The following is a 58,158-nucleotide window of genomic DNA, read 5'->3' as shown; positions in this document are numbered from 1 at the left end:
TTCCCCACCAAACAAGACTAGTGGGTGAGGAATCCCGAAAGAGCCTTTCCTAGGAGGATCCCTCGGGCATCTGTAAGACATGTCCCGCGTGGCTTCCCGACCTCTCCTCGGGAGGCGCAAGCCGCAATGCTAATACGCAGCAACACAGCCCTCCAGACTTCTCCTGGGGGCTCGCACCGTGCAACCAACCCTAAAACGTGGCCGTGCGACACCCCCTCGGCCCTCCGGGCTTCTCATTGGCCGGTTGCCGTTGTCACTCCCTCCTTGCCTCGCCTTCCCCTCGCGGGCGGAGGCACCGGGCGGGGTAGGTTGCGCTCGCGGTTGGCTTCGGCTGCGGTCGCGGCTTTGCAGCAAGCAGCGCGCCCGCGGGGTGCGGGCCACGGGGATCCGGGCTAGGCGGGGAGCGAGGGAGCCAGGCGCGCCGCAGGACCCGCGACCCGTCCATGTGGGGCGATGGCCGGCGGCAGGGCGGCCGCCGAGGACCTGCCCGGCCGGATGCCCCCAGCCCTGCATCGCCCAGAGCCCGGCCAACCCAGAGGGATGCGCCGTGCTGCTCTGCTCCCCCGCCCTGCCCATGCCCTGAAGCAGAAAGTTCGGGGCCCGGGGGCCGCCCTCCCGCTCCAATGACTGCCCAAGGACTCCTGCTGGCCAGCCTCGACTGTGCCCTGCCTTTGCTCCCTAGGTCGTAATGAACTATTTCAAGCTGTAACCAAGGCTCCCGCTCTTCGCTTCTTCGTCCCTCTCCTTTAAAAATATTTATTTCTTTAATTCAAGAAATTGTCATCCGTCAACTCCTTTCCTCGTTAATTATTTAGACCCTGGGCCTTGTTTCTGAGTGTAAGAGGGGGTGCGGTCTCCCCCAAGACCGCTCACTGGAAGGACAGATTCCTCTGGCCGACCCATATACACCATGAAGAGGTGTAAATCGGACGAGCTGCAGCAACAGCAGGGAGAGGAGGATGGAGCTGGGCTGGAAGATGCCATTTGCCACCTGCAGGGCGCGGACCTCCGGCCTGGGGAAGCCACGGGTGCTAACTCTGCTGGCGGGCCAACTTCGGAAGCGGGCGCTGCCGCGGTGCCCAACCCGGGTCCCCGAAGCAAGCCTCCTGATTTAAAGGTGAGCGTAGACCCTCCCCAGGCCAGGCCAGCCCAGCCGGCGACTTAGCTTTCCGGGCCCCACGGAGAAGTGCATTAACAGGATACAGTGATGGGAAAGCCAGGCAAAGGTCAGAGAGGATGTTGGGCTAGAACTGTGGGCTGAACTTCAGGTACCATTTGTGCCTCTGTCTTTCAGCTCCATTTCAGACTTCTGTGTTTGTTCCTCATTATTCAGCAGACGTTTTAGTGACTCATACATACAAGATTGTTTGAATGATTTGTGTGAAGTGCTATTCTCAGACAAAGGGCTGGAGAAATCCAAGATGCTAACCAAAAAGTTGACATCTGTTTCCTGCTTGTAAGATGGCGTGGAAGGAAAATAACAGCGTGGAAGTCCAAGCAAGGACCATTAGTTTTCTTTGCTGAATTAGTTTTCTGCTTTTGGGACCTCCCTAGATGAAGCTCAGTTTGTCCATCTGTGAAAGGGGAGGGTGGATTTCTTGCCATTAGGTGGAGCCAGAGGTTAAGCTAGTGCTTGGAGATCCCTGTCTGCCTGCTTGCTGAACCAACCCCCAGGGTGGAGAACTGACAGGTGGCCGATCCGTGCCTGGGCTGGTTTGGGGCCTCAGTTCAAGTTGCACACATGCTGAGCCGGCAGTTAGAACCAGAATCCGAGAGAGCTGATCATACACAGCTGGGAATCGTTTATTTTCCAGCCTGAGGTTGCCGAGACAATGATCGAGCTGTATTGAATATGTTTCTATATTAATTAAAACAGCAGTTGGGATAAATAATGCACCTTTGCTGGAGCTGCCACAGGGACTGCAGGCTCAGGCTTCTCACGCCAGCTCACCTCCAGGCTGAGCAAGATGTCAGCCGAAGGAAGGAACTTAGATGCCTTGGAGATTGATGCCTTGGAGAGATTTTCTCCAGAGGGGTGCAAAGTCTTGGCTAGAGGAGTGAAAGGACTCCATTATGTTAAATAAAGCCTGTATCCTATAGCAGCAGACACTAAGGAGCTCAGCAGTGTAAGCCAATGACATTCCTCGTTTGGCCTGAGCGGTTCAGAGTCAGGAAGTCAGAGCACAGGTGAGTGTGCTCTTACCTGTGTGTGTTACCTGTCTGTGTTTTTTGGGGAGGGATGAGAAGGGGGACAGCTAGCTCCTTGTGTATAATTTTTAAAAATTTTAGCAGTTATTTGACCTCTTGTTCTGCTGTTGCCTTTTTCAGAGGTTCCGGGCTAGCCGTATGTCTAAGGATGAGCTCTGCTGGCTAGGTTGGGCACAGGAAGCTTAGTGCCTGGCCCAGCTGTCACCCTTGAGTCCACCCTATGTGCTCAGCAGGTGTGGGTCTTATTTTAAATGAGATGGTGGAGGGACAGGGATGCTCTTAATGCTATTGTGGTGAGGGGCAAGCCTGCTATAGACTTCAGCTTCATTCTGGGTAGACCCAGGTGAGTCTGGCCAGCAAACTCAGATTTCTTAAACAGATGGACCCTGGCCCTGAGTGTAGGAGGGGCAGCCGTGAAAACGACGCTCCAGCTTAGGCCAGCAGTGTGAACTGAGGGTTCCATTCCCCTTCCACACTCTCCCCCTCAAGGTGGTCTGGTTATGGTGTGGGGGTTGTAGTGTCTGCCTCTGTAGATAAAGCTACTTTGAGAAGCTTGTACACCTTACCCTGTATCATCTCTCTTTCTCTTTGGGGACACCTTCATTTTGGTTGTGGCAGATAGAGCAACAACTCTACACTTGATATTAAATGATGAACTTCCCTGAACCAAAATTAAGACTAGGTGTGATAAAAGATGCTGGACCCTCCCCCCCCCCCCCCCCCCCCCCCGGGGAAAACATACCACTGAAAACATACCACTGAGGTGGATCATAGCCCTGTAGATCCAGGCTGGCAGCAAGGAGGAGGAAACATAGCTGCTGCCTGCTCAGTGGGAGCTTGGGGAGACAAGCCTGCTGTTTATCTCTCTATCTGCTTTCTCACATGTTTACAAGCTAGGGACTTCAGAACCAGACTTGAACTTGGGGGCTGTTGCAGTTTGATTTGTCGTGCGATCTCAGGCAAATCATTCAACTTTTCTGGGCCTTTTTTCCTGAGGAAAGGGACTAGAAATATTGAAGTATGTCCAAACTTGTTTTCCAATGCTGGCACAGTTTTCCAACAGTGGAAAATTTCATCATTTGCTGTAGCACTGGGTAGATGCTGACTTGTTTTAGATTGGATGGAGATACTGGAAAGGGGCAAGTTTCATTTTTAACGCCCCCTACTTCACACCTATGTTTGACCTAGGGAGACCAGCAGTTCTGGTTTGCTTTTGTTTTCATTTTAAACTTTAGAGGTAGGAACTTTTGGTCCCTTAGTCCCACTTCTCTTTTCTTGTTCCAGCTGTAGGCATTGGGATGGATCAAGCACAATGGAGGAAATCGTCTGATAAAGGGGCAGGAAAATAAGAGGCTTTGTCTGAAGCACTTCTATTTAGGTGAGGGGTGGCAGAAGAGAGAATTTTAGCCTTTGGCAAAGAGATCTGAATGATGCCCTAGCTAGTGGCAGCCAAAAGTGTCAGGGGCTCCTGTGGTCTCCCTCCCCATCCTTCAGCGTTGTGGGGCATCTCACTTTGCACTGCCAATTTCTGCTACAGTGGCCTGGGATCTGTGATTATGGGGTGGGAAGGGCCAGTGAAAAGAAGGAAAAACAGTTAAGCAGCAACCTTAAAGGAGCAAACTGAAAAATAACCTGAGAGAGAACATTGCCCTACAGGAGGCTTATGCAGCTAGGTTGGGGGCCTTCTCAGCTTCTCCTCACACTGGCTGTGCCCTCTGGGGGAGGTCTTGCAGACACTGCTGCAACAGAAGCCCAACAACCCAGAGTCATAGCCGTACCCACTGCAGCTTGGATTCCTGTTTAACCACTGAGCTCATGCCTTCATTGAGGTTTTAACATTATTTATTTATTTATTTTTAGAGAGGAAGGGAGAGAGAAACATTAGTTTGTTGTTCCACTTATTTATGCATTCATGGGTTGCTTCCTGTATGTTCCCTGACTGGGGATAGACCCCCACAACCTTGGCCTGTTGGGATGATGCGCTAAACAATGGAGCTACCCAGCCAGGGTTGAGCTCATGTCTTGATTCCATTGTCATCATTATCCAGTCCTTTGCTGCTCATAGAAAGTGGCTGACCAAAAGTACACCGGAATTCTACAGCAAGAAAACCCAGCTCTAGTGAGAATGGGCGTGGGGAGGAGCTTGGGAAAAACTGCAGAAAGGGACAGGGAGCACACAGTCCTGTTAAAAATACAGCAAGTGGTAGATATTGCTGAGGCCTGGGATGAGCGGCTAAACATAAGTCAGCTGGTTAGTTCCTGATGCCCTTCCAAAGCCGGAAAGTGCCCCCTTCTCTCTAACTCTGCCCCCTTCTCTCTAACTCTCCCCCTTCTCTCTAACTCTGCCCCCTTCTCTCTAACTCTGCCCCCTTCTCTCTAACTCTCCCCCTTCTCTCTAACTCTGCCCCCTTCTCTCTAACTTTCCCCCCTTCTCTCTAACTCTGCCCCTTCTCTCTAACTCTGCCCCCTTCTCTCTAACTCTGCCCCCTTCTAACTCTCCCCCTTCTCTCTAACTCTCCCCCTTCTCTCTAACTCTCCCCCTTCTCTCTAACTCTCCCCCCTTCTCTCTAACTCTCCCCCTTCTCTCTAACTCTGCCCCTTCTCTCTAACTCTGCCCCTTCTCTCTAACTCTGCCCCCTTCTCTCTAACTCTCCCCCTTCTCTCTAACTCTCCCCCCTTCTCTCTAACTCTCCCCCTTCTCTCTAACTCTCCCCCCTTCTCTCTAACTCTCCCCCTTCTCTCTAACTCTCCCCCTTCTCTCTAACTCTCCCCCTTCTCTCTAACTCTCCCCCCTTCTCTCTAACTCTCCCCCCTTCTCTCTAACTCTGCCCCCTTCTCTCTAACTCTCCCCCTTCTCTCTAACTCTGCCCCTTCTCTCTAACTCTCCCCCTTCTCTCTAACTCTTCCCCCTTCTCTCTAACTCTCCCCCTTCTCTCTAACTCTCCCCCCTTCTCTCTAACTCTCCCCCTTCTCTCTAACTCTCCCCCTTCTCTCTAACTCTCCCCCCTTCTCTCTAACTCTCCCCCTTCTCTCTAACTCTCCCCCCTTCTCTCTAACTCTCCCCCTTCTCTCTAACCCCCCCCCCCCCCCCCCCCCCCCGCCTGGATGTAGTGGGAAGAATTGAGCCTTTCCTGAAAGGAAGGGTCTGGGTGTGCTAGCCAGGGGCCTTCCTCCGGGCTTCCCCTGAGGTTCTCTTTCCCCTCACAAAAGCCCCTGGGAATAATTTCCCCCGGGGATTTCTGAACAGTAATCATACTTTTCTCTCAAGAAAAAAAAGGGGTGGCTCCAAATTCCATTATTCCAGTCCAGATTCAAAGTGCTTTTGACCAGACTCATTTGGGTTCTAGCTCCTATGCTCTCATTCCCACCATCCGCTGGTCCTGCCTGCTCAGGAAGATCAGGAAAAGCAATTAGGAGCCGAATGGTGGAGGGAAAGTCACTGCTGAATCAGCGTTTGCTGGCGGGTGCAGGCGCTGCCGCCCCCACCCCGAGGAATGGCCCTTGTTCCTTCAGCACTCCTGTAGAGAGCCCACCGGAACTTCGGTTCACCCATAACCCTTCAGTGGGAAAGGCGCTGTTTTAAATATGACATGCGTATACAAATGTCTGAAAAGTTATGTATGGTTTAAATAACAATTGCAAAACACACCCGTCTCCCTACTACCCAAGTCAAGGAAGAGAACACTGGCATTCCCAAGGAACTCCTGCTTCTTTTTCTGTTTTATTTTTTATATAAGGCCTAATGTTTTTTTGTTTTTTTTTTTAATTTTATTTATTCATTTTTAGAGAGGAGAGAGATAGATAGATAGATAGGAGGGGGGAGGAGCCAGAAGCATCAACTCCCACATGTGCCTTGACCAGGCAAGCCCAGGGTTTTGAACCGGCGACCTCAGCATTTCCAGGTTGATGCTTTATCCACTGCGCCACCACAGGTCAGGCAGGCCTAATGTTTTGATAAAATGAATGGGTCTGAGTTTCTCTACTTTTTCAGTGGAGAAGACAAGTTTTTCATAGGAATGTGGGATGAAGGAGTGTGTGCACTTTGGGACTCGAGGAGAGGTCCTCGTGGCAGAGTGTGGCTCTGTGCGTCCTGGCTGCACCACTAGGCTCCTGGTTCTGCTTTGGAAGTGATGTGTTCAGGCATGAAGACTCCTGCAATCTCCCGTGGGAGCTTGACCTCGGGATAGGTGTGATCAGGGCCAGCAGGATTGAGGTAGACCTAAGAACAAGGAAATGAAAATCAGTTCTTTGGCAGCAGGCACCGCCTCCACCTCTAGGTGGACCCTTAGTTAAACAGGATGAAAACTTTCAAGAAAGTCATCCATTGAGGGACACATGAGTTTAAAGGTACTTTGAACATCATGTGATGGAATCAGAAGCACATGGGGTCAATCAGAAAGATGTCCTGGGGAGGTGGACACAGAGCAAGATATTAATATAAATGTGGAATGTTAATTACCAAATAAGAGAATTGGGACTTTCCCAATGGAGAGTGAAATGGCAAGGGCCAGGTCCTTTGTAGGGCCGGCGTCCTTTTTGCCTGGAATGGCAATTGTTTTCCCAGTCCCGTAGTCAAGGACAGTGGAGGGTGCTGAAGAATGTTGAGGTCACCTGTTTTGTTTTGTTTTAATTTTTATTTTATTTATTCATTTTAGAGAGGAGAGAGAGAGGGAGAGAGAGAGACAGAGAGAGAGGAGGGAGGAGCTGGAAGCATCAACTTCCATATGTGCCTTGACCAGGCAAGCCCAGGGTTTTGAACCAGCAACCTCAGCATTTCCAGGTCGACGCTTTATCCACTGCGCCACCACAAGTCAGGCGAGGTCACCTGTTTTTATCCCACCTGCACTTAATGTGGGGAGGGCGGGGGTCTGGAGGCCTGGGATTACCCCATTCCCACCCCCTCTGTCTTTAGTGATATTCAGAGCAGCCCTGGACTTGGGCTCGAGAGGAACTGGTGACTGATGGGAAAGCATGTGGCAAAAGAAGCTCTCTGTTCTTCTGCCACACACTGGGTTCTAGATGAATTCCCAGCTGCCTGGTTCTGTTGGGAACTGTCTTGCAGGCTCAGTATTCGCAGAATGAATGTTCTTCCTTTTGTGTATCTAATTGTGTCTTAACTGCCAATCCCGTTAACGAAACCTCTCCCCCAATAAGGAATGAAAACAGCTGGTAGGATCTGAAGCTGAAGCTGAGGTTTTTGAAAAGTATGGGTGTCAGGGGCAGAGAGAGAGCTCAGCTGGCTTTTCAGGGATGGTCTTGAAGGCCAACTCAAAACTCATCTCCATTTTCATCTCTCCTGTAAGAAATGGCATCTCCATTTGACATCCTCATAGACAAAGAGGGTTGTTCTTAGAACAAAGGCTTGACTGGACAGGGTCCATCCACCTCTATCAACCAAACTCTTAAGCCTCTCTCTATATTAAGAAGTTAGAACAAAGCTGTTGAGGAATAGCAGGTATGTTTTGTGATTGTACGAAAAAGACAGTATTTGACTTTTCAAACTAAATGGATAAAGGCTTCCTTGTTTCAGCCAAGTTAACTGAGTGATGTCCACCCTGGAAAACAAAGCTGACTGTAAGGACAGGAGCCCCACCTAAGCCATGAGTGGAGACAGGAAACACACTGGGGATCCTGGGTCTGTGTTCATCTTCCTCCAAGCCAGCTTAATCTTGGAAGTGACTAAGACAATCAACTTGAGATGAAGGTTTAAGATACATAAGAGGGATATGGGTTAGATACAAGAGAAAAGGGGTCTGACTGAGCATTTTGAATCTTTGGAGAAGTTGTTGTCTAAGGATTATATCACATTTTAAAGATACTTTTATAGATTTGGTTAGTTCCTACTTAGAAAATAAACATAATTAAGTAGCAGTTGCCTTGTGTTGAGGTCTCTGCCAGGTAATATTAGGGACACAGAAATATAGATGATATATATAGGTCCTGTCGTCCATTCACTCATATTCTCATTGAGGATTCCGTCCGTAAGTCGGTGAAAAGTTGGTCGGTGACAGTTTGAAAGAGTGTGACAAGCCTCGTCATGAGGCAGTACACAGTTAATTGCAGATATGTGTTCTCTAGAGCTCAGAGCAGGGTGGCGAGCTCACTGCAGATTGTGCGGTCAGAGAGGGCTTTATGGAGGGGGAGGCAGAGAGAGGGTGCATCACGCAGGTAACTTGAATCACAGTCTTCTATGCTGGTGTATGCTGAGTCTGTTCTGCCTAAAGGCCCAGTGGACGAGGTCACCTCTTCTGACTTGCACTGGCTCTAGGCAGAATTCTGTAAGCAATAAAGAAATGAGGAACTAAAATAGAATTGGGCAGGGGGAAATTATTTGCCTCTGAGTTGAGGTCTTTTTTAATGTCAGCTGTGACGCTGGAGAAGAAGTGATTCTAAAAATTTTCTTTACAGTGTTTCTAATAGAAGCCACAAACAGGTTGTTCACTCTTCTTTGTGGTTCTCGGTGCCAAACCTGGGGTGACAGTTTCTGTCCCACATCAACCCCAGGCTCCCCACCCAAAACTTCTGAAGAGCAGTTGGAGACTTCCGCAATTCACTTTGTATCCCGAGAGAGTAGGATCTGTGGGTTTTTACAGCGATTAGTTCTCTAATGCTGGCCCTGTTTCCATAGAGACCCTATAAATAGAGAAACGTTGGCGACTTAGGCTTGCCGAGGCTCACTGTGACCCACTCACCCCACTGAACCCCCACGGCAAAACCTTTGGGGTGGGGAACAGAGGGAATTTAAAACCCAAGTGGGAGGAAGGGACGTGCAGTCAGCTGCCAGGTGGGATAAATTACCAGTAGAATAGTGTGACCTTTCCAGAATCTCACCTTTTTTGGGAGTTGTCAGGAGCACAGGGACCTATAGGAATTAGAAGCCGCCTGGGCTATTTTTAATGAGATGGTGACCAGGACTCTGTACCCTGAAGCATTTTACTCTTGGCCTCACTCAGCTGTGTTTGCAGATGTTGGAGCACACTTCCTCTTTGGAGGACCCACACCCAGGGAGGAGAACAGAGAAGCCTAATTGTTCTGAGACCACAGCTGTCTCAGCAAGGATCTTTCAGAAACCATCTAATCCAGTGATCCCCAACCCCCGGGCCGGACCGGTACAGGTCCATGGGCCATTTGGTACCGGTCCGCAGAGAAAGAATAAATAACTCACATTATTTCCGTTTTATTTATATTTAAGTCTGAACGATGTTTTATTTTTTAAAAATGACCAGATTTCCTCTGTTACATTGTCTAAGACTCACTCTTGACGCTTGTCTCGGTCACGTGATACATTTATCCATCCCACCCTAAAGGCCGGTTCGTGAAAATATTGTCTGACATTAAACCAGTCTGTGGCCCAAAAAAGGTTGGGGACCACTGATCTAATCCACCCTTTCTTTTGAAAAGGATGATGTCACCTAAAAAAATAGGGGTCCTTCCTACCCTTAGAGGTTTCTCTGGCCGGGTTGCTCAGTGGATAGTGTTGGCCCAGCGTGTGGACATCCTGGGTTTGATCCCCGATTAGAGCAAACGTGAGGAGCAACCATCTACTTCTCTTTCCCTTCCTCTTCCCCTTCTCTCTCTCTCTGTCCTGCAACCAGTGGTTTGATTGGTTTGAGCGTCCGCCCCAGGTGCTAAGTATAGTTTGGTTGGTCTAAGCATATCAGCCTCAGGTGCTGAGGATAGCTTGGTTAGTCAGAGTGTTGAACTTAGGTGCTGAGGATAGCTTGGTTGGTCCAAGCATCAGCCCAAGATGGAGGTTGCCAGGTGGATCCCAGTCGAGGCACCTGTGAGAGCCTGTCTATCTCCCCTCCTCTCACTTAAAAATAAACAAAAGAAAAAAAGATAGTTGCAAGGGAGGAGACAGCAACATCTCCTCATTTATCTACCCATTTGTAGGCACTTGACCTGGGAAGCTCTCTTCCTGGCTCAGTTCCAACCTCTGGGCTGTTCTGGGGATAGGACTTGCTTGTTCTCATGGATCAGGAGAGCTCTGTTTGTGTCCCACCTCTAACTCTGAAACATCTCAGCTCTCTTTTTTTCTAATACATTGCTTCATTTGGCCACCGAAAATGGTTTCTAGCAGCTGGGGGAAAGCAAAAGTCAGTGTGGTAAAGCAAATGACATTTAGTAGCTGGAACCTGTTAGTCAGAGCAGGTGGTGCTTTCTGCTGCGTTGGTGGCCAAGTTCCCTCAAGCTAGTCACCATGGTTTTCCTCATTTCCAAAACTTAAGGCTGGTTATATGGATATGCTGAGTTTCTCTTTTTTTCCTTTTTAAACTCTTACCATGTTATGTCAAAACTCCTTAAGCATCTCCTCCCTGACACCCACATGCAGAAGCAGCCCAGCCCAGCCAGTCCATGTCACCCTGCTTTCTTGCCATTCATCTTATAGGGAAAAACCCTTGAGTTTGGAGCACACCTGCCCGCCATTATCCTTTGAATTCTTGACTCCTCTCCTTGTGCCTATCACAGACTTCAGCAGACTCCTCTGTGCTGCTAGGCCAGAGGCCCTGCTTTCCTTCACCTGCCAATCAGGTGGGGAGGTGGGGCATGAAGGCCACGTAGAGAATGGTCTTGCCCAAGTCTGACATGTGACATGAGCAGATTCACCACTACAGTTCAGAGGCCTGAACTCCCCCTGACCCAGGCATTTCTGTTTTGTTTAAACCTGCCTTTGATACTGTCCTGACTGTATCCACTTTAGTGTTGGGACTGGCGTGTGAGCCCGGTCAATTAGAAGCTGGGGGCTTGTCTGTGTGACTTGGATGAGCTCAAATGTGCTGGCCTCGGTGTCTTCATCTGCAAAGTGGAGACACGGCCACCATATCTGTCACATCCCCTGAGGTGTTGGAAGGAAACTTTTTTTCCTGAGTGCACATAGAAGATTGGCCTCAGAGTCAGAGAAGCTAGGTAGGGGTGGGTGGTGGTGGGAGCAGACAATTGGTAATACATAATGTGACCATTTGGCAGAAGCAGCTGGACAAATGCCAGAGCCAGCTGGCCCCATCCATGACACGGTGGAGGGAGGTCTGGTATCAGCTTAGGGGTGAGGGGAGTGAGGTGGCTTGACTCCTGCCTGGTCTGAGACTGGATCTGGCCTTGCCAGCCTGTGGTGAACTGTGCTGCCCAGTATGGTCTGACTTGGACGTCTTGGTTCTACCCAGAATAGATTCAGGTTGTGATGCCAGTGGCCATGGCCGGGCAGGTTCACATTGGATGAATGGGCGGATGGTCGAGGAACTGCAGAGCTAGAATGAGTAGGGTCATTCTCGTATATTGGAGGCTCACAGAGATGAGCGAGCAAACAGGCAGGAGACAACTGCTTCTTAAGCAGCAGGTGAGCAAAGAGCAAAATCACCCTCGTGGCGGCAGGCGGGCAAATAGGAAAATGGCCCATTATGGTTGTGGGTAGGCGATCCACCAAACATCCCCTTGCAGTGGCGGGCAAGCGATCCGCCCTGAGGGCAAGCACCCGTAGCCTTACTTAGGCTTATATGCATGTGGCTGTGCCCCGTGCTCAAGCACTAATCATGCAGAGTGCAAGCGAGCAAGCCTAACACAGCTGTTTTCCCAGCACAGGTGGTCCTGCCTTAGGCCGGCCCTGAGGGGATGGTGACTCCTGTGGGTACACCTGGCACTGTGTGGCCTTGTGTCTCAAGGGCAGCCCCAGAATGAAAGTTTTGAGAAGGAACGTCGGTAGACTTAATTTACTCATCTAAAAATGGAAATATTACTGCTGTCAAGTGAGATAATACAGGAGAACAAGCACATTGAAAACTGTAAACCGTTAGTTTATGGCGAGTGGCAATGATATAATTTATCTGGTCTATATAGTGGGTGATACAAGGGCCCCACCTACTTGTATGATTGTGGTGAGACTCAAGTGAGGTGAAAAATGAAAATTCTCAACTTGTACTCCAATCCATGGTCGTGCAGTTATTGACACCACATGAAGGTGCAGCGGTCCACGCAGACAATGCTGGGTATGAAGTAACAGTAAGAGTGGGTTCAGCCAACTCAGAGCTTTTTTAAAAAAATTTATTTTAGAGAGGAGAGAGAGAAAGAGAGAAGGGGGGAAGGAGCAGGAAGCATCAACTCCGATATGTGCCTTGACCAGGCAAGCCCAGGATTTCGAATCGGCGACCTCAGTGTTCCAGGTCGACACTTTATCCTCTGTGCCACCACAGGTCAGGCCATCTCAGATCTAAAGATGGTGTTTTCTTGTTTTTTATATGGTCTAAGCTTTCTGCTCTGTAAGTTAGTTTCTAGAAAAAGACAACAACTCTTGTAAGTGTAATTCTTTGGAATGTTGTTTAAAATGATAGAGGCTGCCTCACGCAATTAGGGGCTATTCCTGACGGATGTGGCTCATGGAGCTCCATTTGGCTTGGATAAGTTTCCTGCTTAGGAATTATAGACTGGGTTCTTGCCTGGTCCTCTGAGTCCCAGCCCTCCTCCCACTGGCTCTGAAGCTCTTCCAGGGGCTCAGCTTGGCCAGATGAATCAGGCCCCTGACAGAAGCAGCTGTCTGGAATTATACCACACGTTGTCTCGTCCTGGCCGGGTGGTCCAGCTGCCTCTCTCCGAGCAGCCTTCCTGGGGAGCAGGTGGAGAATCTCAGCAGCAGAACTAAGAGGGCAGGCTGAGTCCAGGGCAGCGCTGGGCCCCGGGGCCTCTTTGGTTTGTTCCAGTCTGAGCAGAAAGACACTCATTTGGACAGTGGGTTTTGATATGTATGCTAAAGAATTGGTCACATTACTGACTGCACTAAAGGTATGCCCATAGGAGTTTGTTTATTTATTTATTACATTGACCAGTTTGTTGAAAAGGGCACAGATGAACAGCCAGATGAAGAGGTACATAGGATGAGGTCTAGAGGAATCCCAAATGCAGGAACTTCTGTCCTGAAGGAACTCGGATGTGTCCCTCCTTCCTGGCCTGTGGATATATTTACTGACCCCGAAACTCCAGTGAAGTTTATTTTATTGCCAACCATATTAGGAATGAGATCGGCTCCAAGTAACAGAAAATTATACTAGAGTTGTATAGACAAAGGTAGGTTGGTTTATTTATTGTATGCAGCAAAAATTCCAGGTCATCAAATTCCCAGGCCTGTCCCTTGGGGCTTTATTGTGTGTGCGTTTGCACGTGCCTTCATAGCATACCAGTCATCTTGTGGCAAGAGGGCTGCTGCACCCCCAGGCATTACTTCCACATTCCAGTTGGGAAGAAGAAGGAAGGGCCAGGACCTTTATTATGAGAGCAAATATTTCTAGAATCTCTCACCTTGTTTTTCTTTGGCCAAAACTGTGTCATGCGACTACTAGCTGCAAGGGAGTCTGATGAAGCAAGAATTTTTAGCAAGGTACATGAAGGCTGTGCAGTTTGATTGTTAAAAAAGAAAGAGGAAAAGATATGTGAGTGGGTAATTAACCCTTTGAGTTTTTTTTTATGCTTGCTGACCCCTGGGAGTGAGTTTTTTTTTCAAAAAATAAAATTAGTTTCAGTTACAATTTTATTAACTTAAAATCATGTTTGTTTGATAACCAATTTATGGAAACAAGAAGAACATACATTTGCCTTTTTTTTTTTTTTCTGAAGTTGGAAACGGGGAGGCAGACAGACTCCTGCATGCGCCTGACGGGGATACACCCAGCACGCCCACCAGGGGGCGATGCTCTGCCCATCCGGGGCGTCGCTCCGTTGCAACCAGAGCCACTCTAGCGCCTGAGGCAGAGGCCACAGAGCCATCCTCAGTGCCCGGGCCAACTTCACTCCAATGGAGCCCTGGCTGTGAGAGGGGAAGAGAGAGACAGAGAGGAAGGAGAGGGGGAGGGGTGGAGAAACAGACGGGTGCTTCTCCTGTGTGGCCTGGCCAGGAATCGAACCTGGGACTCCCGCACGCCAGGCCTATGCTCTACCACTGAGCCAACTGGCCAGGGCCTTGCCTTTTTTTAATGTTGCCTTACATGTGTACGATCGTACTCTGAATGGTCAGGAGGCACGAGGACATACATGAATGTTCATACTACTCAAAGGGTTAACAGTGTCTGCTATATAGTGTGGTTTGTGTGACTCTGATTTTCCCAAAGTGTCACAAAGAAGATGCTTTGGAAATGGATGCCTGGTGGTCTAGAGGATCCCAGGCATCTTGAAGGAGGACCTACCTTAGAGTGAGGGAGGGATTGGAGGTGGAGGGGGCAGAATCAGGCTAGAAGGATACAACCTCATGAGCCAAGTACTGCCTGTGTGTGTCTCCGAGCCCCAGACTAGGCACAAGGATATCATGACCAGGAACCCTGAACCCTTGTGTGGATTGGGATTATCCTGTGGGGAGCCTCGGGGGTACACTTTTTTGGAATGAAAGGAGCAGGTCTGGGTTGCCACCTTTCTGCAAGGCGTGATCTCTTAGGTGTGATGGGCCATTTGTAGGGTCTTCCAGATTCAGACAGCTGTATAGCTACACTGATCTCCCAAGAACAGTTGCCTCACCTCTGTCCCCACCAGCTGGTCATTCAGGAGCTTTCCACTCACCAGTGTTCTTTGTCTCTCCCTCTTAAGAAAATCCAGCAGCTCTCAGAGGGCTCCATGTTTGGCCACGGCCTGAAGCACCTGTTCCATAGCCGCCGCCGGTCGCGAGAAAGGGAGCACCAGACGTCTCAGGATTCCCAGCAGCAGCAGCAGCCGCAGGGCGTGTCTGACCATGACTCCCCGGATGAGAAGGAGCGCTCCCCCGAGATGCACCGGGTCTCCTATGCCATGTCCCTGCACGACCTGCCCGCCCGGCCCACTGCCTTCAACCGCGTGCTGCAGCAGATCCGCTCCCGGCCCTCCATCAAGCGGGGCGCCAGCTTGCACAGCAGCAGCGGGGGCAGCAGTGGGGGCAGCAGCCGGCGTGCCAAGGGCAGCTCGCTGGAGCCCCAGCGCTGCAGCCCCCACCTGCTGCGCAAGGCCCCCCAGGACAGCAGCCTGGCCGCCATCCTGCACCAGCACCAGTGTCGGCCCCGCTCCTCTTCCACTACCGACACAGCCCTGCTGGTGGCCGACGGTGGCAATGTGTACCTCTTGGCTGAGGAGGCCGAGGGCATCGGGGACAAGGTGAGGTAGGGCAAGACGAGGGCCTTTCAGGTGGGGGGCTGCTCAGAGGCAAGTGCCATCTCCGGGTGGGGGGGGCTCTAGACCTGGGGAATCTGAGCTGGGCGCCCTGCCTTGGGGGTGTGGACACTGCTGCCTGCAGAACTGTCTGCCTGGTCGGAAGAGTCAGAGGTCAGTTCAGCCAAAGCAAGAGATGATCCCAAAGGGCTAATTTCTGTTTGTTCCACAATTATGTTTTACTTAGGCTGATGTTAATTTTGGTTGTTTTTGTTTTCCTTAAACATGCTATCAAGAGGCAATCCCTACAATGGTTAAGATCACAACCCTGGTTCTGCCACTTACTAGTTGCATTAGTCATTTAACCTCCTTGTACCTTAGTTTCCCCAGTTGAAAATGGGGGTAATAATACAGTACTAGAGATCCTGTTGGATTAAATGGGCTCATAGTGGTAAAATACTTGGAATGGAGCCTGGTACAGTATTGTTCTTATTATTATTACCAACCAAAGAAGACAGGAGGAATCCAAGAAGTATTGTTTAGTAAGGAAACAATCTAGTTTGGTACTTGCTGAATTCCTATATTCATTCTTTCATTCATATAACAAGTATTTATCAAATACTTGTTATGAGCTGTAAGAATGAACAAGCCAGAGGTGCTGCCCTCACAGAGCTCATTGAATAGAGAGAAGACAGCTGGGCAAGCGGACAGAATGGGGTGAAGAGGCTATGATAGAGGCTGTGGGAGCTTCAGGGGAGGGGGGAGGGGGAGGAATTGGCAGAGACCTTCTGGGAGAAGCCATTGAGCTGAATCTGGAAGAAGGAGTATAATCAGGGAAGAAATGGGCGGAGGGGACGGGGAGGGATGTTGTAGCATATACAAAAGCGAGGGAGCTGGCGCGGGGGGCTGCTAGGGGTTCATTGTGGTTGGCGTGTCAACACTTTTGGGGACTGACAGGTAGGAGGAGGACAGTGAGACTTGGAAAGGAGGAGGTAAATTCAGAATACATTTGACAGAATCAATAGTCCAAGTTGAGAAATGGCTGTGGAGGACGAAAAGAAGAAGCAGAGGATGATTTCAGGGTGTAGGGATGGGGCAGTGTCTAGTGGAGGAAACACGGGGGAAGAGGCATGTTTGTGAGGAAAGTGATGAAGTCAGTTTTGCTGTTGTCCAACCATGGAGCACCAACTGGCAGTTGGGTTCATGGGGCGAGGTCTGAGCTGGGGCTAGTACCCTAGAAGTCAGCACTGAACATGAAACCATGGGTTAGAGCCTGAAATGGGATGTGTTGAGTGAGAAGGAGGCTAAGGACAGATCTGACCTGTAAGGGACAGAGCAGCCACGTATGTAGGACTAAACCTGGAGAGAGGACACTGAAGCAAGAGGAGGAAGGAATGTGAAGAAGGAGCAGGTAGTCAACAGTAAAACATGGTAGAGGTGACAGGTCAGCTCTAGATTGGAAATGTAGATGGGTAGTATCAAGCGGGGTGGGGGTCATTGGTCACCAGCAAGAAACCAGTTTCAGGGCACTGAGGAGATGTGAAAGGGAGGCAGCGTGGGTCGCTAGTCTGAGGAGGAGAAAGGCCAGTGATATCGGGTTGAGGCAGTTTGGTCTGTGGTGGGTTTTAAAAGACGGGCAGGTCACATAGGGCATACTAGGCCAGGAAAAGGGCTTTTGCCTTTTTTCTGAGGTGCGATGGGAAGTCATTAGAAGGTTTTATATAGATGAGTAACACCTTTTAAGATCGCGCTGGCTGCGGGGTGGAGCACAGGCTGTGAGCTGGGCAGGCGTGAGCATGGAACCCAGCTAGAAAGCTGTGGGACTGCCAGATGGCGTGGCGGTGGCTTGCAGCATTGCTGGAGCTATGGAGAGGGCTGGATTCTCGATTTGCTTCAGAGATCAAGCGACATCCTTTTCTGCCAGATGTGGGACATGACAGGGAACAGGCAAAGAATGGCATATATGTTTTTGGCCTGGCAGCTGGAAAGAAGAAATTGCCATGAATTGATTTGGGGGAAACCGGCAAATGGAATAGCTATTTGGCAAGGGCTCTGGGTGTAGAAATTGGAGCAGGTTTTAGATGTATTACGTTTGAGATGGCTATGAAACACACACGTGGAAATGCTAAGCAGTCAGATGAATGAATTTGGAGTCTCAGGGAGAGATCCAGGCTGGAAGCATACATTTGGGAGTTGTCAGTATATAGATAGTATTTAAAACGATGGCACTGGACTATTTGCAAGCAAAATTTCAACTGTGAAGAAAAGTCTGTTCCAAGAGTGAGATCTGGATGTATTGCCAGAGGGTAACGTGGCCTTGTGGAGTGGAGACTCTGAGGGGCCCAGCACAGCCTTCAGCCTTTAATGGGCAAGCACTGTACAGGTAATGCAGCCAGGCCCACCTCTTACTGCTGAGTCAGCAAATACATTTTAAAAATTCAATTAGAATAGTCCTGTTAAGTGAAGGTTTCTGGTAGTACAGCTACTTTACAAAGAGAGAGAATGTGAACTCCGTAGTCTTTGCAGGTGGGCAGTGGGCGCCACGAGAAACTGGGAAGGGTTTTAGATGTTTGTTGACTGGGAATACACCCAAGCTAGTTCATAGCAGAGAGGACACTAGGTCCCATGTTTCTAGCTGTGACCACAAGATCAAACTGAGATCTGAAGTCATCGAATCTTAGGAACCGTTTTTTGCACGATCTAGAGGGAGCAGGGTGGCCTCAGCCCAGGGAGGGTGACTTGATCTCTTGGTTACCATTTCCCTTCAGTTATACAGCTTTTCCTAATCGGGAGCTATCCCTCCAGGGATGGGTGTGGCCCCGGATCCTGAGAAGGAGTACTTCTGGGTCAGAGCAGGGGCCCTACTCTGTCAGCTGACTTCCCCAGATCCAGAGGCCATTGGCTGGTGTGCGAAGCTGTGGTGGTTCCACCCTGGTCTCTGGGCATGAATAGAAGGTATTCTTCTCTCTCTAGTAAACACAGCCCCACATGCTCTCTGCAAGTTCCCTGGTGATTACTAGCATCTATTTTTAATTCATAAGCCTCCCCCACTACACACACCCCTTGCCATTGTTTAGAGTGGAGAGCTGAGGAGTGACAGAGGGACAGATAGGGGCACACAGTCCCAGCAGCACTTCGGCCTTGACGATCTAGTAGGGTTGTCATTTGTTCCTTCCAAGCCCAGCTAAATGATCTCCCTTTAAAACAAACTACAGAAGAAAATCATCTCAGCCTCACCATTTTGCTTTCTATTATTTGTGTGACACTGAGCAAGGTAACTACTATTTTATATCTATGAAGTAGAAGAAAAAATTGTCATCATTTGTTGGTATACGAGGGCATTGACAGGTGACCAGGGAAGGCAGGTGACATGACTTCCGGCTTCTCTGTCAGTGTGTGGCCTTACCTTCCAGGAAAGCCGGAGGCTGCAGCAGGAACCTGGTTATATGTGCTGTGACGGTGGACGTGGGCTGCCTGCTGTCGCAGCAGTGGAGTTCCTACCCTCTTTTTTTCCTTTGCGGCGCAGCAGTGCCTAGAAAATGTGTCCTCAGGAGAATTGAGTAACTCTTCTGTCCTGCCGTCATTACCTAGGTGTGGATTAGCAGGGGCCTGCGGCCTGTACCCCTTTTCTCCCGTTTCTTTCATGTCTGGCTGGTTCATTGCTTCCCTCTCAGGCTTGCTCCAAACCTCTCCCCAGCTGTCACCACCTTCCTCCCACCCTCTCTGTGCTGTGCTTGGTGTACCCAGCTGGCGGGTTTGTGGAGAGGATGGCACAGGAGTGCTGGGTTTATAGCTAGCGCTGCCGAATAGCCCCTGACCTTGCCCTGCTCGCCCTTTCCCCTTCTGTACAGTGTGGTTGGTCTCCTCGGAGGACAAGGAGCAGCATGGGATGGGAGCCAGGAGCTCACAGAGCATCTGGGCAGCCTTAGAAGACCAGCATGGGGGGTGGGAGCTCAGAGCCAGGAGGGCTTTTACTGACAGGCCAGCCTGCTGCCTCTTGGCCTTGAGGGCAGGCAGGGTGGGAGAGAGGACCAGGTGGTGCGGAGGGAGGAGGTAGAGAGATGATATCATCACTGGACACTTCCCTGTGACCTCATGGACGTGTTATCTCCAGGCCCCAGATGGGGAAACCAGGGACGTTCAGCACATCACTTGAACCAGAGCAGACTTGAGGCACCTCTCCTTCGGGGCACTCTTCCTCCAGATTTATTCAACAACAGATTTCTCAGCCCTGGTGTAAACAAGCACCCCTGTGTACTCTGAGGGTCTGGCAAGTGAGGGGCCGCCCTTTGCCCTAGGCTCTTGCCAAGTAGGCAGATTTTGGCAGGCTCCAGGCGCTCTGGTTTATTTATGTCTGGGAGCCTGCTGGTTCAGAGGCGGGTGGGGTCGGCTCTGCTGAGAGAGGTTTCCAAACATGTCCCCTGGGCAGCTGGGGGAGGCCAGGCCCTTCATCTGTGAGGCTTAGTGATGTGTCTGAACTTGTAGGCCAAGTGACACGGGAGGCCGAAGCGGTCTCTCGACCTGTCTGTGCAAGTGCGCGCACCTTTAGAGCCGTGTGACGCTGCTCCCGTGCAGTCACCCGTGTGCTGCTCGGGTCTGTGCTGGCCTGAGCTCGCACCTGGCTGCTGGGGAGGACAGCTGCCTTCCTCCTCTCCTCCACCACGTCTCACCCTGTCTTCCCTTCTCTCTTCCTCCCTGCTTGGAAAGTTTCCTTAGGCAGAGCAGGGCTAGAGGCAGCCAGCCCGGTGGCCTTAGAAGAGCCTCCAAGGCTAAGTTAGGCCAAGGCCAAGGCCAAGGCCAACGCAGGGCAGCTCTGTGATTTGCCCTGAACTCTTGCTTCCTGTCCCAGTGATTAAAAACCCCTGTTTCCTTGATGAAGGAAGGTCTGACTTGGGATGGTAAACACACAGTGTAAGATAAAGATGATGTATTATAGAATTGTACACCTGAAACCTATATAATTTTATTAACTGTGTCACCCCAATAAATCCTTTTTTTTTTTTTTTTTTTTTTAACAGAGACAGAGAGAGTCAGAGAGAGGGATAGATAGGGACAGACAGATGGGAATGGAGAGAGATGAGAAGCATCAATCATCAGTTTTTTGTTGTGACACCTTAGTTCATTGATTGCTTTCTCATATGTGCCTTGACCGTGGGCCTTCAGCAGACCGAGTAACCCCTTGCTGGAGCCAGTGACCTTGGGTCCAAGCTAGTGAGCTTTTGCTCAAACCAGATGAGCCTGTGCTCAAGCTGGCGACCTCGGAGTCTCGAACCTGTGTCTTCCGCATCCCAGTCTGACTCTCTATCCACTGCGCCACCACCTAGTCAGGCTAAATCCAATTTTTTAAAAAGCTCATTTCCCGGGGGCCTTCGGGCCCCACCAGAGCAGTCTACCTTATGGTGCCTGGCCAGCAAGTAAGGAACATGAATATAACTTTGTGTAGTGATGAATGGTTATACTTATCATGGTGATCACTTTGTAAATTATATAAATTGTGAATCACTACGTTATACACCTGAAATTAATATAATGTTGTATGTCAGTTGTGCTTTAACTTTTTAGAAAGTTCTTCCTTTAATCTGATTTGAATTCCACAGTTTTAGGTGATGCCCCTTGCCTTGTCGGGGTCATGTCCAATTAGGAGAGGGGCCAAAAATGAGGACTCTCCCCTTACCTGAAGCTCTGACACCAGAAAGCATGCGCAGCAGCTTCCGCCCGAGTTCTAGAACAGGATCGCGGGCTCAGTGCGTTGCCCCAGCAGACAACTGGCCTCTGGAATTAGCCTTTATTCATTTTTTCCCCCACTGACATCCGTGACTTTCTTTCTAGATAGAAAATTCCCAGTGTTTTCCCAATTAGCTCTGGCTTCTCTGATAGTACAGAATTCCCCTGGGTACAGGGGGCAAAGTTAGAGAACACCCCTCTTACCTAGCCGAGACCTGATATCATGCATTCTCAACCTACTCGTCTCTAAGCTCAGGCCCAGACCCTGTGGGAGACCCTGTGGCTTTCTGCAGACGCAGGTGGGAGACACCAGTCAGGACCCCAGCCTCCTCCCTCCAGAGCGTCAGCGTCAGCCTTGGCCTCTGCTCCCTCAGACACGCGTGTCCCGGTGCTGCCGAGGGGAAGTGGTGCTGGGGGTTCAGGTGTCAGCCCCCATGCCAGAGCCGATAACAGTCAACAGCAAGAGGAGCTCTGTCATCTGGTTCCAGACGGCAAGGAGCCGGTACTGGTGAGCTGGGCACGGGTCATGGGAGCTGGCACAGGTCTTCCTAGCCACTGGGCACATTCCTCCCTGATCCAGCACATCCCTGAGGTGCGAAATGTGACCCTCATCCTCTCTGGTGCCAGATGAGGCAATGGAAATACAGTATCATGAACCTGATCCCTGCTTCTGCCTCTTCTTTCTTTTCATAGGCACAGTTTGGGCTTTCTCTGTTTATATCCCTTGGGGCAGGGGGCTCTGAGACAGAAGCACCTATTATATTTCTTCTAGGCTCCTAGGGAACCAGGGGCTCCCTGGCTTTGCACTGGGGGGCTGGAGGCAATGAGTGAAGTTTCTGGGAACAGTAGCCTTCTCTGACCCCCCCCCCTTCTCTTTCCAGCAACACTGGGGTGTTGCAAGCAGCTTGCCTGACTGTTCTTAGTAACCCTGGGCCATTTCCCACCTCCTGCAGAGGCTGGTTCAGACGCCCCCTGCTCTTTTGTCCTTTTTGACCTTCACCCAAGTCTAGATTTGGGCAATTCTCACTGCATCCTTTTCCGTCTCTCCAGAGACCCCACCACTGAGACCCCAGAGCTGGGCCAGTATCCATAACTAGTGAATAATTCAGCACGCTTAGCAAAAGCTAACTCAGATCCACAGTGATACTGTGGCCAGGAGGCCTCCTTGGGGCGGCTGGAAAGGCGAACCCTGCCCTGGAAAGACAAGTGCTCTGTAATATTAACTTCATTATATAAGGTTTCTTCCTGCCTGAGAAGCCAGCTTCGCACCCAAATATTATTTGGGCCCCATGACCCCTGGGGCTCAGCAGCCCCATGGGCACACTGCTAGGAGGGGCTGGTCACGTGCCCCTGGGCCTCCCCAGAGCAGCAGGCTGCCCTGTGCAGAGGGCCTTCTCGTACATTTCTCGTTTGCTCCCTCAGGCAGCTCCTGGTCAGCTCCGAGCCCTTGAGGCAGCAGGATGCCCCAAGAGCTCTGTGTTTCAAGCCTCTGCTTTTAGAAAGGAATCTTTCTAAATTATTCTTGGCAAAATAGGGTAGAGTAGAGGGTGCCCTAAAAATTGCCCAAAAAGGAGATAGAATTCTCTCTGGATCACTTTCTTTTGGGCCTGTCCCTCCCCGTTGTCCCTTCCCCAGGAAAACAGAGTGGCTATGAAAGGCTTGGCACCAAGTCTGATCTTTTAAAAAGTGACGTAGGGGCATGGGTCTCCCTCCACTGCCTAGCATCTGGCTCACGACTGCCTGAGGAGGACTCCCTGCACACAGGGGTCTCTGGCATTCGATGACCTTCTCTCTCCCTGGCAGCAACTGAGAGGTGGCACTGAGTGTGCACGGGATGTTGGCCCGTGGCTTCCTCTGCTGGGACCGTTCTGTCTGCCTCTTCAGCCCCTTCGGCGGGCCCGTCCACGCGCTCCTAGGAAGCACGCCCACTTGGTTCCCCTGGTTCATCCTGACGACTAGGAACCTTCCTCCTGTATTTCCCGAGGGAAGCAGGGCTCCTTGGTAATGTGAATTTCTAAGAACATGCCCTTTCGGCTGGGTGTCTAGTGAGTGTCAGGGAGAGACCGAGTCCTGACCACTTCCTTAGCCACACAGTCTGGGAGGGGAGCCTGGGGGAAGTGGAGCCCTTCACAGCAGCATCCTGACACGAGATTTTCACAGCACACTTGGAGCCTGAGATTTTTTTTGAGGCCCCACTTTGTATTCTAAGCTATTAAATTTAGCTACTTTCCAGTGTGAGCCTTTGCTCCTGAAGCCTGTGACTTCTCGGGTTTCTCCTCTTTCAGAATGTGTGGTTCATGCTTTTTTCCCCCTAAGACAGAAAGTAAGTAGGAAGATTTAAAAGGAAAGGGGGAGGGGGAGACTGAAGAGGAACAATAACAAGGCAAAAGGAGAGAGAAAAATTTTAATATTTAGAGTATTAAAAGAAGGGGGAAGGCATGAAACTGAGGGGAGGGGAAGAGGAAACGTCATCAAGGGGCACAGTGAAAGAGGGCTGAGACCTCCGGACGGGCAGAGAGGACAGTCTCGTGTCCAGGGTCCCCTTTCGGGACTCCAGGAGCCCACCTGTCGACCCTGGGCTCAGGCTGACTTGCGAACGTGGACGGAGTGAGGCCAGAGACACCTGCCGCGGCTCAGCTGCCCGAGGCTGCGCACCAACAGTGACTGTCCTCTTGGCCGAGGTGGGGCCTGCATGTCTGCCAGGCCACAGAGCAGGTGGCGGGGAAGCCGGGGGCTGGCCAGGACTTACCAGGAAGGACACGGAATGGCGCCTACCCAGCAGCACCCTCTCTGCAGAAGGCTAGCTGCTTGTGGCACCTGTCCTTCAGGGCCTGTGGCTTTAGCAACCACGGCAGCTCTTCCCGAGTTCACCGGCCTCTCTGTCAGCTGTGCTCCATTGGGCAGCCACCTCTCTGGCTTTTTCCGTCCCAGGCAAAGTCTCCCAGGTACCTTCTAGAATGACTGTGGGGTGTGTGTGTGCGTGTGCGTGTACACACACATATACAGGCAGTGAGGAAGCCTCGGGACCAGTCATCTATTCCAGTAAAACTATGACTTGTGTTCCTATTTTATCTTCCCTGCAGCCTGAGAGCAGCTAGGAAACCAAGGCGGGGCTTCAGAAAGGGTCTCTGGGGCTCCGCTCATTGCCGCCCTCCCCCCTCCCGATGCCGTGGCCTCATTCCCTACGGCTCCTCTCCAGCAGCCTGTGTAGGTGCTGCTGCCTCCGCTTGCGGGTGTGAAGAAGCCCCTGTCAGGCCCCAGAGTGAGCGAGCGGCAGGGAGAGGACTCGCAGCAGCCCTCCGTGGTGCCACCGAGCCAGCACCCAGGGAACGGTGTGTCTTCCTGCCCTACTTCCACTCCAGCCAGGGTTTCCAGGCCCCCCGCTGCCCAGACTCCTCCCACTGCTGTGTGGACACTGAGTATCAGAGCCTGTGCTGACTGGGGTGAGGGTCCTTTATCAAGTCTGGGACGGAGACCCAAACCTCGGGCTGGCTTCGCCTTCCCATCGTGAGGCCTTGGGCTCCTGCTGCATCCCCCAGCAGGAAGGAGATCTGAGGGCATCTCTCACATGTAGAGACAAGAACAGACTCTAGAGGAAAAGGGATCTCTCTCCTTCTGGTTTGCCTGGCAGGCATCCCCCTTTTTCCTGTTTGTTCCTTTTCTCTGAGCAGGATGTCGGTTCACCCCTGAGCTCCACCTGCCGCTTTCCTGAGGTGCAGTTATTGTGCTGATGGGTAGGTGTCTCTGGAGGGGAGCTGACCCCTCCCAGCAGGGAGATGCCAGGTTCCGTGTTTGGGTGACTTTCCTTAGGGTCATCTTGGTGGTGCAGTGTGGCCTTGCAGAAGGCTCTCTTGAGTGCTTCTGAGCCTTCGTGATCCTTGGCAGCCTAGAGAGGGAGAGCTGTGAGGTCTCATGAGAGAGCCCCAGGGCTCAGCTTACTCAGCCCCCCCCCCCCCTCCTGCTGACACTGCCTTCTCCTTTTCTCCTCCTCCTTTTTCACTTGTTAGGAAAGGTTACAAATCCTAGCTTAGTGGAGGCGAGAAAGGAGGGAGCAGGGGAAGGGTTGTCTTCAGTGAGAGGACCACGCTGTCTCCATCGTTACTGCAGTAGATGGACTGTCTTCCATCTACTAAGTGAGATGACCACTCAGTCATTTTACAGACATAAATATTGACAGAGGGTCAGTCTTATGCTGGGTACAGCAAAGGGCCTAGACATATTTGAGATCTGATCCCTGCCTTCCTAGGGACAGCAAGACCTAAGACCTGTTTATACATAACCATTACGCAAGAGTACTAGTCCTCAGTGCCAAAGCATCAAGTAACAATCAGGAGAGATCAGCATTTATAGACGGGAGCTGCCGGAAGCGTTCCCTGACCCCACATATTCCTGGCCCTACGTGTCTGAGCTGGCCCCAGAACTTGGAACCTACTGTGTTTTTGCTCGAAACTTGTGTTTTGCTTTTACTAGGCTCCTGTCCTCACAAACCCCAAGTCATTGGCCACCATAAATATTTGTAAGGTTTCCACAAGCCCAGGGTGTGGGGACTCCTGCCCCTGGCGTTTTGGCTGCTGGACCTGGCCCTGCGCCGCAGAGATAGCACTGGGCCCTTCTTATCTCCTTGAACCTTCTTCAACTTGAGGCTGCCCCATCACCGTGATCCATGTTGACCCTCAGTATTTAAGCTCTGAGTCCCTCACCAGGCTCAAGCGGGTGCAGAATGCATGTCTTCTTTGACTGGTGACTCTACCAAGGGAAGCTGTCTTTAGAGAGACTCAGCAGACCCCTGAACTCTGTGGCCTCTTCATCACCTTCCTCGTAGCTTGCTCTCCTCAACTGTGAACCTCTGGCCCCCTCTGCTGGTCACTCCCAGGATTTCCTGCTGGGACTGTCAAGATGAAGGTCAAGGAGGAAGAGGCTGCTGTGAGTTTACTGTTAAGTTTTATCTTGGGTGTTTTTTGCCTGGGCAGTGGTGCTGGGAAGAGGTAAGGGAGTAGGGCAGGGAACGGGAAGTGGGAGCTAGGGAGAAGCAGCTGCCGTGGTGTCCAGAGCAGAGAGTGGATTTCTAGGAGAGGAATTCCCCGGTGAGGCTGGCTGCAGTCCGGTTATTAGAGGAGGGAGGGTGCTCTGAAAGTGAGGATGCCTTCAGCCAGTAGTCAGGCAGCAGGGAGAGAAGCAGAGGGCTCGCTGAGCTGGCTGTGGAAGGACCCAGCAAGGAACCCCCTTCAGGCTCCGTTTGGCTTTGGAGAGCTCTTGATCCTGGAAGCCTGGCTAGGAGACCCACTTTCATTAGGAGGCTGAAGAAGGGAGTCCCTGGGCCTGGGCCTGTTTGTGAGAGGGTCTGTGATGGTGGCAGGTGTTTTTAGTCATGCATAAGGGGAGGGGACCCACGTGGGCGAGTGAATGATGCAGATGCACGTGTACTAGAGTGGCTTCCTGTCACACTCGGGTGCCATCATGCACACAGTGGCAACAGCTGGCCTTGGGGACAGGCAGGGTGGGTTGGGCAGCACCCCATCAGAGATTGGTCTACCCGTTTGGTGAACCCTTTTGTCTCCTCCCAGATGGGAAGGAACAGCACGGAAGCCCCAGGGGAGGGGGAAATCTCCCAGAGCAATCCACCCCTAATCCCTGGGCTGGGGCTCAGACTGGAGATGGCGGCTGTAGAGCCTGGGAGCGCAGGCACCCCTGCTCGCAGATCGTGGCTTCCCTTGGCAAGCCCAGTGCTGCTCCGGGACTGTGACCCCGGGGGCTCGCCCCAGCCGGCGGAAAGCTGGGGCCTCAGAGCCCATGGCTCCCTGTCACCAGCACAGCCTCGGGAAACGGTGCCCACGCAGGTGAGGCCCTTGGTGGGTGGAAGGAGAGAAGCTCAGGGGTGGGGTCAGGGTGGTGGGAGAAAGCCATTCTGCAGTTTGTCAGACGGGCTGTGCTGGCCCTGTTCAGGGTGTGGCCCCTCTCAGCTCCATTACAGAGAACTCTTTGTGGATGGGAGAAGGAAGGAGGGGCCAATACCCAGCCTCCAGGCTTAGACCATTGCTGGGAAGGCCTCTGGGGTTGGGCAAGGGGCCTCGCGCAGGAGGCCAGTGAACCTGGGCACAGGCTTCCAGAAACCAGTAGCCATGTGTCGCTCCACCTGGAGCTGAGGAGCTGAGGTGAAGTTAAGTAGGAGGGGTGTTCCTGTTCTGGTTGTTTCTGTCCACGGAGCAGTCACAGGGAGAGGGGAGTGTGAAGGTCCAATGAGCACTGGCCCCAGGTGGACAATGGGAAGTCCAGAGGAGCAAAGTGTTGGGAGCTTGGAGCCTTTGAGAATTCAGAGGAGGCCCCCGGGTGGGAGGGCAGCTCCAGGGGCCTGACTAGGGGTCTGTGGGTGTGAGGAGACAGAGGGGACTGCAGGACATTTGTGTGGACAAAAGGGCATTGTTCTCAGCAGGGCAAGGAATGAGGCGACTGAGGGGAGGGTGTGGTTTTGACCAGAACCCAGGGGTGGACCTAACCGGAAGTCCTGGAGGCTGAGGGCTGGGTGTGAGGAGTATTGCTCCCCAGGAAGAAGAGCCCGGAGGGTCAGGGTGGGAGGAAGCGCTCACTGGCCGCTGGAGGAGGCTGATCATAGCAGCCAGTGCTGGCTGCCTTGACATCATAGGTGCTGCGTCAAAGAATGAGTGAGTGTGCTTCCACCTCTGCACGCACTGTGCCCCTCACGGGCCTCCTAGCAGCATGAGATCGCTTGTCAACCACTGAGGGCCTGGCACACCACAGGAGAGCCAGGGACCTTGGCCACCTGGTGGGGGCTGGGACCTCGCTGCAGACGTGTCTTACCCCACCTGACCCTGGTGAACAGACCCAAGTGTACATGCATACTGCCTCATGTGTATCCCATTATCTAAGCATCTGCCCCCCAGCCCTCTGGAGAAAAGCCGCTTAGGCTCCTAGATACCCCTGGGACCACTGGGTGGGCTGGTGCTCTCCCCTCCCCCTCCCCCACTTCCTTTCCCACCCGGGAGTGCTTCGGGAAGCTGTGATGCCCACATGTCTGCACCAGGAAGAGAAAGAGCCAGCAGCCAGCAGCTGTGCCTGCTGATTTGGTAGAAGGAGGCAGCCCCTAACTCCAGGACTGCGAGCTGGGATACTTTTCCCTGCCTCCTCTGGCCGGAGTGCCAGGTGGGTCTGAGTGGTGTTAGGTCCCTCCCGCCCACCTGCCTCTGTGCTGAAGGATTGTAAGTGGCCGTGGGCTTTCTGTCCACCTAGCTTGGCTTACCTCCCTCTCCCTCTCCCTCTGGGGACTCTTAGAGAAAGGGAATCGAAGTGTTCCCCATCCTGAGAAGGGTCCTCAAATCAGAGTCACAGGGCCAGGCAGCAGATGGAATCATCGTGCTGAATCACCTGGGACTGACAGCCTCTGTCACAGTCACCTGCTGGGCCTCTAGCCACTAGAAGCCCAGGCCCTGCTCAGGGTGGTCTCCTGCATGGAGCTCGACCTGCTCGGCCAGACCCACAGACCAGGCAGGCCTAAGACCTGAACCCCTTGTTTCCTACGTGGGGAGGGGACATGAGGGCCACTTCTTTCTTAATGACAGGGCTGCCCTCCTCTCCTAAAAGGAAGCATAGGAGCCCAGAGCTCTTTTATTTCTTCATGTGTAAGAGTGACCTATGTGAGTGTTGGCTTTCCAACCCCTGAGCAGATGGCTAGGCAGGCCCCATCTCTGTGTCCACAGGCTCTGAGAACCCTAACAGGGGCACTTTGTAAGTCTGTGAAGGTGCTGCCTGTCCCTGGGGGAGGGGAGTCAGTCTAGGAGCCCCCTGTAGTCTCTGGGAACCGGGGCACTCAGGTGTGGAGCACACCCTGTAGTTAGGACCCTTTGCCCGCCACACCGAGCTTCACGTGAGCCTGGGTGTTTCTGTCTGATGGTGTCTACTGCGTGCACACTGCCTTGGGGACCCAGACTATGGGCAAGCGTGCAGAGGAAGAGCGCTGTCCGGTGTCTGGGCCAGGTTAACACAAGGATAGGAGCTGAGGTCCGGGAGGAGGTCGGAGGCCCGGGAGCCAGGGCAGGGGAGCTCCTATAATCTAGCCACGTGCCTAATCTGGTTTTGCTTAGAGTTGCTGGAAGGGGGCAGGGAGGAGAGTCCAGGCCCTGTGAGGCCATGTGGAGGGGTGCTTCTAGGTGTCTGGGCTGCAGACTGGGGAAGGGAGATGAGAAGGAAAAGTTGGGCCCTGGACACTTAAGACAGTGTCCCAGTTCTGGCTCTTCTAGAACATTCATCAGCACTTTTGGGAGCTCAGTCTCTCAGTGTGTAGAACAGAGTCTTTGACCTCAGCCCTGGCTGGTGGACGCGCTGCCCGGGAAACATGACGTGGCCTCCCAAATTGCCTGACGTGGACAGGCTCATGGAAGAGGCATGGCCCTCCCTCCACGAACTCCTCTTCTGAGAACTGGCCCAGCCTGTACGCGGCGGTTAATGCTGGGATCAGTTACCTGTGGAGTGTCCAGCCCGTGTCAGGCAGGAGAGTAGAGTGAGGGGACCACAGTGCTGGGGCCACAACTCCGGGTGTGGTGCTGGCGGCTAGGAAGGGGCCGAAGGCTGGGTGGCCTGGGCCTTGTGAGGCTGTGACAGTTTTGAGCGCAGAGCAGTGGTGCCTCTGTAGACCACCCACTTCTGTGCTCTGGGCTAGGGGCCCTGGGAGTGTCACCTGCGAGTGACCAGAGTTGAGTGATCAATATTGCTCTTCTTTTTAGTCACCCAGACCCAGGAGGGGGTTGGGAGTGAGTTAGACAGAACTTCTGCTCTGCTGAAAATGTGACTGAAAGATGAAGGACCCAAGCACCCTCCTACCGACCCCCTTCACTATAGGACATTGCTTGAACCTGCAGCCCAGGCCAGCAGGTTAGAGGACCTTCCGCACCGAGGGTGTGCAGCCATCACCTCTAGTTCCAGAAGGTCGTCATCACCCCCACGGGAAACCTGTACCCATTAAGCAGTCACTCCCCATTTCCCCTCCCCACCCTGGCAACCACTAACCTGCCTTCTGTCTCTCTGGATTTAACTATTCGGAATGTTTCGTATAAATGGAATCATTCAGTGTGGGACCTTTTGTATCTGGCTTCTTTCACTTAGTGTAATGTTCTGGAGGTTTGCAGTGTTGTTGCATGTATCAATCTGTATTCCTTCATTATGGCCAAATAATATTCCAGTGTGTGGATAGACCAGTTTTGTTTACTCATTTACTAATTAATGGGCATATGAGTTGTGTCCACCCTCTGGCTATTGTGATAGTGCCTCTATGAACATATGTGTACAAGTATTTATTTGAATAGCCATTTTCAGTTCTTTGGGTATATACCTAGGCATGGAATTGCTGGGTCATTTGGTAATCCTATTTAATTTCTTGAGGAACCACCAAACTGTTTTCCACAGTGGCTCTACCGTTTTACATTCCCACCAGCAAGGTGCAAGGGTTCTAATTTCTCCACATCCATGCCAACAATGGTTATTTTCACAGCCATCTTAGTGGGTGTGAACTGTCGCTTACTTTTTTCTTCCTGTGTGTGAGCACCTTCTGTATGTTCTGAGATTGTGCTGTCATGTTGCCTTCACTCAGTGTCTTGTTTCATCCTCCTGATAGCCCTTTGAGGGAAGAAGAATTACACCCCTTTTCTAGATGAGCAAACTGAGTCCCAGAAAAGTTAATGACATATCCAAGAGCACACAGCTGGTAAGCGACAGCCAGGATTCTGAATCAGTGTCTGACAGCAAGTTTAGTGCCCTTTCCATTCCCAGCATGGCCACCATGTCCTGTCTCATTGTCTCCCCTCCCCCATCTTTCTCTTTTCCCATACTCTGCTTGCTCCGTTTTTCCTAACAGCTTTCTCTTTCTTCCTGTGCTTTCTTTCACTTTCCTTTCTTGGTTAAAGCATCACCCCTGCTCGTACCTCTGCCTGTGTGCAGCCACCTCGTGGGCTCTCCCCGAGCCGCCTCATCTCCCTGCAGGCCTGAAAGGACACCTCTGCTGTGGGGTTGGGCCTGGGAGGGGAGGGTGCAGAGCTCCCCCTTCCTCCTCCAGAGTGGAGGGGCTGGTCTGAGACTGGAGGTGACCTGCAGGACCAGCATGGCCGACCTTGATGGAGGGGTCCTGAGGGGCTAGTGTCCTGCTGCAGGACCCCCGGGCCTCTGCCGCCCACCGTCAGACCCCAGCCAGTTTTCCAGAGTGTCTGTTCTCGTCTCATTTGTGAGAATCTCATAGCAGCTTCAACTCTGCTTTGGAAGACAGATGGACTCCACGTCAGGGAAAGACTCCAGACGGCCAGAGCAAGCCATCTTTCTCCTTCCTAGTCCTGAAGCACTTTTCACAGCATTTCCGTAAATGCTTATTTTATTGATTTTTAGAGAGAGAGTGGGAGAAAGAGACAGGTGTGTCTATCTGTTCCTGTATGTGCCTGACCGGGGATTGAATCAGCAACCTCTGTGCTTCGGGATGATGCTCTAACCAACCGAGCTATCCAGTCGCACAGCATTTTCAGATCCACAGCATTTTCAGATCACTAGTTCCTCCTACAGTCCTCCAGGTCACTGGGCAGACACTCGCTGGGTTGTGAAGATGAGCACACGGCTGAGTGCCAAGCATCAGGCCGTGGTGCAGCCAGACCCAAACTCATTTTCTGGGTGTGCTCTCCTCCAGAAGGAGCAGGGGGAAGAGTCGGATCTCTTTGGAAAGCACAGAGGTCTTAGAAGGATCAGCTTCCTTAATTGTAGAGCTATGATGTGATACATATAGAACTTAACTTTGTGTAGTTCAATATCTGTATTACAGTGTTAAAACTGAGTACATTTGCTAGTATAATCTCTGCATCCCAGTCCGAAGCTCTATCCACTGTGCCATCACCTAGTCAGGCTAGTATAATCTCTTAAATACCCCCCCCCCAATAAAAAAGAATTGTGCTGCGTAGATCCAGACAACATTTATGAGTGCCTTCTGTATGCCCTGCACTGTGCGCAGTGCTTGCTAGAGCTCTTCTGTGACCCTCGCAGCAGACCTGAGAGTAGATATGATTGTCCCTATGTCACAGGTGGAGACAGCGAGGGGCAGGACGGTTGAGAGGTGGGCTGTTGGTGGTCACTGCAGGGAATAGTGGAAGAGGAAGGGGTTTAACTGAAGGATCGGTTTTAAGTCAGACTACTGGTGTGACAATTAGACCTGGGGACAGATCATGTAAGGGACTGTGGAACAGGCTCCTGGGGTATATCAGGTCAGAAAGTCAGAGGACCAGGGTCCTGAAGGTGTGAGCGTGTGGCAGGAAGGCCAGGGAAAAGGGGAGACCTCAAGCAAGTGTCAGAGAAAAGGCCAGGCTTTAGGAGGGATGAGGAAGGAACTGCGGTCACCCCAGCACTCCCAGTGGGACCAGGAGCTAAAGAGGCCCCAGAGGAAGCCCCTGGAGGAGCCGCCCTCCCCTGGCTCCTGAGGCTGGTGGAGCTATTGTTTTCAGTAGTGCTTCTCATTACCTTTGTACTTCAGTGGACCTGGAGTCTGGTGACTTCTGCCTGTAATTGGCATGGGCTGTTTCCAGTTCTGGTGCGTGTGACTGGGCCACTTGCTTTGTGTCTAACCCCTCCCCCCACATGTACCTTGCCCCACCCCTGCTCCCCTATACACATAAAGAGCGATGACCTGACCCGGCTGTACTGGGGTGTGCTGTGTGTAAAAATACATGGGGTTGAGCCATTTCCTGCTGCTTCCGCTGTTGCATGGTGATAAGACACTGAGGACTCGATTGTGAAAAGAGAGCCTCCAACAGGCCAAGGGGACTGGCCCTGGGAGAACAGGGCTCCAGGCCTCCCTGCTCTCATCTGACCTGAGTTTCCCATCTTCCCTATCTTCTGTGACCTTCCCTTCCTCCCCCTCCCCCCACCGCCTTTATCAGTCTGTTTTCCCTGATGCGCTCAGGAAGCCTGCTTGCCTGCCTGCGAGAAAAGGGGGCTGTCATCTCTTTCCTGCACATTCACCCCCTTCCCAGCTGCTCAGCTGGTCCCCCCAGGGTCCTCGGACTGCTGCCTGTGCTACTTGGCCTGTGCTGGGACTCGAGTCCTCAGGGACCTGGCCAGCAGGGTGGCCGGGGGTGTGCTCTCCCAGTTCTGGGAGACTGGGCAGGGTCAGGTGCTCCCACCGTCATGAAGCGGAAGAGGTTGCTGACAACTCCAGAGAGCTGGAAGGTAAGGGCCGGGAGGGGTGTCAGCAGAGGTGGAGTGACCTGGCAGACTACTGGACAAGCCGGGCGGGGAGGCTTCCTGTGCCGGCACTGGGGCCAGAGCGAGGGCTCTGGTCAGTTTGGGGAAGAGGCCTGCTCGAGGCGGGAGGCTATGTAGAGGGTGGGTCCAAAGGGACAGTTTGTCCCATCCCTGAGTTGTCAACCCTGTGACTCGGATGAACTCTCAGACCTGCTGGGTCCCTGTGAGTTCCGAGCTGGGCGTCCTTTCTTTTCATAGTTGTGCATCTCTGAGCAAGGGGCTTGGGCTCGCTGGCCCGAGGGAGGACCAGATCTGCCTAGACTCCTTTCAGGGATGTGTGGGGATCAGTTAGCTAGCAGATGACAGGCAATAAGTGGCAGCTGTAAGGGAATACTGTGGCATTGTTATTGTTTTGAACTCTGTTGCTGAAGTTTCCTGCTCACCCACGTCCATTTTCTAGGTAGAGAAACCAAGTCCAGAGGTGTCGGGCTCACGAGCGAATCCGGCCAGCTCTGTCCCATGGTTTCATGATTTACTCAGGTTTCCTCTGCTTGACTTCTTCCCTAGGTTGACAAGGGAGACCTCGTGGCCCTGAGCCTCCCTGGCGGCCCTGGCCATGGTGACACCGAGGGCCCCATCATCCTGGATGTGCCAGAGGGGGCCCCTGACCCTCACCGGACCAAGGCCGCCATCGACCACCTGCACCAGAAAATCCTGAAGATCACGGAGCAGATCAAGATCGAGCAGGAGGCGCGGGACGACAACGTGGCGGAGTACCTGAAGCTGGCCAACAACGCAGACAAGCAGCAGGTGTCGCGCATCAAGCAGGTGTTCGAGAAGAAGAACCAGAAGTCCGCGCAGACCATCGCCCAGCTGCACAAGAAGCTGGAGCACTACCGCCGGCGCCTGCGGGAGATCGAGCAGAACGGGCCCTCCCGGCAGCCCAAGGACGTGCTGCGGGACATGCAGCAGGGCCTGAAGGACGTGGGCGCCAACGTGCGGGCCGGCATCAGCGGCTTCGGGGGCGGCGTGGTGGAGGGCGTCAAGGGCAGCCTCTCCGGCCTCTCGCAGGCCACTCACACCGCCGTGGTATCCAAGCCCCGGGAGTTTGCCAGCCTGATCCGCAACAAGTTCGGCAGCGCCGACAACATCGCCCACCTGAAGGACCCCCTGGAGGACGGGCCTCCCGAGGAGGCGGCTCGGGCGCTGAGTGGCAGCGCCACCCTTGTGTCCAGCCCCAAGTATGGCAGCGATGACGAGTGCTCCAGCGCCAGCGCCAGCTCGGCCGGGGCCGGCAGCAACTCTGGGGCTGGGCCCGCGGGGGCGCTGGGGAGCCCCAAGTCCAACACGCTGTTTGGGGCCCCCGGAAACCTGGACGCTCTGCTGGAGGAACTGCGGGAGATCAAGGAGGGACAGTCCCACCTGGAGGACTCGATGGAGGACCTGAAGGCTCAGCTGCAAAGGGACTACACCTACATGACCCAGTGCCTGCAGGAGGAGCGCTACAGGTGGGTGCCCTGTACCCTGGCTGCTGCCCGGCGCCCCCTGGCATGAGGTGGCGGGCACCAGGTTCCAGACACGGGGTTGTGAAGGCAGGTGGAGAGCATCTAGAGGAGTCCCGGACTGCTGGGCGGGGCCAGGAAGAGGCGCTGAGGGGCCTTCCTGCAGGCTGGTCAGAGCCGCTGCGGGATAGGAGTGCGGGCCCACTGGGAGGAAGCCTCTGCCCGTCTCAGGAGCTGTGGGCTCCCTACTTGATGCTTATGTGGTCAGTGTAAAGAAGGGGAAACTGAGGCAGGGACCAGCTACATGACCTCTCTGGTTAAGAGCACCGACACTGGAGCCAGGTTACCTGGGTTCAAATCCCAATTTTAATATTTATTGTTCACCTTGAGCAAGGTCCTTACTGCACTCTGCCTGGTTTCCTTTGTTTGGGTGGTGGGAGTAACGTGAATGCCCACTTGCAGTGTCTCTGAGGATTAAATGAGCCAAAGCTACAGAGTTAAAGGGTGTAAATACCTGGCACGGGCGGCGTGGCTCGAGCCGGAGCCTCTGGTCCCTCTGTCCCTGCCCGCCCTGCTCTTCTGCCCTGTGCCTCTCATGTGGCATGGGTACTTGCTCCCTGGGACTCTTGGGGATTTTACCCTAGCACTCTTTCTTGTTTATCTATATGAAGAGAGTTTAGAAAACTGCAATAGAACCATGCCTGAAAACTGACCACCCCCACCTAAGGGTCGTCTTTTAATATTTGAGCCTTCAGAGCAGGGATTGTGATTCTGTGTCCCTGTATGCCTAGTACCCATTATTAGAGCACCTTAGCTCAGGGCAGATTCCTTCCCCTCTCTACCCTCTCTGTGCTTCAGTCTTCTCATCTGTAAAATGGGAGTGACTAATACCGACCTTGTGGGGTTGTGGTGATGAGCCTGTGAGATAATCTAGGTGAAGGGCTCAGCACAGCACCTGCACTGAAGAAGTGCTGTGTAAGTCGTACCTTTCATTGTTGTTGCTGTTAAAATTGGGATAGGGGTGGGTTGAGTCATTGTTAAGAATGAATGGAATTGATCCTGGAGAGAGAGGAGCCATGACCAGTGTCACGTTCTCCCTCTGCCAGGTATGAGCGACTGGAGGAGCAACTCAACGACCTGACCGAGCTTCACCAGAACGAGATGACCAACTTGAAGCAGGAGCTTGCCAGCATGGAGGAGAAGGTGGCCTACCAGTCCTATGAGAGGGCTCGGGACATCCAGGTACACCCAGGAACCCACCACGGGGCGGCCCCAGATGTGCTGCTAGAGCTGGCAGCAGCCAGCGGGTGAGGATTACCGAGCAGGGGATGGTGGGCACAGTCTGTTCCGTCAGCTGGGTGGATCGTCACACCATGGGGTAGGCTGGGGTGCGGTGGGGTGCGGGGGAGAGAAGAGCAACGCAGGCCCGACGCAGGGTGTGCACTGTGCAAAGGCAGGCTGACTGGTGAGGGTCGCGGAGGCCCCAGCTCTTTGATGGCAGCCTTGCCAATGAATAATTGGAATTTCCAGTGCCTCAAGAGGAAGCTGGGATTGGGCCAGCTCCTCTCCTTCCCACATTAATCAAGACTCCGTTTTTCTACCAACCTCCCCAAATCGTCCTAAGTAAAGGGCTCTGCCCCCAGCTACAGCTTCTAGCCTGTACCTGCCTGGCCTGTGGAGGCCTGTGCTTTGTCACCCTCCCACGTGCCCACCCCTCTGCCCCTGCAGGAGGCCGTGGAGTCCTGCCTGACCCGCGTCACCAAGCTGGAGCTACAGCAGCAGCAGCAGCAGGTGGTGCAGCTGGAGGGCGTGGAGAATGCCAATGCTAGGGCGCTGCTGGGCAAGTTCATCAACGTGATCCTGGCGCTCATGGCTGTGCTTCTGGTGTTTGTGTCCACCATCGCCAACTTCATCACGCCCCTCATGAAGACGCGCCTGCGCATCACCAGCACCGCCCTCCTGGTCCTCATGCTCTTCCTCCTCTGGAAGCACTGGGACTCCCTCACCTACCTCTTGGAGCACGTGCTGCTGCCCAGCTGAGTGGCCGGCTGGTCCTTACCCTGTGCTCCTCTGGCCTCCAGCTGGCCATGCCTCTCCAGGAGGGACCTTGGGCCTCCCCATCCCCACTCCCTTGGACTTCTTCATGTGTCCGGTTTGGCCTCCTGTCCAAACTGTCCATTCCAGCAGCTCCAGCCCCTTCTCTGTTCTTGCTTCCGTCTGATGCCTTCTCCCTGTTGTCCTGAAGGGATCCTCAAGAGCAGCCCTGGCTGGAGGCGGTGGGGATCTGTGGCCAAATGGAGCAGAGGAGGACACCAGGATGGGCTGTTTTGATCATTTAGTTGCACAAGGACTTCTCCCAGCTGACTTGGATGCTGCCAGTCAGGAAGGCCAATGAGAATAGGAACAGGAGTGGGCCATGCTCAGCTTTCCCAGGGAAGAGCCCGCCCTGGCAATAGCCACAGCTCCCTCCTGTGGAGGTGGTCAGGAGTCTCTGCCAGCCTAGAGACTTGGGCACCTACTGGGCCATAGAGAAGGCTCAGCTCAACCCTCTTTCCTCCAAGGCTGCTTTGAGGCTGGGCTCTGGGCCTCAAAGCAGCCTTCCCTTTTGGAAGCTGGAGGGTGCAGGCTCTGGAGGCTAGGTGGGCGTGGCTTTGGACTCTGTGTTCCCTGTTACTCTTTCTGCCTGTCTCTGGATCTGCTCTTTTCAGGGAAACAGGCCCGGGGGCCCTGAGCCTCAGCCTCAACCTCAGCCTCAACCCTTAGGCCTCTGGGATCATGTTGGGTCCTATTTATTTATTTATTTGTTCCTTTGTACCTTACCCCTACTGAGCTCCAGGGACAGGTCCACCCCATCCTCTCTGAAGCTGTGGCTTATTCTTGGCTGTCAGGCATTTCCACACCATGTAGCTCTGGGTAATCCTGGCCAAGAGGAGTGGGCAGAGCAATCCAGCCCCCCTCCCAAGCAGCCTTTGAGCCAGGACGGGAGGGGTGAAGCTTCTCTTTATGTCTATTTATTTTGTATGTGTGTATTTGTGTGGAGGAGGTTGTTGCTTTATTTTTTTAATGCTCTAGAGTGTTGTGTATGGGCTCTCTTCACATCTCAGCCTCCCCGTGAGCACTTCCAAAAAGCAAGGGGCTTTCTCAGAAAAGGAGAGAGAAATCCCGTAGAACGGGGGAGGGGAGTGGCTGCCAGTTGTTGTGGACCTTCCCAAGAAATAAATATCCTCTAAATTTTCAACAGTCCTGTCCAGTGTTGATTGATTAAGCTGTCTCCATGGAAACCATGAGTCTCTTCCCAAACTCAAGCATTCTGGGCAACACAAACTGGGCCTTACTTGTTGGCCTGCTGTCTTCCTCTAGCATCCGACATTGAACAAGGGATCATCTACCCTTCTCAGCTGCTTTGCTCAGCCAAAGCTTTGGCCTAGGTGAGAGGGAGGTGAGATGACACCCACCTCATCCTGCGCCCCTGGAGTGCTTTCCAGAGGAAGGAAGGAAGACTTCTGTAGCTTGGAGAAAGAAGATAAGCCGCTAGAGGTCTGGGTGACAGCAGTCATACCCAGAGGTAGCCACGAGAGGGCAGCAGAGTCCTTAATTCTTTCTTGGAGTTCAGTCTCCAAGGGGCCTCTTTTGGACTTAGTTTGGCCTTATCAATGCTGTCCAGCCAGAGCACAGATAGCCAGGAGCGGGCACGTGGCCTTGAGCATAGAGGCCAGGCCCTCTGTGGCTGCATCTCCCACTCCTGGCAGTTAAGGGCACCCACAGAAGGTATGAATTACCAGCAAGAACCCTGTGGGAGCCTGGGGGGCCACCTGAGTCTCCCTAATGGGAGAAGGAGATGCTGGCCTCCAGCATTATGTAAGCAGGAGGAGGCAGGGAAAGCACTTATCCCAGGATCCTGGTCCGTAATTAGTGTACCTATGACCAACTCCCATCCCCTCCTAGACCTCAGTTTCTACATCTGTAACATAGGATGGATGCGGTAACTGCTCATTTCAAAGGGCTGTAACATTCTGTGGTTCAGTAGGTCTGAGAAGTCGAAAGTTTAGCTCTCTCTATGACCTTGGGCTTGAAGGGACTCCAGGCTCTAACAGATCAGAAAGGGTGCTGTGCTGGTACCATGAGGGCAACCTGGAGAGTCATGTTCACCTTTTATAACCGTGGCGGAGTTCCACCAGGTGACTTGACTGGCCTTCCAACAGTGTCATTCCTGGGCCCTGCGCCCCCCTTCTATTCTAACCACACACACATCTCCCTCAGGGGAATGGGAAGGGGGTGGCTGCCAGGCCAGGAGCCCACATTCCTGGGCTCTAGGTGGGGGCTGGCTGCTCCAAGCTGCAGACATTTTCCACATTCCTCCCCAAGGTCAGGTGCCTTCTCTGCACAGGCTCTTAATGTCACGGCCAAACACAGTCCACACTGAGGGGAGGCGGGAGGCAGGAGGGAGGGCGCATGTCATTCTCAGCCCATCCTGAGGCCGCAAAGTAAGCAGGTCAAGAAGAAGGGGAAGACGGGCTTCAGCCCGTTTGTCTCATCATGACAACGGGGCGTCTAGTAAAGCCCTGCCCCCACTGGGAGTTGGGATTCGCTCTTCTGGTGGTCACCCATGCTTCCTGGTTTGTCGGAACCTCCACCCTCTGTAAAAAGGGCATGAGTTGCCCCCACTCGACCTGCCTCCCTCTCCTGCCAGGGGCTCACAGGGTGGCCTCCTCTGTGGAGGGCCATCCTCCTTCAGACTGCAGACCCAACAGGCAGGCTCCTCCACAGAGCATCTGTGTGGCTGGTCCTGGCCCCACACCTGGAGGTTCAGAGGCTCAGCCAGGCCTGCAGGTCCTGCAGCCTTGCCTGGCCCAGTGTGGGGCAGCTTAGAAGTAATCTCCGCCTAGATTTGGTGCTCCGCCCTTCCCCCAGCTCCTGGGCAGAGGCTGGCCCGGAGCCTGACTCCCTGCCAACCTTGTGGAAACACTGGAACTGCGGCAGGTGCGACCTGAGCAAACGCCAGTCCTCAGCACAGCAGGGCAGAGGGGTGACTTCACCCTGCCATCCAGGTTACTCCTGGTGACTCCAGGGTGGGCGGGGATGGAGGGGTGGAGAAAAGACCTGGGGCCAATGGTGGGAGAAGAAAGGAGCTGTCCCCAGGGCACCTGCAGGGATCCTCATGGCAGGCCTCATTTCCGCAGCAGTGGCGGGGCTGTACATGAATTCCAGACCCCAGTGTTTAGAGCATGGACTTTGGAGCTGGCAGACCTGGACTCCAATCCCAGCACTGCCCGTCACCTTAGACAAGGTTTCAACTGCTCTCACACCAGTCTCCTCATCTGTCAATAGGAAAGCAAATGACATGGGCCTCATGGATTTCGGGGGCAGGAGAGGACATTCTGCAGGACTTGAGCCTGGTGTCTAAAGCCTAATAAGGGACTAACCCAAGGTGGTGATGACCATTCCGCCTTCCTGCACTCAGGGCCTGGTTGAGTGCTGAAGAATGCTCCCAGAAGCCCAAGGCAGACCCTGCTGAGCCGCACAGGCTGAGGGTGACGGAAGGAGTTTCGGCCTCAGACACCTTCCCTGGGGGCTGAGAGCTTGCTTACTTTCCCCCCAGTCTCAGAAACAAGGCGCCCAGTCCCAAGGGATCAGCCCCGACTTGAGCGAGGACTGCCGGGGCCTGTGTGGCCCCTGCAGCTGCTCACACACTGGTCCCGGAGTAGGTCAGTGCGAGGCCCATCCTCCACTGGACCGTGGCCCCAGTGTGGGCTTGGCAACCAGCATCCTGAGGCCTGGGTTTGAGCGACTGAGACTCAGCTACTTGCTGGCTGTGAGGTCCTGGGCCTCAGTTTCCTCATCTGAAACACTGATGCCCGGGCTCCAAGTGGCAGGCCATTCCTAAGGATCAGAGGAGATCTCAGGTGTGGGCGCCTGGCCCAGCTCGCTGCCTCGGGAAGATACCTGTCAGGAAGATACCCTGTGGGGCCCCCGGGAGGCTCTGACCTGCTCATGGCTTAAAGGGTTGTCGTCAGTCTCTTGATGGAGAGGGAAGGAGGCAGCTCGGCCCTGCCAGGCACCCTGGGACAGCCGTGGGGAGGGAGGGACAGCTGGGACTGGCCTCAGCACACTGAGACCTGCCAGCAGGACCTGAGTCAGCAGCCAGCCAGAAGGGCAGTCCGGGTCGCGTCTCACACTCGGGGGCCCCCCTCTCAGGGGACTCTCCCTCTCCAGCAGCTGATCCCTGTCCATGGTCCCCACTCTCCCAAGGCCCACTGTCCGGATGAGGTAACCTGAGCCCAATGGTGCTGGACAGGCCAGCTCTGCCATGTCCCCGCCTCCAGGCAGCCACCCACCAAGTTGGCTCTACTTCCAAAGGCACCCAGAGAAAGTTCCACAAGCTCCGTTGCTGCCAGCCTCCTGCCTAAAGGGTCTTTTGCTGCCTTACTTTGGTTCTGGCAAGTTCAGCTCACTGGGGATGACTAAACTGAGCACTTTAGAAAGACCTGGGTCTCTGGCTGGTTCTCTGGTCTCCTATAGGAAGGCCGAGTCCCCTCTGTGCCAGCCTCCTGGGTCCCCTTGTTCTTTTTCTAGTTGAAGTCAGCCCCAAACACCCAGAATTGGGATGGAGGCGAGGAAGAGAGAATTTCCCATGAAACTGGGCATTAAACGAACTCATGCCAGAGACAAGTCACCAAGACAGCCCCCTTATGTGTCTTGGTTCCCCTCCTCCTCATCTTCTCAGCCAAGCGGGGCCAGGCCAAGGGTGGGAAGACCGAGAGGTGGCAGGTGGCTGCTGGGGGGGGCAGAGGCTGAGGAGGGGTCCCAGTTCTTTCCGTTTCCTCCTCTGCTGGTCTTGGAGCCCTCATCACAGTTGGCACGCTGGAGTCTAGGTGTGTGACCCCCAAACCACCCAGCCTTAGGTTTAAATAAATACAAGAAACACGGTTTGTATCACCTGCTCAGTGCCAGGCACTGGGGTCACAAAGGAAAGCACGACATGGTCCATGCCTTCATGGAGTGGTGGGCACGCACAATCGCACACACGCGCCCGTGCACACACACCTCTGACACAGACACAGGCAGAGGGAAGTGCTGCGGCAGGGGCTGGGGGAGGCCAGGGGGACAGACCTTTATTTTGATGGGGAGCTTGGGGAGGTTTCTTAGAGCCTCAGGGGATGGCTAAAGGCAAGAGGGGGAGCGCCCCTTTGTAGGGGATGGTTTTACAGATCCAGGGTGGCATAGGAAGCATTGTTCTGTGGCGTGAGGGGTAGACAACTGTTTCAGGGGAAGGGCCTTCTGAGTCTACTGCAATGAGGAGGAGTGGGGATGAGAACATCTTTCAGAGGGGGAAGGAGACCCTCACCCCAGACTGTCTGGGCCTCAGGGCTTTCAGAGGAGCTGTTAGTGCTGGGAAACAAAAAGGAAGATGAGGGGAGCTTTGGGAGAGAAGGGAGAGGAAAGGCACTGGCTAACACTTGGATGTGCTGTGTGATGCTGAGCAGGGCCTCTGACCTCTCTGGGCCTCAGTGTCCCCTTCTCCACACAAATGGAGAATTTAGGATGGAGAGACTGCCAAGGTTAGTGAGTCTCTGGGAAGGTCCCAGAAGATGTCTCTGGATGCAGCTTCCGGTGTTGTGGAGGGGAGGCGTGGCTTGGACGTGGTCTGTAAGCAGTAATGCCTACGGACAGAAAAGTGAGGGGAGCAGTGAGAGGGTCCCATTCCTGGGCCCCGGGGGGCGGGCAGGGCACAGGTGTCTCCAGGACAGTGAGAGGGAGGTTGTTCCCTGGAGTCTCCCGGCAGCCCTCTCACAGGGGTAGGCTAAAGATAAAAGAGATACCAGGATTCTCTTCTCCGCTTGGCAGCTGGAAGATTCAAAAGGAGGTGGCTTCCACACACAGCCACTGGCTACTCAGGTGTGATTTGAGGCTGTGGGAAGGCCCCACCCCAGGCCAAATTTATCGCAACATCAAACCCTTTTCCTGTCCAGGACCATACAGCTAACAAATGCTTCTTATGTACACTGGTTCATTTCCTCTTCACAACAACACTAGGGGGTGGCCAAAGAGATGTCATTAGACCTTATTTTACAGACAAGCACACTGAGTCTCAGAAAGATGAGGGAGCCTGACCAGGCGGTGATGCAGTGGATAGAGCGTCAGACTGGGATGCAGAGGACCCAGGTTCGAAACCCTGCGGTCGCTGGCTTGAGCACGGGCTCATCTAGTTTGAGTGCAGGCTCACCAGCTTGAGTGTGGGGTCACTGGCTTAAGTGTGGAATAATAGATATGAGCCCATGGTCACTGGCTTGAGCCCGAAGGTTGCTTGCTTGAAGCCCAAGGTTGCTGGCTTGAGCAAGGGGTCACTCAATCTGCTGTAGCCCCCTGGTCAAGGCACGTATGAAAAAACAATCAATGAACAACTAAGATGCCACAACAAAGAATTGAAGCTTCTCATCTCTCTCCCATCTTATCTGTCTGTCCCTATTGGTCCCTCTTTCTGTCTCTGTCAAAAAAAAGAAAGGAAGAAAGAAAGAGAGAGAGAGAGAGAGAGAGACAGATGGAAGGAAGGAAGGAAAGAAGGAAGGAAGGAAGGAAGGAAGGAAGGAAGGAAGGAAGGAAGGAAGGAAGGAAGAAAGAAAGAAAGAAAGAAAAGAGAAACTTACTCATGGAAGCAGCTGGTGAATGGAGGACCCAGGACAAACCCAGGCTTGCTAACAATGCCACTGTCAAAGCTTGACACCCACAGTTAGGCTAACAATTGTTTCTTCATATACAAATGCAGGTGCCCCTAGGAGAGGTAAACCTTGAGCCATTCACATCTTAGTATGAGTTACTTTAACCCAGTTACTTTTTATACCTACCGCCCACTTTTGAATCTCTGTTAGTAGTAAAATTTTTTTAAAGTAGGGAAGTAACTTTACTTTATAAAATTTATAAAGCAGAGTTACAGCAAGTTAAAGCATATAATAATAATTACTTACCAAGTATTTTATGTCAGATTTTTGCTAAGTTTGGCAGAATAAATCTTTATAAAACAACTTACTATAGTTGAATCTATCTTTTTATTTATACTTTGGTTGCTCCGCTACCACCCACCATGAAAGCTGGAATGCCCACTAGTGGGCGGTAGGGACCAGGTTGACTACCACTGCTCTGACCCACTGAACACTTTCTCTACTCTGCCAGAGAAGGAGTAGGTTAGGGTTTGTGGGGCTGAGGAGAAAAGACTTCCAAAAAGGCAAAATGGGAAGATAACATTTCTACACATTTTACTGACTTTCTCTTTTTCCCAAGGCTGGATACTTTAAACCACAGAACCTAACACCAACCCCAGAGGGGAAAGGCTAGGGGAGTCCAGAGGAGTCACTCATTCAGCTGTTCATCAAAGCTCTACGCCCGTCTGCTTTGTGTAAGACATGGAGGATGCTGAAAACCCTTTCTCTTTGAGCACCTCAAAATCTATCCTAAAAGAGCTGAAAATAGGGAAATGACAGAGCGGCTTGGTAACTGCCAAAATGGAGTTATGATCTAAGGAAGAGCAACCAATTGCTGGAAGGGAGCTGGATGGGCACAGCTCTCCTCTCTCAATGACACACCCCTTGTCATACATTTCCCCCCATCCCAGCGCCTTATAAGTCCTTTTTGTTACCTCATGTACATCCTTCATGCCCAGCAATGCCCAGGACACGTGGCCATGCCTAGTGGTGCCACCCTGTGACCTCAGGAGGTAAGTGAAGGGCTATGGAGCCTTTATGGAATCTCTGGTCAATGCTCCCATTATACAGATAAGGAAACTGAGGCCCAGAAAGGGGAGATGACTTTCCCAAGATCACCACAGTGAGGTGGTGCTGCAGGAGATGTCCTCACTCTGACACACAGACCTGGAAGGGTATGACTGAGAACTCTTGTGCTCTGTACATGGCTGAAGAAGGAAGGTGAGGAGTATAGGGGAAGGCAAAGGGGGTCCTGACTCCACTCTGAAGAGAGAAGCTCTGAAGCCAGGGAGGAGAGAAAGCAGGGGGAAGCACCTGTCAGGACAGGCTCAGATGGTAACAGGGCAGGAAGCTCATCCTAAGACACAGCATCATCACTGACAGTTTTATTGGGTTCTTACAAGCCAGAGCCATTTAAAATTAAATTTATTTATTAATTAAAAATGTTTTATTGATTGATTTTTAGATAGAGAGGGAGAGAGACAGAGAGAAAGAGAGCAACTTCGATTTGCTGTTCCACCCATCATACTTTCATTGGTTGATTCTTGCATGACTGGGGATTGAACCCACAACTTCGGCATGTCGGGACCATGCTCCAACAAACTGAGCTACTCGCCAGGGCTTAAAATTAAATTTAAATTAGTCAAAATCATCTCTGTCACTTCTCTTAGCAATATTTTTTCTGATCTATCTCCTTGGGCTAGGGAAACAAACAAACAAAAATAAACAAATGGGACTATATCAAACTAAAAGTTTTGCACAACAAAGGAAACCATTTACAAAACAAAAACACAACCTACTGAATGGGAGAAGATATTTGCCAATGATACATATGATAAGGGATTAATATCCAAAATTTACAAAAAACTTATACCACTCAACACCAAAAAACCCAAAAGCTAATCTAAAAATGGGTAGAAGACCTGAATGGACACTCTCCAAAGAAGACATACAGATAGACAATAGACATGAAAAGATGACCAACGTCACTGATTGTCAGAGAAATGCAAATTAAAACCACAATGAGATGTCATCTCACACCTGTCACAATGGCTCTCATCAATAAATCAACACAGAACAAGTGCTGGCGAGGATGTGGAGAAAAGGGAACCCTCCTGCACTGCTGGTGGGAATACAGACTGGTGCAGCCACTGTGGAAAACAGTATGGAGATTCCTCAAAAGACTAAAAGTAGGCCCTAACTGGGTGGCTCAGTGTAATTCTGGGCATATATTTGAAGAAACCCAAGCACACTAATTTGAAAGAATACATGCACCCCTATGTTTATTGCAGTGGTATTTACAGCAGCCACGCTATGGAAGCAGCCCAGGTGCCCATCAGTAGATTAGTGAATAAAGAAGTTGTGTTACGTATATACAATGGACTATTACTCGACCATAAAAAGGATGAAATCATACCATTTACAACAGCATGGATGTACCTAGAGGGTATTATGCAAAGTGAGATAAGTCAGTCAGAGAAAGACAAACACCATACGATTTCACTTACATGTGGAATCTAAAGAACAAAACAAACAAACAAAACAGAAACAGCATAGATACAGAGAACAGGCTGATGCTTGCTAGAGGAAAGGGGATTTCGAGAAAACGATAAAAAAGGTGAAGGACCTGACCTGTGGTGGCGCAGTGGATAGAGCATCTACCTGGAACGCTGAGGTCACCAGTCAAAACGCCAGGCTTGCCAGGTCAGGGCACATGCGGGAAGCAACTACGAGTTGATGCTTCCCACTCCTCCCCTCTCCTCTCTCTTTCTCTCTCTCTCCTCTCTAAAATCAATAAATAAAATCTTAAAAAAAAAGAAAAGAAGAAAAAGGTTATGGGATTAAGAAGTACAAGAGTCATGGGGATGAAAAGTACAGCACAGAGGGTATTGTCAGCTATATTATAATAACTCTATGGTGTCAGGTGGGTCCTGGAAATATTGAAGGACCACTTTGTAAAGTATATGATCGTCTAACCACTGTGCTGTGCACCTGAAACTAATGCAAAATAATATTGACTGTAAACTGTAGTTGAAAAATTAAAATAAATAAATAAATATTAAATAAAATTAACATTTTATTTTCTTGGCTGAATTATCCATATTTCAGGTGCCCAGTGGCCACTTGTGGCTAATGTTGATGGAGCTGGACAGCACAGACAAAGCACATTTCCATCACAGCAGAAGGTTTTCTTTGGATGTTAAGTGGTTAATGTCATTTAAAAAATATTTTTCTGGGTGTTATGAATAGGTTTGTTGTAGAAAATTTAAAAAGGGAACTCCAATCACAGGTGGTTCCTTCCCCCCACTATTAGTATTTGACATAGGTCCTTACAGTCTTTATTCTTCCTTTAAAAGAAAATTCAAATAACACACCATCGCTGTAAAAAAAATATGCAAACACTATGGGAGCACAGAGAGCGAACGCTGTCCCAGGCCCTCCCAGAGGAGGGCGCTGTCAGCAGTTTGGCACACATTTGCCCTGAGTCTGCATTGCTCTCCGCCAAGGGGCCACTTTAACCACAGAATTTCCGTTTCACTGTTTTGCCCTCATGGTCCCTCTCCTTCCCTAACCCAAAGTGCCCCAGGGCAGCTGACGGTCCTCTGGGTGGGTCCCTGGACTCAGCAGCCCTCTGGTGGCCTCTGCTTTGGGCCCTCATTAGCACACTTAGCCCTAGAAGCCCCTCTCCCCCTTTTCTGCACGCAGGCCCAGGGGAGGGGGCTGTGTGCTGTCTCCTCCAGCCGTCTCCCGCAGCCCTAGTTCTCAGGGCAGAAGCACAATAGCAGAGCGGTCCAGAGCAGGGGTCTTGGATCAGACAGTCACATGTATCTAACCTTTCTAGGTCTCCGTTTTCTCATCTGAAAAATGGAGATACTATCTAACACCAAGTGTTGCTGTAAGAATTAAACGAGATAATAAACATAAAACCTTTCTCACATCAAGATAGCTACTATTGTCATTTTACAGATGAGAAAACAGGCTCAACGAGATCTAGGCACCTACCTCTCAAGGTTCTGCTGGCAGGAGGTAGCAGGAGCCAGGGCTCTAACCTGTGTGTGTCTGGCTCCAAAGCCCACGCTGCTGTCCCCACAGGGCAACGCCTTTCTCAGCCTTGCCCCAAAGCACTAGGACACCTTCCTTCAGGTCCTCAGGGAAAGGAGGAGCAAGGGCGGCAGCAGCAGAACTGTAAGGTGGCCCCAAACCTCAGCCTTTGCCCGAGTGGGAGACCTGTAGGACCTGGGAGGGCACAGTCCCCTGCCATAGGCCCACCCTCGCCAGCGTCCCACTGCAGACTGGACACCCCTGCTGCTTGTGCCTGCTCTCTGCGAACCTCAGTGTCCTCCCCTGCAGGCTGCCATGCGGCTTCTGTGAGCTGCAACCCCAGGAAGCATCAGGAACCCAGACTCGGCCTTGACTGGGGGCGTGAGGGCCATTCTGTCCCTCAGACCCAACCAGACCCTGGCAAGGGGCAGGAGGGGCACTGTCAGTCACTGACCCCAAGTTACCCTCGCTCTCCCCAGGTTCCCTGAGGCCCTGGGGTGGGTGGGGTGATCAACAGGCCTGCTAGGTGAGAACAGGTCTTCAAGAAGGTTTAGAAGGGGTGTGGTGGGGAGGCTGCTACGCTCAGGCCTAGGCGTGATCACTGCAGGGGGGCACGCCTGCCAGTCCTCTGAGGTGCCAGACAGGGCGGGCAGCTTCTCCCACAGGTCGGGCCTCTACGCTCTCAGCAAGGAGTGAGCGGAGTTGGACACCCACCCCCTCACCATCCATCAGTGCCAGCTCACCAGCCCTGCCTTTCTGGGTGGTGGACAAGGAGGGCCAGGGAGCCAAACTTCATTTGCCCCAGAGCTGTGAGAACAGAAGTGTGGAACCTGTTCGCACAGGCCCAGCTGGCCAGAAGCCTTGTGTCTCTCAGCTGCCCTCCCCCAGAGGAGCAAGAGCAGACAAGGGCCACAGGTGACTCACCAATGAACCATCTTCCCATCCCACCCCTCTAGCCAGCCCAGGACAGATCTTTGTCTCCTCACCACCAGCTTCTTCTCTCTGTACCCAGCCCTACTCCTGTGCTTTGTGCAACACGTGCGGGTCCATGGGGCAGGTGTTTGCAGCAGATCCAGGCAGCCAGAGAAGACGCCTTTAGAAGGCAGACAGAGGCCTTGGGTTCCAGACCTGGCCTGCCCCTTCTCTCCTCTACAAAGCAACACTCACTCTCCCTGAGTCCTGAGGAAAGGAATGGCCATTCTCATTTCTCCATCTCTTTCGATGATGAAGCTAAAAGCCTACCTCAAATTTATTCCCTTCTGAAAGACCAAATGTGTGGGGTATTGGAGAGTCCCAGTCTATTCACTCCGTGTGGGACAGAGCTCACAGTTAGAAAGTATTTTCTGTTGCTGAGTTTCTATCTACCTCTCTGTAGCATCCACTTCAAGCTCCTCAAAGAGCTGAGTGCCCACTCCCGATCCTCGTCTATTCTATAATTCTTTGCTCTGAGTCACATACCCTCAGCTTTTCCTGTCCTTCCTCCCGAGACTGGTTTCGTGACATTTTGACCATGTCCTCTGGAAACATTTCCATTTATTCATGTTTTTCTTGTAACATGGTGTCTAGAACAGGGCTCGAGATTCCAGTCAAGGCCAGGCCAGCATGGAGAGTGACATCAAAACATCACGTCCTAGACTGGGATGAGATGTAGATGCCTGATCTGATGTCTGGCTGGCCAGCGCTGAGCTCGGGTCAGTGAGCACCCCCTCGGCGGTTCTGGACCCATGTGGCTGTCTTACCATGTCCATGTTGAATGATATGCACAGGTCACCCCAGCCTGTGTCACTGCTGCCTCCAAGGATTTGGAGACCCCTCAGCTTGCCTTATGGGGGATATCCTGGTAGATGACTCCTCATGGAGGGACCCCCCAGGGAAAGGCAGTGCCTTTTAACAGGTTTTCACTAGAGGATTCCTTTCAGGGTTTGATGGAAAACACCATTCTCTTCCCAGAAAAATGTCCCTGCTCAAAGCTCTGCAAATGACACTAGGACTTCCTGCTGTCCATCCCTGGACCCCAGGTTAGGAATTCTCATCTGGAAGCTGATGCTTGAAAAATAAACCCTATGACAGCCTCCTGTTCAAACTATGGGGCCCAGGGCAAATTCAAAGTCATAACCTCTCAGACCAGTGCTGTGCTCGACAGCTCGCAAAGCATGTTCTCACGCATCACTGCAGACAGATCCAAAATACAGATTATAATGGAACAAATAAGATGTCAAGGTCCAGGGAGGTGCAGTGACTTGCCCAAGGTCACACAGAGAGTCTGACCAGACTCTTCTACCCACAGGGGTCTCAGAGAAGCCCAACCCCGTGGGGAAGACACAATGAAGAATCAGCTCCACTTGGCCGCTGGGGTCATTGGTCCTGACTGTGCCCACTGGGCTCCTACTGCTGATCCACAGAGGTACAGCCAGCCTAGCCACTGCGGTGAGCTGGGATTCTAGTGGCCTCCTTCTTGGCAAAGGCAGAGAAGGGCCTGTTTGCCAGACTACAATTTGTGGGAGGGCAGGGACAAGGGTGGAAACCAAGCCCGGAGCCTGAAACTCAGGAACCCAGGAGACAGAGAAAGAGCCTCCGGGCCTACCTCTCCCAAGAGCACAGTCACCTCGCCTGGCAGGAGGAGCACACGCCCAGGAGAATGAGATGGAGTCGCGGAGGGAGTGCAAGGCAGGGTGCACAGCATAGCTGAGTGTATGCGGCATACCTACAGGCACCAGAATTGACAGAGGTCAGTGTTTAAGTTTCCAAAAAACTCATGATCCCTACAAACCCCTCTATTTGAATCAGAAAATGTCTCAGACTGTAAGGTGCAGCATGCCCCCTCAGGAGGCTGGGCCCAGGGCTCGGCTCCCTCCATGAAGCCTGTGTTTGAACCCTACCCAGTCTGTCTGTCACTACCTGCCCCCTAGGTTCCCCTAGTAGCTGCCGCTCTGAACTCAGTATCTCACTGATCGCCTGAAGAGGGGCTCAATCACATTCGTTCAGTAAGCGCTAGAAACTAGAAATGAAGGACTGTCTTTTACCTCCACTTGTTCTGTGACTGCCAGCTGGGTCTAAAACCATGCTCGAAGACATCCCTCAATGCCCCTCCCCTTTAACTGCAAGCCTGTGATGGCCTTTAAAAAACCCTCTAAAGAATCATCTAACAGCTTTTTCCAGGCTCGGGGTGATGGGAAAGGTTCAGGACACTGTCATTTCTGTCTTTCTCACGACTGGAGTATTTTCCTTTGCTCCAAACAGTTGGCAAAAATGGGCAGAAAAGGGGGTCCAGAGCTTGTAGCGTTGCTCTGCAGGCAGCTGAATGGTTCTCCTCCCCCACAGCCTGGCCCAGGGCTGGGGGTTTGCAGAGGGAGGGGCTCAGGTTTGCCGTGGGCGGGCTGCTGCTTAGGCCTTCGATTATTCACTCTTACTGCAATTAATGCATGCGTTCATATTGATTTTGTGCATCTGTCTCCTCCACTGGACTGCCAGGGTCTGGAGGGCAGGAACCTCATTTGACTCCATTCAGGATCGTCAGGGCCTGATACACCGACTCAGACCTGGTGGATGCTCAAAACATGTTGAAACCAACGTGCACTGAAGCCTCCCTGTCTGTCTTTTTTTTTTTTTTTTTAGATTTTTATTTATTTATTTATTTATTTTTTGGTTATCTTTCTGAAGCTGGAAACGGGGAGAGACAGTCAGACAGACTCCCGCATGCACCCAACCGGGATCCACCCGGCACACCCACCAGGGGGCGATGCTCTGCCCCTCTGGGGCATCGCTCTGTTGCGACCAGAGACACTCTAGCGCCTGGGGCAGAGGCCAAGGAGCCATCCCCAGCGCCTGAGCCATCTTTGCTCCAATGGAGCCTCGGCTGTGGGAGGGGAAGAGAGAGACAGAGAGGAAAGGGAGGGGGAGGGGTGGAGAAGCAGATGGGCGCTTCTCCTGTGTGCCCTGGCCGGGAATCAAACCTGGGACTTCTGCACGCCAGGCCGACGCTCTACCACTGAGCCAACCGGCCAGGGCCCCCCTGTCTGTCTTATTTCTGGGGCACCCCTATCTCTCTTCACAGAAAGAGCTTCTGAGCGCTAACCTCGCTGAAACAGGGGGCGGCGCCCCTCTCCTCTGGCTGCTCAGACACCAGCTTCTGTTGTGGTTTATTTCCAGCCCCAAACTTGCTTCTTACATTTTCCTGCCACCTGGCCTGAAGCTGACCCCCACCCCAACAACAGCCTACCCAGAAAGCTATTCACCCGCTCCAGCCTGCTGACAGCCCTCGCCCCCACCACAACCACAACTATTTTTAGCAGAATCTCATGTTTTTGACATCCTCCCCCGCCCCCGCCCATCATTTACCCACTGGTGTCACTTCCCTTTTCTAATAGCAACGAAGTCAAGGCTGGTGGGTTTCACTTGTCTTCTCTTTTGCTCATCCTGGCAGTCTATAGATTTCTTAGAGGGTGGATGACTCTTGGGCCCAGGTTTGTCCCCTCCAGACTGTAGCCTGGAGCCCTAAGCATTTAGAGGCCTGACCTGGAGGTCCTTAGACACATTTGCTTTTCTTAAAGCTGCCCAAAATAAAGAATTCTCCATCATTTCTTAGGTCAGAATCTCAATATCTGACCCAATTTCTCAATCTCACCTCAAGCTTTCCTGCCCTTAGGGTGGCCAGATTCAGCAAATAAAAATTCAGAACACACACATTGAAATGTGACCTTCAGGTAAACAACAGTTTTTTAGTTCAGCATGTCCCAGGCAATATCCCACTAAACAAGAATTTGTTGTTTATCTGAAATCCACATTTAGACAGGTATCTGGAGTTTACCCGCAGCCCTGCCTGCTATATTACTTCTTACAAGAGCAGCAGTTTTCCAGTGTTCTTTCTTTCTTTCTTTCTTTCTTTCTTTCTTTCTTTCTTTCTTTCTTTCTTTCTTTCTTTCTTTCTTTCTTTCTTCCTTCCTTCCTTCCTTCCTTCCTTCCTTCCTTCCTTCCTTCCTTTCTTTCTTTCTTTCTTTCTTTCTTTCTTTCTTTCTTTCTTTCTGAAGCTGGAAACGGGGAGAGACAGTCAGACAGACTCCCGTATGCGCCCGACCGGGATCCACCCGGCACACCCACCAGGGGTGACGCTCTGCCCACCAGGGGGCGATGCTCTGCCCCTCCGGGGCGTCGCTCTTTTGTGACCAGAGCCACTCTAGCGCCTGGGGCAGAGGCCAAGGAGCCATCCCCAGCGCCCGGGCCATCTTTGCTCCAATGGAGCCTTGGCTGCGGGAGGGGAAGAGAGAGACAGAGAGGAAGGGGGGGGGTGGAGAAGCAAATGGGCGCTTCTCCTATGTGCCCTGGCCGGGAATTGAACCCAGGTCCCCTGCACGCCAGGCCGACGCTCTACCGCTGAGCCAATCGGCCAGGGCCAGATTTCCAGTGTTTGGTGTCAGGTTAACTCTTAAAAATTACTGTGGACACTAGAAGAGCTTTTATGTGGGGGGGGAGGTGATATTTATCATATTAGAAATGAAAACAGAAATTTATGAAAATACTACTAATTCATTTAAAAATAACAGTTTAGGCCCGGGCTGGTTAGCTCAGCTGGTTGAGAGCGTCGTCCCGAAACAACAAGGTTGTGGGTCAGGGCACGCACAGGAAGCAGCCAATGATGCATGACTGAGTGGAGCAGGTGAATGGTCCCCTGTGCCCTCCCCCCATCCTTTCCTCTCTCTGTCTTTCTAAAAATAAAAAATTAAGCCTGACCGGATAGCTCAGTTAGAGCATTGTCTAGAGTGTAGAGGTTGCTGGTTCGATTCTTCGGTTGGGGCACATACAGAAGCAACTCAATGTTCCCGTCTCTCCCTGCTTCTCTCAAATAATAATAAAAAAATAATAATAAATTTCAAAATAACTGATAATTCATTACATGCTTATATAGATAAAAACTTTTCATGGAAAATAGCTATATTTTCCAAAGCAAAAACAATTAGTGACGAAAGTGGCTCTCTTTATGAAAGAGAGCTAGATTCTTTTTTTTTCTTTTCTTTTTTTTAAGATTTTATTTGCCCTGGCCAGATAGCTCAGGTGGTTAGAGCGTCATCCCCAAGCACAGAGTTTGCGGGTTTGATCCCGGTCAGGGCACATACAGGAACAGATGTTTCTTTTTCCTGCTCTCTTCCCTCCTTTCTCTAAAAATCAATAAAATAATCATTTCTTTAAAAAGTATAAAAAATAAAAAAGGTTTTAATTATTGATTTTACAGAGTGAGGAGAGAAGGATGAGGAGCGAGAAGTATCAGCTCATAGTTGCTTCACTTTATTTGTTCGCTGCTTCTTGTATGTCCCTTGACCTGGCAAGCTCAGAGTTTCAAACTGGTGAGCTCAGCATTCCAGGTTGACACTCTATCCACTGTGCTGCCACAGGCCAGGCAAAAGCTAGATTTTTTTTTAATTAAATGAGAGCAGGGGAGGGAGAGAGACAGACTCCCGCATGTGCTCAGGCAAGCCCCCTATGGGCAATGCTCTGTCCATCTGGGGTGTTGCTCTGTTGCTCAGCAACAGAGCTATTTTCAGCACCCGAGACAGAGTCTCCACAGAGCTATATTCAGCCCAGGGCCAACTAGCTGAAATCAATTGAGTCAATCATTAAACCAATCGAGTCATGTCTGAGAGAGGGAGAGAGAGAGGGAGAGAGAAGGGGAGGAGGAGGAGTGGAAAAGCAAATGGTTGCCTCTCCTGTGTGCCCTGATTGGAATTGTATAGGAAACATCCACATGCCAGGCCGATGTTCTACCACTGAGCCAACTGACCAGGACTGAGAGCTGGATTCTTAAAAAAAATTTTTTAAATTTTAAATTGTGGTAAAAACACATTTACATAAGATTTACCATTTTAACCATTCAGTAGTGTTAAGTATATTCACATTGTTGGATTCTTATATCTCCTTCAGTATTCAATTTGTTGTTATGTCACATACCATGAAGCTCCTGGAAAATTCCACTCTACACTCATAAAAGAGTTAGTGTGAAAAAGGCAAATGATGTTTTCACATTATTAGAAAAACAGTTTTAGCCTGACCTGTGGTGGCACAGTGGATAAAGCATCAACCTGGAAACACTGAGGTTGCTAGTTCAAAACCCTGGCTTGCCTGGTCAAGGCACATATGGGAGTTGATGCTTCCTGCTCCTCCCCCTTCTCTCTCTCTCTTTCTCTCTCTCTCTCTCCCCCCCCCCCCCTAAAATGAATAAATAAATAAATAAAAATTTAAAAAAATAAAAAAAAAACAGTTTTGACTTTGTATATCCTCTGAAAAGATTTGGTGAGCTCCCCAGGGGTCCCTGGACCACACTTTGAGAACCAATGCTCTAGCGCAATGCCAGAGACTTCAGTGGTGATCAGTATCGGCTCCTTTGCCTCTCGGGGGTGGTGTGACACTGCACACAGAATTTGATGTGATTCCAAACTGGTTCTTATTTCTGAGACAAGTAGTGGGTGAAAGGCTGGATCCTGCCTAGTGCCTTAGTAAGAATTGAAAAGTGGGTCTAAAAAGACTCTGACCCAAGGGACCTGGGCAAGGGACACAGGCTGCACAGTCCACCAAGCTGACAAGTGAGAAAGAGAGAGAGCTGCAACTCTGTCTCATCCTGAGGCTTTAAAAGGCATCTAATAAAGGCATCCCCAACACCAGGCAGGGAGAAAAGAATAGATGAGTCTGGTGCTAGCTCTGGCTCCTTGGGAGCAGGGCCAGTGAGCCAGCTGCTTGCTGCCCCACCCCAACCCCAGGGAAGGGGAGCTGCCTGACTCCTTCCCTCATTCCCACTTGGTCTGTATCTGCTCAGTCTGACCTTTGCTGTCATTTTCCGCAATGGCTAAGTGAGTGGAGTCTAACATTGGCTGAGAGGAAGGACAGCTGGACAGTCACATTTCAGCTGAGTGGCATCAAGTGAGACCCTGCCTCAGGGCCTAGGCACCTAAAACCCCCAATCAGGCAAGCTTATCCTTTTACTGACCAATCTATTGACCAAAAAGTGGGGACCCGAAATAGTCAGTGGTCTATCCCACATTCATACCAGTGGTCCCATTACAACCAAGGCACTTGAGAGTCTCACATATTATCCATACCAGACATACACCCTTAGCACATTTACCTCTGTGCTGTTCACAGTCATCCTGTAGGTGTTCATTTATAGCTTCAACTTCATTATATATAAATATAAATAATATATAATGAAGTTGAATATATATATAAATTCCTTGAGGGAGGAGACCATACCTTCATTGTTTCTGTATTTTTCATGGCACCTTGTACAATAGTAAGATCTCAATACATGTTGTAAGTTTATTAAGGGATGGGTTTTACTGATTTAACTATCAGATTCCCTTTTATAAGGGACTGGGGCTAAGAAAGTGGGTGGAGGCCCTTTATTAAACATTTATGGGGGACCCACTCTCACTCCTTAGCTTTCCTTTGTTGAGATTGCACTTACAAAGCATGTTCATGCGTCATCTTGTTTAATTGCTGCAGGAGCACGGCTGGTGTGAGTGGACTGTGAAAATGACCCTTGCAATGTGCTCTGCCTAAAGAAGGAATGTGCTAAGCCAGGGAAGTTGTCTCTGTGGCACCAAGTCTGTGTATGAGGTGCTTTCCAGAGCTCTGCTTGAAGAGGGTGTCCTGAACAAGCTACTTGGTGCATCCTGGCAGAGGCTGGCATGCCCTAAAGACCGTTCGCCTAGCTCTCCTTGCCTAGCTTGCATGCTCTGAGTCCACTTCCCACTGAACTGGAGCTTCCCCTTGTAGGAAATTGTCAACAGATAGCGAAGTGCTCATCAGCAGATCCAGGCATCTGGTTGGTTTGAAGCCGTTCTATTTTCCATAATAAATCAATGAATTGGCATTCTGGTTATATCTGTTCATCTGGAGATTTGTGAGTCTGGCCTGGTGTCTCCCAAGCCTGTGGCAAGCAAGTTTTCTAAACAGCAAAAGGAGGCCCAGACCCTGACTTACGAAAAGGTCTCAAGGGCAACCTGGCGAGCATGTGAGCTCTGTCAAAGGGCCAGCCTGCTCTCCAAGGTACCTGGCCTCTCCAAGGGCTTTTGCTTTCACAGAGAATTAATTGGGCACCAGGCTTGCAGGCAGAACAAGCCAGGAGTCCTTTACTGGAGGGGGAGCCATGCCAGTGGCTGCCAGCCAGGGGTAGCAGGATTGAGAGGCTGCAGGCAGGCCAGGAGGGTGATTCACAGTCTAGCCGGGGGAGCTTCAAAAGGTCATCACAGCCTTTCCCCAGCTTCCAGGTGGGGTATGCAGTCAGGCCGGCTGAACTGACGAGTGTCCCACAGTCCAGAGCCCAAGTCAATGCAGCCTGGAGCTGGGAGAAAGTGTTGCAGAGTAGGGAGGAGGTGGTACTCCTGGGCCTGCAACTCCAAAGGCAGAGCTGGGCCTGCAACTCCAAAGGCAGAGCTGAACACTTCCACCCGGAAACGGAGAGTTGGCCTCTGAGGCTGGGAAAGTCCTGGCTGGCTGGGTCTGTTTATCACGGGGCTGAGTCAGACTGACCCTACCTCCTGAAAAGCTCTGCTGTTTTTAGAATTCCATTAGTCAACACCAGCCCTATAGCCTTCCTTTCCTCTGGGAATTCCTTTGGGGGAGGGGATGGAGAGGAAGACTAGCCCTTTCCAGGAGCCGGAAACGTGAAATCAGAGTTTTTGCCCATTTATGGACTTGAAGCCCCTCCCCCACCGGAGGATTACTCATTCCCCTAGCATGCCCTAAAAGTCTGGGGAGAGGGTATCGGTGGGGCTGAGAAAGTGGCATTAGCTCTGGGGAGGGCCAGAGACTGGAGAGAGAAGGGAAGAGAAGACTGATAAGCATGGGGAATTCTTGATGCAACTGGTGAGGGGAGGATTGAAAAGTCAAAAAGGGGTAGAATGAGAAGGAGAGAGAGAGAGAGAGGTCTATGTCCCAGACAGAAGCTGCCAGCCTGGAGGAATGAAATTCCTCCAGAGGAAGAAGCTCCCTGGAGGTGGTTAAGGGCCCTCACTTGGAGGAAGTTCTCAAGCTTCAGTGTGATCAGAGCCACTTTCCAGGCTTGTTAAAATGCAGATTCCTGGGCCCTTGGTGGACTGTGCTCAAGCTCACTAGTGATCTGAAGAAGAAAATTCTGAAAAGCAGGAAGAAGCCTAGTAATTGGAGAGCTGGCTCATCCTCTGGGGGCCTCAGTTATACGACGTAACTCCCAACCCCTCTGCCAAAGTCAGAGGCAGAGCCCAAGGTGACATTTCTAATGTTTTTATAAATCCGGTAAAAGCCTTTAAAGATGTGCAGTCATGGAGTTTCAGAGCCAGAGGGTCTAGAGAAACCTTTCAGTACTTCCCCTCGTTGTATAGATGGGGAAACCAAGTCTCAGGAAGGTTCAAGGTTATGATGGACCACTTCCCCCAACCCTCCCTCTTCCCTGAGAGAAAGCCCCTCAGTCTTTCTGAGAAGCAAGCAGGCAGATCTGCTGACCAGCTCAGCAACATCCATCTCCCCGACTGTCAAGCTTTTTCACACGCAACTGATCAGCTAAGGAAATAACTGCTTTTTTATTCAATAAAGTTCTAGATTCTGCAAGTCAAAAACTTCTGAGATCAAGTCCAACTTTCCACCTCTAGTAGGAATTCCTTCTAGTAACAACTCTTAAATTTCTACCTCCAACTCCCATCTCTTCCCCAAATTTC

General features: G+C 51.9%; 1 protein-coding gene across 5 annotated transcripts; it reads left to right on the top strand.

Moving 5' to 3' along the window:
* The first annotated feature begins 307 nt into the window (after nt 1-307).
* On the top strand, nt 308-37,980 carry TMCC2 (transmembrane and coiled-coil domain family 2). Of its 5 annotated transcripts, none has more exons than XM_066261568.1 (5): nt 308-1,117; nt 14,767-15,303; nt 33,808-34,748; nt 35,849-35,984; nt 36,471-37,980. In XM_066261568.1, exons 1-5 carry the CDS (start codon nt 911-913, stop codon nt 36,780-36,782), a joined length of 2,133 nt encoding a protein of 710 aa, XP_066117665.1. In that variant the 5' UTR covers nt 308-910; the 3' UTR covers nt 36,783-37,980. The 5 variants fall into 5 exon arrangements, with proteins under 5 accessions (XP_066117665.1, XP_066117666.1, XP_066117669.1 ...); XM_066261569.1 differs by lacking the exon at nt 308-1,117 and adding an exon at nt 1,804-2,187; XM_066261572.1 differs by lacking the exons at nt 308-1,117; nt 14,767-15,303 and adding an exon at nt 25,738-25,944.
* Nucleotides 37,981-58,158: the final 20,178 nt, after the last annotated feature.

Source organism: Saccopteryx bilineata, chromosome 2 (assembly GCF_036850765.1).
Source record: "Saccopteryx bilineata isolate mSacBil1 chromosome 2, mSacBil1_pri_phased_curated, whole genome shotgun sequence".
NCBI lineage: Eukaryota > Metazoa > Chordata > Mammalia > Chiroptera > Emballonuridae > Saccopteryx > Saccopteryx bilineata.
Note: the sequence above shows the minus strand (reverse complement) of the source record. Positions and strands in the feature narration are given on the sequence as shown.

Excerpts from the sequence above, each read along its gene's own strand:
- TMCC2 (XM_066261568.1), top strand. The coding sequence starts at position 911 with ATGAAGAGGTGTAAATCGGACGAGCTGCAGCAACAGCAGGGAGAGGAG. Across the intron at positions 15,304-33,807 it reads CCGAGGGCATCGGGGACAAG|GTTGACAAGGGAGACCTCGT; the intron begins GTGAGGTAGGGC and ends CTTCTTCCCTAG. Across the intron at positions 34,749-35,848 it reads CTGCAGGAGGAGCGCTACAG|GTATGAGCGACTGGAGGAGC; the intron begins GTGGGTGCCCTG and ends TCCCTCTGCCAG.